This window comes from Aquarana catesbeiana, linkage group LG04 (genome assembly GCF_042186555.1).
Source record: "Aquarana catesbeiana isolate 2022-GZ linkage group LG04, ASM4218655v1, whole genome shotgun sequence".
NCBI lineage: Eukaryota > Metazoa > Chordata > Amphibia > Anura > Ranidae > Aquarana > Aquarana catesbeiana.
Genome location: NC_133327.1, coordinates 416,108,858 through 416,180,946, shown reverse-complemented (window position 1 = coordinate 416,180,946; position 72,089 = coordinate 416,108,858). Strand labels below are relative to the sequence as shown.

The 72,089-nt window shown below is 43.2% G+C and overlaps 1 long non-coding RNA gene across 2 annotated transcripts; it reads right to left on the bottom strand.

Annotated features, from left to right (window-relative positions):
- Positions 1–16,357: 16,357 nt before the first annotated feature.
- LOC141141535 (uncharacterized) lies at positions 16,358–71,024 on the bottom strand. Of its 2 annotated transcripts, XR_012244121.1 has the most exons (4): positions 70,726–71,024; positions 70,469–70,608; positions 68,627–68,749; positions 16,358–16,647 (listed from the first exon to the last, which is right to left on the bottom strand). It is a non-coding gene; the product is annotated as an uncharacterized lncRNA (long non-coding RNA). The 2 variants fall into 2 exon arrangements; XR_012244120.1 differs by having other exon boundaries at positions 70,469–71,024.
- Between the last annotated feature and the right edge of the window lie 1,065 nt (positions 71,025–72,089).

The following is a 72,089-nucleotide window of genomic DNA, read 5'->3' as shown; positions in this document are numbered from 1 at the left end:
ACTTGGATACACACTCATCTCAGCCAAGTGTTCCCCTGGCTCCAGGCCTTCCTGAACCAACAGTGGAGCCAGGCAAACGAAAATGGGCAATGTACCTTTACAAGAATATTAAATCAGACTTAAACCTAATAAACCCAAAAACAAAATTGTATTTTACATGTTGCAGCTTACTAATCTAAATTTCTTTTTTTCTTTGGTTTTGCTTAATTTTACGTCCTTTTTTCCCACAAATAGAGCTTTCTTTTGGTGGTGTTTGATCAACTCTGCGGTTTTTATTTTTTGCGCATCAATCAAACAAAGAGCAACATTTTTTTTTAATTTTTGCTATAATTTTTTTATTTTTTGCTATAATACATATCCCAAAAAAATATAAAAATACAAATTTATTCCTCAATTTAGGCCGATATATATTCTTCCACATATTTTTGGTAAAAAAAATCGCAATAGGTGTATATTGATTGGTTTGCTCAAAACTTATCACGTCTACAATCTATGGGATAGATTTAGGGACTTTTATTTTTTTTTATTGTTTCTACTGGTCATGGTGGCAATCTGCGATTTTTAGTGGGACTGCGACAAACAAAGCCAAAAAAGTTCAGTATAATCATCGGGCTCATCATGTAATTAATATAATTATTAATTAAAACAAAGGAGACACTGCATGCTTTAATTCTGTTTTCTAAGGATCTTCAAAGGAGATGTAGGATCAAAGCTCTTTAGCCATACTGCCCCTGCGAGTCACAGGAGTACACTTAGTTCTGTACTCCTGTGACCCAGATTCAGCTGACAGCAGGCTAAACTACGTGGCATGTACACCAATGCCAGGGGCCTGGCAGACAAGATGGGTGAACTAGAGATACTGTTGAATGAGGAGGATTTAGATTTTGTGGGAATTTCAGAGACCTGGTTCAACAGCTCTCAAGATTGGCTGGCAACCATTCAAGGGTATTCCCTTTTTCGCAGGGATAGAGAGGGTAAAAAAGGGGGAGCGGTTATGCCTATAGACCAAGAATAATGTACAAGTGAATGTGAGAGATGACATCAATAAGGGAGCTAGAGAGGAGGTGGAATCCTTATGGGTAGAGCTCCAAAGGGATGAAGCTAAGGGGAAAATAATACTGGGAGTAAGCTAGAGGCCCCCTAACCTGAGGGAGAAGGGGGAGACGGACCTCCTATCACAATCTGGATTAGCAGCAAGGATGGGAAGTGTTACCATAATGGGGGATTTTAATTATCCAGACATAGATTGGGTGAAGGGAACCACGCATTCATCTAAGGCTTGCCAGTTCCTAAATGTCTTGCAGGACAATTTCATGAATCAGATGGTAGACGCACCAACTAGAAACAAGGCGTTACTACTGATTACCAACAATACAGACCTGATCACGGATGTAGTAATACGGGGCAATTTAGGTAACAGCGATCACAGGTCAATATGCTTCAGTATAAATCATACAAATAGGAAACACAAGGGGTACACAAAGACACTGAATTTCAGAAAGGCCAACTTCTCTAAACTATGAACCTTGCTAGAAGATATAAATTGGGATAAAATCTTAGAAACAAAAAACATGGAGGAGAGATGGGTTTGCTTTAAGAGCATATTAAATAAGGGCATTAACCAGTGTATCCCATTGGGAAATAGATTTTAAAAAGCGAACAAAAGTCCTAGATGGCTTAACTCCAATGTAAAAATGCATATAAAAGCAAAGGAGAAGGTCTTCAAAATATACAAGGCTGAAGGATCATCATCAGCATTCAGACTTTACAAAGAATGCAACAAGATATGTAAGGGTGCAATTAGGGCGGCTAAGATAGAACACGAAAGACACAGTGGAGGAGAGCAAAAAAAAATCCAAGAAATTCTTTAAGTATATAAACAGTAAAAAAGAAACCAATCTATTAACCTTCTATTAGGATGTGAGCTGCCATCTAGATAAAGGAAGGCCCGTAGACGTGGTGTATCTGGATTTTGCAAAAGCATTTGACACAGTTCCCCATACACGTTTACTGTACAAAATAAGGTCCGTTGGCATGGACCATAGGGTGAGTACATGGATTGAAAACTGGCTACAGGGGCGAGTTCAGAAGGTGGTGATGAATGGGGAATACTCGAAATGGTCAGGGGTGGGAAGTGGGGTCCCCCAGGGTTCTGTGCTGGGACCAATCCTGTTTATTTGTTCATAAATGACCTGGAGGTTGGGGTAAACAGTTCAATCTCTGTATTTGTGGACGACACTAAGTTAAGCAGGACAATAACTTCTCTGCAGGATGTAGAAACCTTGCAAGAAGATCTGAACAAATTAATGGGGTGGGCAGATGAGGTTTAATGTAGAAAAATTTAAAATAATGCATATGAATGCAATCTACTCACTAGGGGGTGAACCTCTGGTGGAATCTAGGATGGAAAAGGATCTGGGGGTCGTAGTAGATGACAGGCTCAGCATTGGCATGCAATGCCAAGCTGCTGCTAACAAAGCAAACAGAATATTGGCATGCATTAAAAAGGGGATTACCTCCAGGGATAAAGTGATAATTCTCCCACTCTACAAGACTCTGGTCCAGCCGTACCTAGAGTATGCTGTCCAGTTCTGGGCACTAGTCCTCAAGAAGGATGTACTGTAAATGGAGCGAGTACAAAGAAGGGCAACAAAGCTAATAAAGGGTCTGGAGGATATTAGTTCTGAAGAAAGGTTGTGAGCACTGAACTTATTCTCACTGGAGAAGAGACACTTGAGAGGGGATATGATTTAATTTACAAATCTCATACTGGTGACCCCCAATAGGGATAAAACTTTTTCTCGGAAGGGAGTTTATTAAGACACGTGGCCACTCATTAAAATTAGAAGAAATAAGGTTTAACCTTAAACTGTGTAGAGGGTTCTTTATTGTAAGAGCGGCAAGTATGTGGAATTCCCTTCCACAGGCGGTGGTCTCAGCGGGGAGCATCGATATTATTAGATAAGCACCTGAACAACTGCAACATACAGGGATATACAATGTAATACTGACATATAATCACACACATAGGTTGGACTTGATGGACTTGTGTCTTTTTTCAACCTCACCTACTATGTGAAAGTCCGCTGTTGGCTGATGTTACAGAGCTGGTCCACACTCTGCAAGGACCTCGAAAATAATGTCGGGATCTGCCCAGATACCTGACTGGCAGCTAGCTCAGCCTCTCACCCCCTCCACAGTCCAGCGCTCCAGTGAGTGCTGGAGGGCAGAACACAGAGCTGTGACTGACAGTCATCTTTCTGTGCTTAGAGCAGACCCAAGAACTGAGTGATCAGTGGTCTTTGATTGCTCAGTTCTTAGTGTAGAGTGGGGGGCTGCTGCAGCCATCTAGGCGAAGATGTATGTTTATTTTTTTATTCTTTTCCCGCACTACTCTTTTAACAAAGATAAGCCAATAACTTAGGCCGGCCATACACATTTTAAATCTCGGCTGGTTCAGCAAGAACCGGCCGAGATTTGAATCATTAATGGGCAGGCTGAATGTACCAAGTTGATTGATCGATCAACTTGGGTACAATCAGCCTGCCAGATTTGCTTACGCTTATCGCAAGTGGATGCTATAGCCGCTAGCGAAAATCACTGTCTTATTCAAGCAGGGAATGCTTTTATTTTGAAACTGAATGTTGTATTCATTGATTTCATGAAGATCATTAGCAGATATTTCTATGGCTTTTCCAAAACATAAACGGGACAAGAGAACAACTACACATGGGTAGGTTTCCACCTAATATAGGTTCTCCAGTAATGGTTTCCTTTACGACTCAATAAACTGGAAAGTCCTTCAGAAGTAGTAACAATTGTAAAAAGTTCATGTAGACTCTGTAGTTTGCTGGGCAATATGTCTGCACTAGGTAAATGAATACAATACATGAATAACTTTTAGAGACTTAAGTGCTATTGATACTGTCATTGTCATTGTTATTTTCTCAGGAATGTCTGTAATAACAGTTCAAGTACCGCTTACATTTTATACGTAATTAAGAAACAATGTTTTCTGTGGGAAGCATGTGCCACGTGATTGCTTCCCTCCTACCTAAATTAAGAAACATCAAAGAATGTATTTGATCCACCTAGACAAATATTGTTTCTACACTTCTTAGAGATAACACATACAAGGAAAAAAGATGCTGAGAAATATACCCTATATCCTGCTAATATTGCTCCATCTGTTTCCAGCATGAACATATAAAATATGTTTTATGGTGTGTGTGTGTGTGTGTGTGTCTTTATTTATTTATTTATTTATTTTTAATATCGCCTATCACCTTGTGGTAAGTGAAAGAAAGCTTTTAGTCCAGTAAAACTAAAGGTAAAACATTTTTTTTGTTTCAGATAGAGTGGTGAGAGATTAGAGCCATTGTCAGGTTTCTATTGCTGTCTGTGTTCCCATTAGGGAGATTCACTTTAATTGTTGTGATCACCATTATTACTAGTGTAGGTACATCCTAAATTTTGTGCAGAACACGAATGGAGGGGAAACCTTTAAATAGAAGATAGTTGCTTTTGTGAAAACTGTCTAACATGGGGTTCCCTCATATTAGAAAGATGTGTTCTCACTTCCTGTTGAGTCTAAAGGAGAGGAAGTGAAACAAAATCTCCCTAATGAGTAAGAAATGGCAAGAAAAAAAAACATGACACCGGTTTTAAGCATCCCCTTCTCTAACCAAAATGGAAAGAAAATATGAATATAGAATATGGGGGGGGGGGTGTTGGGGGGTCATTTTAGAGAAGGGGTGCAGGAGAATAGTTATCATGCTGGAAGATGTAAGCAGAAAAGGCAGGATGTCTTGTGTGTTGTAATGTAGTGTACACAAGGCAGAAAGAATTTGCTAGGTAAATTGTATATTTAGAGTAGATTGCAAATGTAAGAAAGACGGGTAGGGTTGTGAGTCTTAGTGAAAGCATAATAGCAGGATCTGTGTTTATAGTACAGTGTATTTGTAGTATAGTGCAAGCAGAAAAGACAGGATATCCTGGGTCATACAATACCCTGTAAGCAGGACATGCATAATATGCTCAATCTTACAATATGCCGCATATAGGCCAGGAAAGATTTGCTGGTGGTCTTAAAGGTATGAAGAATACAATGTGGATGTTTGACTTCGAATGTTTGTACATGAATGTAAAGTGTAAATATCCACTGTTATTGGTGCATATTGACAGCCTGGGTAACAGAAGGGCCCTGTTGCACCATTCTTTTGGTGTAGCAAGGTCCCACTTGCCTTTAAGGCAGTCATATTATTTTCCGGTGCTTGGCCTCTGTTGGCATGACAGTCCCAGTCTGAAAGCCCAAAGGCTTTGATGAGTTTCCAAACCAGGGCTGCATTTCTCCAAAATACACCAAGCATCAATTGGTACTGCATGAGCTATGGAGCTCATTAAGGATGAGCTCTGGCGTGTTCGCATGCTGCACATGCAGAGCCCGCCAGGAAGTCAGCACGGCGCAGCGCTAATCACAGGTAGGGAGACATTTCCCGATCTCTGCAGCCGCACATCGAGACAATGTCTCACTGCTTGTGATTAGCACTGCTCCATGCCGACTCCCTGGTGGGCTCTGCACGTGCAGCATGCGAACACGCCAGAGGTCATCCTTAGAGCTCATTTATAAGCTCTAAAAAACAGCTGATCATCTTCCCACCCTGAGCCCATTAGAGGATAAGTGATGGGATCTTCCATCTGGAAAATGTGGAAAACCACTTTGATTGTTATCCCCTCTCTGTTTACTTAGTAATCTTTACTCACTGGAGTGGATGTTTGGTATACATAGCATCCATAGCCGTGTTTAACCAGTTACCAACCGGCCCATAGCCAAATGACGGCTGCAGGGCGGTTGGATAACTCTGGAAGCACGTACTATGACATGATCCCAGAAAACTGCCCCCGCGTGCCCCCTGGGGCGCGCACACGGGAACATCTGTGACTGGACCCGGCGCATCACGGATCACGGTAAACAGCCACTGATCGCGGCCGTGTACCATGTGATCGCTCCGTCAAATGACGGAGAGATCACATGTAAACAAACCGGCGTCATCTCATGACGCCGGTTCCTCTCTCCCCTTTCTGTACCGATCGGTACAAAGGGGGAGGGATCGGATGGCAGCAGCGCTGTGGGCTGGATGTGTAGTGCCCACAGCGCTGCAATCACATCCATGGATCCATCCATCCATGCTCAGCAATACCCTGCACTACTCTGCAATACCCTGCAATACTTTGCAATGCCCCGCAATACTCTGCAATACTCTGCAATACCCTGCAATACTCTGCAATACACTGCAATACTTCGCAATACCCCGCAATACTCCTCAATAATCTGCCATACCCAGCCATACTCTGCAATACCCAGCCATACTCTGTCATACCCAGCCATACTCTGTCATACCCAGCCATACCCAGCCATACTCTGCCATACCCAGCCATACTCTGCCATACCCAGCCATACTCTGCAAAACCCAGCCATACTCTGCCATACCCAGCCATTCTCTGCAATACCCAGTCATACTCTGCAATACTCGGTGATACCCAGCCATACTTTGCCATACCCAGCCATACTCTGCCATGCTTACCCATACTCGGCTGTACTCGGCCTCTGTATGTGGCCAGGCTGTGGAAGTCTCACACATGTGGTATTGCCGTACTCAGGAGGAGTAGGAGAATCTCTTTTGGGGTGTCATTTTTGGTATGTTTACATGCTATGTGTTAATATTGTATAAATGAACAACTTTGTGTTAAAAAAAAAAAAGCGTTTTAACCACTTCCCGCCCACCGGCCGTCATACGACGTCCTTGGCTTTGTGCGGGGATATCTGAATGATGGGTGCAGCTACAGGCATCATTCAGATATCAGCTTTTTCAGCCGGCGATTCCCTACACCATAAGAATGATCATAGCGGCTGTTCCACTGCTTGATCGTTCTTACGGGACAACCCCCTCCACCGCCCTCAGGTGTTTCTACCGACTCACCGCTACGATCGAAGCCAGTATTTATTTATTTATTTATGTCAGGCTTCCCTGCCTAGAGGTGAGATGTGGGGTCTTATTGACCCCATATCTCACTGTAAAGAGGACCTGTCATGCCATATTCCTATTACAAGGATGTTAACATTCCTTGTAATAGGAATAAAAGTGATCAAAAAATTTATTTTTTGGACAAAAGCGCCAAACTAAAATAAATGAAGTGAAATGAACAATAAAAAAAAAAAAAAATTTTCCCCGTGTCCCTGTATGCTCGCATGCAGAAGCAAACACATATGAAAAACCTTGAGGGATTACAATTTCTCTAATTGAACAAGCTGAAGTTAGAAGCTGATTGGCTACCATGCACAGCTGCACCAGATTTTGCACTCTCCAATCTTAAAAAATCGACTTTATAGTCTGCATCCAATCTTGTCCCCCAATTTTGAGTGATCACAAACACAAGTTCTATAGAGTGTGAGAAGCCCAACTCAACTTTCTGAACTAGCATTAGAAAAAACATTGAGAGCAGTGATCGCTGTCATGTGACTTGAAGTTCACCCCCCACAGTTCGAATCACTCCCTAGGACACACTTAACCCCTTCATCCCCCCAGTGGTTAACCCCTTCACTGCCAGTGTCATTTACACAGTAATCAATGCCATAAAATTATCCCCTATTTTGTAGACGCTATATTTTGCGCAAACCAATCAATATACGCTTATTGCAATTTTTTTTACCAAAAATATGTAGAAGAATACATATATAATAGCCTAAACTGAGGAAAAAATTTTTTTTTATATATTTTTGGGGGATATTTATTATAGTAAAAAGTAAAAAATAATGCGTCTTTTTCAAAATTGTTGCTCTTTTTTTTTTTATAGCGCAAAAAATAAAAAACGCAGAGGTAATACCACCAAAAGAAAGCTCTATTTGTGGGGAAAAAAAGGAGGTCAATTTTGTTTGGGTGCAACGTCACCAGACCGCGCAATTGTCAGTTAAAGCGACGCAGTGCCGAATCGCAAAAAGTGCTCTGGTCAGGAAGGGGGAAAAATCTTCCGGGGCTGAAACAGTTAAAGGCAAAAGGGCACTTCTCTAAATGGATCATGGCTATTGTGAACATGGCTAACCACAGCACTAACAAGTTTAAATAATACACATCAAAAGTCTTTTTCTTTGATGTTAATGGACATGGGGAATAAAACAATGAAAATATGTATAGATGTCACTATTTAAAAACATAAAAGTATGTTACACAAAAGTATTAAGTGCTATTTTTTTTTCCATGAGCTGTTATAAACCAATTATAATGGAAAAACCCCCACGTGGCTGTAATGTAGAGAGAGACATGTGTTGCTATGATTGTCTCTTTAAAAGATTAGCAAGCACATCTTCCCACTGACATCACAATGCCTTCTAAACGCAAGCATACAGCTTTACAACCTGCTCTATAAGCAGTTCTGAGTTCCTATTCAGTCAGAGTGAAGGTTAAAGAATATAAATAGGAATGAAGGGCTCACTAATCTTCTAAGACTTCCTCCAGACTGTGATGTTGAGGGCTAAGAAGTTAATCAGATATTCTCAGCTGTCTGCTTGTCTCATCAGTCATGCTATTTTTTGATGACGTCCAATGACATGTATAATTAAATGTACCTGTACGATATAACTAAAGATAAATATCTAAGCCCTCCATTGCGTGAAATGATTAAATTAGCTGCTAAGTGCTATGGAAGCCTGACAGTTATAGACCTTTTCTATTCATAGCTTCATGAGTAAGCATATATCTAATGCACAGTAACTTTGAGGAAGACGGTGTGTAGGAGTGGCATAGCGGCACGTGAATTAGACAGATGGCATCCCCGAATCAACACAAATAGCCCATGAAAATGATTTCCAGGTTGATAGCATAAAAAGAGTAGCATATTGTGAAGCCCCTTTCCTTAAATGCTGTTCGGTATTCAGTATCACATTAATTTATGCTCTTGACCTCATTTTCCATTTTTCCATTACATTGTGTATGCATTAATTCACAATATTCTTCACATATTCCAACAGGCCAAAGTCTAATTCATGTATTCACAATAATAAAAATATCTAAACCCACAAACAAAAAAATGCAGTATATTGCTTGGTATGCTGCCAGTCTTTGGATATGGTGGCTGCATTCTTTGTTTTCCAACTGGCGATCCTCCCAGTAACACAATCCTTGTCCCAGGGTGACAACGCTTATGCCTGTACTATATCTATAAAGGAGCAGCAATATCATTCTAGGGCAGGAGGGGAAGGCGTTTTGCAGTCAAAGAGATTGCCGGGATCAGTGCTAACTGATAAAAATGCAGCGAAAACATCACTGGGTCCAAAACAAAATATGTAATTAAAACAAGAAGATTTTATTTAAAATGTTTCTTAGCATGTTGATGGCGGGTGTGGGTGAGGGGAATATAAGCTGATATTAATGTTGAAGGCAAACTCACCAATCCATCCACGTCTTTATTTAGTTGAGAAATCACCCTAGTATGACACACCCCCCCCCAGCATTTCTAACTTTGGCTATCTTGAGTAAGTGCACATGTAGCATTTACTTCCTAGAATCCATCTGCCTTTAGCTCATGTAAACAGGCAGGAGGGTGTACTTAGCTGAGAAAGTCTCTCTCCCCCTCCTCCAGGTGAAAGAAAAAAAATGCCCATGAGGACTCAAGGGATGAATGATATTGTTTTGGCCTAGGCCAGAAAACAGAAAGCAACTGGAGAAATGTAAAAAAAAAAAAAACTTTTCAATAAATATAATATAGCTTCCTACTTATTGACTATTGCTAGCAGCACAAGGACTATAAATAGTTAATGTTGGTTGAGATAGTTTAGTTCCACTCTAAGTTTCAGTGTTAATAATAACCTAATACTTTATTGTCCATAGCGTGTTCATTTTAATATATTTTACTGTAGTGGTCACCCCTGCAGGAGCCGCTGGCATTTTGCCCAGGTCTTACCCACGGTTTGCTCCGCAGCCAGTCACACGGTGTTTCCCACAGCCGGGTGCACACATATGCCTCCGCTCCTTGTCTCCAATAACCAGTCTAGGGGTTATGTTTTGTTGTTTTATTGGAGAACATGGATAGGGAAGGGATACAGTAGGATACTCCAAATTGCACTATTCACACATGAGGACAGCTTTCTCGGTAGAACTGTGTAGCAGACTGTACAGAATGGAGCTAAGTCCCTGCTTAGTAGAACGAATTTAGTGGATCCTGCTTCTTCAAGACATTAGCTGGTGTCCCCTTTAGCCTACACTCAGCAGCTGACTTCTTGCACCCAGAGGGGGATTTAGCAGCACCAGTCTCTAGGATCCCTTTAGGGTGGTCTGTAATCACAAGGCTCCTGGTCGCAGATCACCTTCTTCAGTGATACCAGACAGGATCCATGGACATTCTCCCTCAGTCAGCTCTCAGGAGAACCCTGGGTTTCAGCATTCACAGCTCAGACCCTCGGGTCGCCCACCTGAGGCTACATGGCAGCCTGTTCTGTGGAGAGGCAACAGGCCCCCTCCTCTACCGGACTTCTCTTCTCTGGAGGAAGACCCAGAGCCCATGTGCTCCTCAAACATAAATACAGGCACCCAGCATGCCTAGGGGCACCCCTTCTATTTGGCCAGGGCTGTATGCATTTTCATGTTGCTCACCTGCCTAGTCTCCACTTATAGCCCAGAATCTTCCTAAGATGCTAGGTATTGGGGCACTCAGACAGCACAAAACAGCATCAGAGCACACTGAGCAGCCTACACTAAACAATCACAGCTCTCTGTTAAGCAGACAGCACATCCATTTACCTGCTGTTCCTCTGTTAACAAGGGCAACCAAAAACTATAATACACTCATCCTAGCACCTATCTTGGAGGGTGCTACATTACATTGTAGTGAGCGGTAAGTAGGAGGAACATCAGAGCCAAGAATATCTTTATGCGGAAGATACATAAGAATATTGGAATTCAGGTTTGGTTCAATATAGCAGAACTCGACTGATCCTTGAAGTATAGCTTTGGCTTTGTTGAGAAATACACAATGCTTTACAGTTGATTTCTATGCATTGGAAACATAATTAAAGATTTCAGCCTGCTGCTGTTCTGTGAAAATGGCTGGGAGAGTAGAGTCCCATTATCTGACGCAGTATTTTAATAGGGGTTAAATGCTAGGAAAAGCAGTGGAGCAATCATTTACACAACACAGCTGGTGCTGCCATGATTACCAGGAGGAAGCAACTTTAGATTTTTTACAGGAAACTATAGCTGCCTGTGAGCTATAAATAATTAAAAAATATATTTTCTAAAAGGTTTGTTCAGAAATCAAGTATATTGTCTTGTTAACCAAAGTGGTGTTTTCCTTTAAATATAAGAATTTATTAGAATCATATAATCTGTTTTCAATCAGAAAAATTTCCAGATTGGTATAAACCAATGCTACTGTTCTATGTGATTTGTATATTGCATCCCTGTCATTGCTTTATGATGTAAAGACATTGACTTGACCTGCTTGTCATTAACCTCAGATGGCAGCAGAATGAGATTATTTCTGATATAGTTTTGCATTCAGTGCATGCACCAAAGTCAAGAGTATATGAACTGCTTCCTTATGTCCATTAACTCTGCAACATAAGCTTGTCGTCTGATTTTGATTTCCACATTGCTAATGCTCTTATTAAGCTTCTATGACGGCGGCTGTCCTGAAAGAACTATTGTATGGGAGGTGGAGCAGGTTTAAAGCTGAATCTAGCCTTCAATCCATCAATCTGATAATCTCCTTTTACCAATCCATGCAGAAGGCACAGGTTGTAAAAAATTCCATTCATTCAAGATCAGGGAATACTGATGAACAAAATTTAGATAAGATGAAGATGAAATCATACAACAACCATCATAGGTTAGAGTAATATACAGTATCTCACAAAAGTGAGTACACCCCTCACATTTTTGTAAATATTTTATTCTATCTTTTCATGTGACAACACTGAAGAAATGACACTGTTATACAAGCTGTACACTCACTTCTTTACATTGTAACAAAGGGGGTTGTTTACGAAAGGCAAATCCACTTTGCATTGCAAGTGCACTTGAAAGTGCAATTGCTCTAAATCTAAGGGGTAGATCTGAAATGATCTGAAATGGAAGCTCTGCTGATTTTATCATCCAATCATGTGCAAGGTAAAATGCTGTTTTTTATTTTCCTTGGATGCCCCCCTCAGATCTCCTGCGGCTTTACTTCCAAGTGCACTTTTAGTGCACTTTCAAGTGCACTTACAGTGCAACGTGGATTTTCCTTTAGTAAATAACCCCCTTTGTTACAATGTAAAGTAGTGAGTGTACAGCTTGTATAACAGTGTAAATTTGTTGTCCCCTCAAAATAACCCAAAACACAGCCTTTAATGTCAAAACCCTGGCAACAAAAGTGAGTACATAGTGAATCCAAATTGGGCCCAATTAGTCATTTTCTCTCCCTGGTGTCATGTGACTCATTAGTGTTACAAGGTCTCAGATGTAAATGGGGAGCAGGTGTGTTAAATTTGGTATTATCGCTCTCACTCTCTCATACTGGTCACTGGAAGTTCAATATGACACCTCATGGCAAAGAACTCTCTGAGGATTTGAAAAAAAAGAATTATTGCTCTACATAAAGATTCCGAATGTGGAGCTAAATACGTGAAACAGTCCTTTAAATAGAGAGGGAAGGATGAAATCCCAGCACCAGCTTCAGTGTGTAATAGCAGCACTCAACACCACAGTCAAATCTCCTTACCAGAAGGGGAATGATAACAGGCATATAACCAGGATCTGATCAACAGCTCCCACTCCAATCACGTCATAAAAAGCTCGGCACTGAAGCAGCTTGTAGGAAAGGCTTGCATCAATCACCATCAATCACCTCTCTGGATAGGAATGTCAGCTAGGACTTCAGGTAACCAAGCTCACTCATTTGATTGCTCTCAATCATGAGGATGATGTCACCACCATCAAGAGCCAGGGTCAGGATCAGCCATCTGCAGACATAACTGGTTATGCCTGCAGATAGGTGATCCTGACCCTGGCTCTTGATGGTGGTGACATCATCCTCATGATTAAGAGCAGTGTTGCCAACCACCTGTAGATTTACGGGCAGCCCCCGTAAAAACAGCGCACTTTTTCATCTGCCCGTAAATGCCCGTAGGCCAGTAAAAATGGCTGCAACAGGCCCGGGTGTTAACTGCGCATGCGCAGTTCCGGAAATCCCAGAGACAATCCAATCCTGAGTCCACGCCGCCTGGCCGCCCTCCCCCGCTGATGGTGTGATGCCGCAAGTGACTGCCGAGTCAGCCTAAAATGCCAGGAGCCAAGGGGGCTGATGGAGGAGCCTCAGAGTGGATAGTGCAGTGGAGCTGGAGTGCAAGCCTTTTTCAACAAGCTGCTACAGCGCTGAGCTTTTCATGAAGTGAGTGGAGTGGGAGCTGTTGATCAGACCTTGGTTACATGCCTGTTATCATTCCCCTTCTGGTAAAGAGATTTTATTGCCACTGTGTTGTTGAGTGCTGCTATTACACACGGAAACTGGTGCTGGGATTTCATCCTTCCCTTTCTATTTAAAGGACTGTTTCACGTATTTAGCACCGTATTTGGACTTTTTATATGCTTTTCTTTGTAAATCAAACAGATTGTGCTGGATGCTTTCTATTCTTTATTAGGTAGTAGTAGATTTCCTAGCACAGATACCCCTCATGCTTTTTACTGTCTACATAAAGATGGCCTGGGCTATAAGAAGATTGCCAAGACCCTGAAACTGAGCTGCAGCATGGTGGCTAATACCATACAGCAGTTTAGCAGGACAGGTTCCACTCGGAACAGGCCACGCCATGGTCGACCAAAGAAATTGAGTGCATCAGCGTCATATCCAGAGGTTGTCTTTGGGAAATAGACGTATGAATGCTGTCAGCATTGCTGCAGAGGTTGAAGGGGTGGGGGGACAGCCTGTCAGTGCTCAGAACATACGCTGCATCAAATTGGTCTGCATGGCTGTCATTCCAGAAGTAAGCCCGCAAACAGTTTGCTGAAGACAAGCAGACTAAGGACATGGATTACTGGAACCATGTCCTATGCTCTGATGAGACCAAGATAAACTTATTTGGTTCAGATGGTGTCAAGCGTGTGTGGCAGCAACCAGGTGAGGAGTACAAAGACAAGTGTGTCTTGCCTATAGTCAAGCATGGTGGTGGGGAGTGTCATGGTCTGGGGCTGCATGAGTGTTGCCGGAACTGTGGAGCTACAGTTCATTGAGGGAACCATGAATGCCAACATATACAGTGACATACTGAAGCAGAGCATGATCCCTCCCCTTCGGAGACTGGGCCACAGGGCAGTATTCCAACATGATGACGACCCCAAACACAAGATGACCACTGCCTAGCTAAAGAAGCTGAGGGTAAAGGTGATGGACTGGCCAAGCATGTCTCCAGACCTAAGCCCTATTGAGCATCTGTGGGGCATCCTCAAACGGAGGGTGGAGGAACGCAAGGTCTCTAACATCCACCAGCTCCGTGATGTCTTCATGGAGGAGCGGAAGAGGACTCCTGTGGCATCCTGTAGGGCTCTGGTGAACTACATGCCCAAGAGGGTTAAGGCAGTGTTGGTAATTAATGGTAGCCACACAAAATATTGACACTTTGGGCCCAATTTGGACATTTTCACTTATGAGTGAACTCACGTTTGTTGCCAGCAGTTTAGACATTAATAGCTGTGTTGAGTTACTTTGAGGGGACTGCAAATTTACACTGTTATACAAGCTGTACACTCACTACTTTACATTGTAGCAAAGTGTAATTTCTTCAGTGTTGTCACATGAAAAGATATAATAGAATATTTACAAAAATGCGAGGGGTGTACTCACTTTTGTGAGATACTGTATATACAGTATATATATATACAGTCATCTGTGTCTCATTTTGGAGATATGCCTTTCAATTTCTGTCCCATAGCCAAAACACAAAATAAAAGAAAATACCTAAGTGAGGGAATCCCGGTTTGCCACCAGAGTCTCCAGAAATAATGTGCCCATTAAAATATTTATATTTAATATTTATATTCCTGTTCCAGTGACAAATTTGGGGATTTTCTTTCAGTTTCACTCTTTGTGATAACAGTAAACAGGACAAATAGAGAAAGTAAATCTCCCTAATGGGAGCAAAAGGCAGCAATAAAAACCTGACAGTCCCTCTCCACCAGGGCTGGCCCTATCATGGGTTCCTGTGGGTCCAATGGACCTAGGCGGCAAGTTGAGAGAGGCGGCAGAGCAGGGTCGGCGCTACCTACACAATCCGCACTGAGTGCAGGCTCAGTGGAAGTGTCACAGGCCGCATGAAACAGCGCTATCCCGGACAGCCACAGCACTACACTACACAGTCTACACCTGATACTTCAGTGACAGTCAGAGCCCGGAGATGAATGTGAGAGTGAATCTCCTCCCTTGCTCCGTCCATATGATAGAGCTGGGAGGAACTTTCTCACACGAGCTCCTGAGCAGGGGTGGCACCAGGTGAGCAAATCTGTATACCCTAGATTATCTATATATACTCTAGTCTATCTGTATACTACACTAGCTTGTCTGTATATACCCTAGCCTGTCTGTATAATACACTTGCCTGTCTGTATATACTCTAGCCTATCTGTATACTACACTGTCCTGTCTGTATTTACCCTTTCCTGTCTGCATACTAAACTAGCCTGTCTGTATATACCCTAGCCAGTCTATATATACCCTAGTCTGTCTGTATACTACACTAGCCCGTCTGTATATACACTAGCCTATCTGTATACTACCCTAGCCTGTCTGTATATACCCTAGCTTGTCTGTATATACCCTAGCCTGTCTGTGTATTACACTAGCCGGTCTGTATTTACATTAGCCTGTCTGTATATAACCTAGCTTACAAGTATACTACACTAGCCTATCTGTATACACTAGCCTGTCTGTATACTACATTAGCCTGTCTGCATATACCCTAGCCTGTCTGTATATACCCTTGCCTGTCTGTATAGTCTAGCCTGTCTGTATATACCCTAGCCTGCCTGTATATTACAATAGACTGTGTGTATATACCCTAGCCTGTGTGTATACTACCCTAGCATGTCTGTATATACCCTAGGCTGTCTGTATATACCCTAGCCTGTCTGTATACTACACTAGCCTGTCTGTATACTACACTAGCCTGTCTGTATACTACACTAGCCTGTCTGTATATACCCTAGCCTGTCTGTATACACCAGCCTGTCTGTATAAACCCTAGCCTGTCTGTATATACCCTAGCCTGTCTATATATACCCTAGCCTGTCTGTAAATACCTGTCAGAAACCATGAAATCAGACCGAGACAGAAGTACAGTTAAATCACACTTGTTTAATAATAAAAGTAAAAAGAACAAATGTAGTCAAAACATAGCCAAAGTTCAGTAACTGGAACGGAAAGTCAACCAAGCAGAAGTCAGGGATAAAAGTAGTGGAACAGCAAGCAGGATTTGAGCCAGAAGGGATGTCAGCAAAGCCAGTCTTTAAACAGGAACGCAGGAGATAGTTTCGTGTGATGTGAGCAAGGTGAAGGCAGAGCTCCTCTGGACTGGACGGCTTAAGTAGGCAGGACTGACGAGCAGGATCATCAACAGCTGGGTAACTGTGGAGAGAGATGGGAGCTGGCAATTAGCCGACAGCTGAGTGACCAGATCAGAGAAGGAAGGGCTGAACCCAGCCCTGACAATACCATAGCCTGTCTGTATATACACTAGCCTCTCTGTATATACCCTAGCCTGTCTGTATATACACTAGCCTGTCTGTATATACCCTAGCCTTTCTGTATACTACACTAGCCTGTCTGTATATACCCTAGCCTGTCTATTTAATACCCTAGCAAATCTGTATACTACACTAACCTGTCTGTATATACCCTAGCCTGTCTGTATACCCTAGCCTGTCTATATACTACACTAGCCTGTCTATATATACCCAGGTCTCTCAGCCCTCTCCTCCTGTTCCTTCCCACCACCCCCCATCTCTCCCTCTTTCCCCCTCTTCTTCTCTCCCTTCCATCCCTGGTCAGGTAAGTAGCCCAGTTTTTTTCACCTTCCTCTGGATCAACGGTAGGGCGTAGGTCAGCGGGGCCTCCCTCCATCACCTCCTCCTAAACTTCACACCACCATCTGCACCATCAGCACACCACCCGGTTATCAGTGGCATCATTCAAGACCATCATCTTCTCAGTAACTTCATCGTCACTACATCAGTATCATCATCGTAGTCATCCTATCACCATCAACTTTTTTTTTCTCGCCATGTGCAACTTCAAATACTCAGCGGACGCTCTCCACAAACTAAGAAATACCACCTCAACATTACCAACCTCCATTCAAAAAATACTACGGAAAGAACAACTACTAAGGACCAACCTACAAGCAACTATCAATCACTGGAAGACACCAATTCAACCAAAACAATTAGCGTGCACCCTGATCAACACGAGATCTGAAGTCAAGCATAGACTGGAAGTCCACGACTTCATCACCCAAAACAACATAGATTGCCTCTTCATCACAGAAAGTTGGCTAACACCTGACTGCAACAAACGCTATCCTGACTAAATTGGTGCCTGAGAACTACAGCATCCTAACTGAGCATAGAATAGGAAAAAAAGGAGGAGGCATTGCAGTAATCTTCAAATCTCACTTTGCGCTCATCAAACCAACCTTACAGAACCCAGTGCCTTTCACCCTACATCTTCAAACAACACCTCAAGACACCATCCACATACTACTATGCTACAGACCACCAGGACCGAAGACTAACCTCCTGACACCGTTCACTGAATTCATTTCAATACACACCCTGAAAACCAAAAACCTTCTAGTACTTTGGGATTTTAACCTCTGGGCAAACTTTACCAAAGACCCCATCGCCACTGCCTGCTTTAACCAACTGGAAGAACTAGGTCTTCAGCAACTGATAAAAGCCCCCACGCATGGTTCAGGACACTTTCTGGACCTCATCTTCAAACAAAATATGGACATCAACATATTCGACAACGTACCACTACCATGGACGGACTACCACGCTATCAAATTCACAATCACCACTAACACCACCGTCGAAAAACGGAAACACGCAATAACAACACACTGGACCAGACCTCAGAGGAAACTACATTCAGAACTCTTCAAAACTACATTATCAAGCAAAATAGCAATGCTAAATCAAAACCATTCAACGGAACAAACCCTCAACTCCTTAACCCCCCTGGCGGTATGATTATTTCATATTTTTGATGCTGAAAGAGGTACAATTATTTTGCATGGAAATTTGGCGTTTTATATTGTAGGCCTGTAATTCTGAGGAATAACTCACTTAAATCTGTCCAAACCAGAGTCTAGTAGACATCTCGGGTATGATAAAGTTTGAAACACACAAAATCATAAATTATAATATAATAAATTACTATAAATAATTATACCAAATAATAATATAATAATAATACAAATTATTCAATAATGTAATCAAATCAAAAACACTAAAATTTGCTCAGTTGCAGAATTGTCACTGTCATTACTTATCAGTGTTTGATGACGAATCTCCCCACAAATCACTATCGCTCAATTCTGCGAGTGATTCTAATTTATTATCGCTGTTTTCTAGCTGGTCTAAAACCCCTTTTGATGTAAAGGGACGGTTTTGGTTGTTATGGACAATCTCCAGTTTCCAGGCAGAAAGAACAGTTTTTATAATATAAAACTGCATACAGGGCACTGGACAAACCACTAGGGACAAAAGGGGGACAAAAGGGATGTGAAATTATTTCATACAATAATGTCATCTGTAAGATTACAGTATACTGTATGCATTGTGTGTGTTTCACTTTTTGAATTTGGCGTCGCTCTCCGCCCCCGTGCGTCGCAACGCTCGCAAGGAACGGAGATCGGCTCCGTGATGAATAGAGCGGAGGGCGAGCCGCTCACAGTGCAGGGAGACATCACAGGATCCAGGGGACAAGGTAAGTAAGCTCTTCCTGGATCCTGCGATGCGATCCCGAGTCTGGCTCAGGGTTACCGCTTTTGGTTCTGAAATTACAAGCCAGACTCAGGAATACCGCCAGGGAGGTTAAACAAGGCATTACTACAAACAGCAGACTCAGTGGCTCCTAAACGTAGAACACTCATCCAAAATTTAGAAACTCGGGATGGTTTAATGGCACTCTTACTCTACTGAAACAAGAACGCAGAAGAGCTGAAAGAGCATGGAGAAGAAATCCTACTAAGGAAAACCACACAAACTACAAAGCACTCACTGAGAAATACCACAAAGCAATCTTCAAAGCAAGAAAAGATAATTTCTCAAATACCATCTCAACAACCTTAAATAGCCCTCGGGAACTTTTCAAAATAGTCGCCCAGACTATGAACCCTACCTGCCTAGAACCCCCAGCAAACAAATTCTGTAATGAGTTGTCAAGATTTTTTTATTGACAAAATCGACAACATTTGGAAAACAATTTAACAGGAAAAAACAACCAGCCTCATTTCACAAAATCAAAAAGAGGAAATCGCTTCGAACATCACAAAATCACTGAATTTTTCACTGAGCCCTATCACCACTGACACCACCAAAAACATCATCAGAAGCCTTCAAGACAGCACATCACCAAGCGACATCATTCCCACAAAACTCCTGAAAGAATGTTCCGATACCTTGGCTCCTACTATAACACATCTCATAAATCAGTTATTCAAAGAAGGGATTGTTCTTATCGCCCTCAAGCAAGGCATCGTTAAACCCCTCCTAAAGGGACCCAACCTCGACCCTAAGGACCCTAACTGCCGCAGACCGATAACAAGCCTTAACACCATCTCCAAGATTATGGAATAAGCAGTACAGCAGTACAACAGCTACAATGCCACCTGGACACACACAAACTCTTGGACCCTCTGCAATCAGGATTCCGCCCAGGCCATGGCACAGAAACGGCACTTCTCAAAATATGGAACGACGCCCTAGAAGCAGCAGATGATGGAGAATCCTGTCTCCTGGTACTGTTGGACCTCAGTGCAGTGTTCGATACAGTGGACCACAATTCCCTACTCATCCGCCTCACAGAAGTAGCAGGAGTCACAGATTCAGCTCTAAAATGCTTCGCCTCATTCTTGGGAAATCGTTCTCAGACAGTGAAACTTGGAGCCTTCACCTCTGAAACCCACACTATTTCTTATGGAGTCCCTCAAGGTTCACCCTTATCACCAGTGCTCTTCAACATCTACATCCGTCCTCTCCTCAAAATCATCAGAAAATCGGACCTCTGCTTCCACTCATATGCCGATGACACTCAACTCTACTTTCGCATTACTGGACAAAAAGACCAATATCACCAGCTTCTTCTCCTACACGCAAACCGAAATACTGAAACCAAGACTCCATGGACACCTCCCACCATCTTTGGACAGACTATCCCCCAAAGCACCAAAGCCAAAATTCTCGGAGTCATCTTTGACTCAGAAATGTCAATGGATGCACAAATAGGATCAGTAGCCAGCGGATCTCACCATCTTCTTCACCTGCTACGTAGACTCATCCCCTTAATTCCAGAAGAAGACAAAGCAGCAGTAGTTGGAACAATCATTAATTCCCGTCTCGACTACGCAAACTCCCTCTACACAGGACTACCTAAATATCAGATTGCACGCCTACAACTCATCCAAAACACGGCAGCAAGACTGATAACAGGAAAAAAACCCTGGGAATCCATCTCTCCGTCCCTGAGGAGCCTATATTGGCTAACCGTAAAGAATCGGATAACATTCAAGACCCTCTGCCTCACCCACAAATGCATACAATGAAACGCTCCTCAATACCTATGCGAGAAAATAAAACACTACACACCTAATTGCAATCTTCGATCAGCGAACCAAAACCTCCTCCTCGTTCCCAAGTCCCGCTACAAATCAAAGGGAGACCGAAGATTTGCAGTCCAAGGACCACGTCTATGGAACGCTCTACCAACTAACATCCGCTTGGAAGAAAACCATCAGGCCTTCAGAAAAAAACTTAAGACCTACCTCTTCTAAGGAGCTGGACGACACAAGGCGAATAAGCGCCTTGAGGCGATTCAGTTTGCATTTGCAGCACTATACAAGTCTTTCATTCATTCATTCATATACCCTAGCCTGTCTATATACTACACTAGCCTGTCTATATACCCTAGCCTTTCTATATACTACACTAGCCTGTCTATATACCCTAGCCTGTCTATATACCACCCTAGCCTGTCTATATACTACACTACCACCCTAGCATGTCTATATACTACACTAGCCCTTAACCTAGGTTCACACTTATTTAGTGTTTGGTGCAAAATCTGACTTCCTGATAAATGTAATTTTAAATGTATTTATCATGATATAAAATAATGGATGTGGGGGCCTTTTGGTGGGCGTGATTTTTTTTTTTTGGGGGGGGGGGGCAGCATTTTATTCCTAGACCTAGGCAGCACAATGTCTTGGGCCAGCCCTGCTCTCCACTCTATCCAAAACTAGCAGAGCAAGCTCTGGACTTTTCATACGACATTACTTTAGAATCTATGCTTCTCAGGGTGCTTGAGAAGACATCTAAGGGCCCATTCACACTAAGAACTGCATGTGGAACACTGTGCAGTTCCTGTGCGATTCACATGCAGTTCTGTGCAGTGTGATTTCAGCCCCGCTGATTTGAATGGGCTGAAATCGTACTGCATCACACTAAAAGTAGTGCATGCGCTACGTTTTTAACCACTTGCAGACCAGAAGATTTGGCTGCTTAATGACCAGGCCATTTTTTGCGACACGGCGCTGTGCCGCTTTAACTAACAATTGCGCGGTCGTGTGACGCTGTACACAAACAAAATTCATGTTCTTTTTTTTCCACAAATAGAGCTTTCTTTTGGTGGTGTTTGATCAACTCTGCGGTTTTTATTTTTTGCGCATTAATCAAACAAAGAGCGACAGTTTTGAAAAAAAAAACAATATTTTTTTACTTTTTGCTATAATAAATACCCCCAAAATGTTTTTAAAAACACATTTCTTCTTCAGTTTAGGCCAATACATATTTTTCTACATATTTTTGGTACAAAAAAATCGCAATAAGCGAATATTGGTTGGTTTGCGCAAAAGATAGCGTCTACAAACTATGGGAAATATTTATGGCATTTTTATGGCATTTTTATTATTATCATTTTTTTTACTAGTAATGGTGGTGATGTGCAATTTTTAGCGGTACTGCGACATTGTGGCAGACATATCGGACCCTTTTGACACATTTTTGGGGCAATCAGTGCTATAAAAATGCACTGATTACTGTGTAAATGTCACTGGCAGTACTGGCAGAGAAGGGGTTAACACTAGGGGGCGATCAAGGGGTTAAATGTGTTCCCTAGTTAGTGTTTCTAACTGTATGGGGATAGGACTGACTGGGGGAGGAAACAGATCATGTGTTCCTACTAAGTAGACCAAGTGACAAAACAGGGATTTGTGTGTTTACACACACAAATCCCTGTTCCTGCTCTCGTGCACGCAAACCTGGGTGGCCAATGCGCATCAGGTTCCCCAGCGTGCAGGAGGCGCGTGCGTGCCTGCTATCGCCCTTAAAGGTACAGATGTACCCATACGGCGGTTCGCGGGAACTGACCATTTTGCTACCGTATATCGGCGTGAGCCAGTCGGCAAGTGGTTAAACATATAGCAAATGCATCACATGGTACTTTTGTACCATGTGATCTGGTGCAGGCCAGTGCCGGCAAACGCACTGTGTTTGTGACCTGCGTTTGGGGTATCGTTAACTTTGCACTGACCCCATTAGAAGATTGCAAGGGCAATGAGATTGGAATGTCATGCAGGAAGCCGCACAGAAACGCAGCTTTATCACACTGCATTCTAGTGTGAACGGGCCCCCTAAGGGTATGTGCAGTCACATCTTGACTATGTATATATCCAATTAACTTATTTGGACCCATTTGGGTTATTAAATAAAACATTGAAAGAGTTTTGTTATATCTTTTGGATGAATGCAAAAAAATACCTGCCAATCCTGCCAGGAATCCAGTGAGCTGGTAAATTTCTGTGTGCTTTGCCATGTTATCTGAAGCATTGTTGTCAGCCCTGCCTAGTTCAAAAGTACACTCATGTTATGAAGATAATCAGAGGGGGACTCATTCTGCAATCCTAACACATTTCTTATCTTAGGGTGACAATGCTGCTCCTGTATAGACAAAGTACAATGAATGAGCATGCCACTCTAGAACAGAAAGTGTGTTTCTGGCGGGACTACCAAGTGGGAATAAAGGTAAAAAAAGCTAAGATAAAAAAAAATTACTAATGCAGCCACCACATCTAAAGTCTGGTAAGTTGCATTATATATTAATTTCGTATTCTTGGGTGTAGATACTGTATTTACCCTGCCAAGCTGAAAGGCTAAATATTATTTTAAGGATTTCAAGACAGCCATTGATTCCTTTTTTTTTTTAAGATTTGTAACTGTTTTGTAAATGATTAATGGACATAATGCTCTTTAGACAAGTTAAACAAGCTAAGAAGAAAAAATTCCCATGCAATATTTGCCTAACTTGTCCATATCATACAGGACATAATGCTTAAGTACCGGTTTATTCCTAGCGATCCTCAGCTGCAGGATTATTAGCAGCATACAAGCTTATTATACTTTTCTTCTGGTAATAGGACTGCATAGGAAGTGTATTCTGAAGAGTATGCCCCTTATTAGTGAATGTGCATTAATAACAACTATGAGCATAATCCCCCCCCTGACACCAATAAATAGTCACAATTCCCCCCAATGACACCAGCAATGGGGCACGGTTCCTCCCAATGACATCAACGATGGGGCACAGTTTCTCACAAGGACACCAACGATGAGACAAAATTTCTTCCAACGACACCAACAATAGGGCCCAATGACACCAATGAGGCAAAATTCCTCACATTGACACCAAAGATGGGGCATTGTTTTTTCCCACTGATGTCAAGACTTTTTCTACTCCCAATGGCCACAGTCTGGCCCCTTAAAATCTGAAGGACATTAAACTGGCCCTTTGTTTAGAAAGTTTTGAGACCCCTGCCTTAGGCTAGCCACACACGGTTTGAATCTCAGCCAGTTCAGCGGGGACTGGCCGAGATTCAAACAGTTTATGGGCAGGGTGAATGTATCAAGTTGATCAATTGATCAACTTGGGTACAACCCTGTAGTGTATTTAGGTTTTGTGCTGCCCTAGGCCTGACTAAACTCGTGTACCTCCTAATTTAAATATGACCCACCCCTTCCTGTCAAGGCCACACCCCTTGCTATTTACGACCTGCCCTGAAATTTTCTAGTGGAGACACTAGTTCTGAGGGCCTGGGGGGGGGGGGTGATGGATTCCCTTAATATGCATAGATTTCCTCTCACTTCCTGTTTGGCTATGGGGCAGGAAGTGAAGGGAAATCTCTGCAATGGGACAGGGATGGTAAAAATAAACTGACAGGGGCTATAACCCTCCCTTACTCCATCCAAAATGAAAAAAAAGTGTTGCCTATAGTTCTACTTTAAACACAAATTTCTAATAATCTTATGGAGAGGACTAAGAAGATATAACCATGCCAATGGTGTAGCTGAAAACATATAGCACAGTGAGGAAGGTCTGTGGTCCAGGATGATAGAACAGTCAAAATTAGAAGCGGCGCCGCCCCCCCCCCCCCCAGTTGCAGAATGCCGGCTGCCCGCATACCAGAAGCAGTGCGGACGCATTATGGGAGCACTAGACTAATTTGCCTCTCAGCCCAATCTGCCCCATAAGACTGTCGCTACACTAATAGTGTAGCGCAAGCCGACAGGGACTCTTTCCGTGCTGCCCCCTGCAAAGTGCTGCCCTAGGCCTGGGCCTTGTTGGCCTAGGCCAGGATACAGTGTTGGTACAACCAGCCTGCTGTATTCTCTTGCGATTATCACTAGCGGCTGCTATAGCTGCTTGCAATAATCACAGTCTTCCCCTGTTCTCCCCTGCCGGGAGAAGACAATGGGCCGGCAGGAAAGGATTTCGGCATCAACATTGCCTGTGTTGAATGGGGAATCAAGCAAATTTCTTTCCTGCAACCCGTGATTGCAGGAAAGAAATTTGCTCTGTGTATGGCCGGCCTTAGAGTATTGATTTTGAATAAACCAGACCACTTAGTTATTTAGAAAGCCGTGAGCATATCCAGATAAGGGTTGCAAAAATAATGCCAGATTATCAATATTACTAAAGATGCTGCGTGTGATGCTGCAAAGACAAACAGTTTAGGACTGTTATTGGTCAAACTATATCAGAATGGATGAAAACAATGAAATATGGTTTGCAATGGGAGGTCTTTATGTACGATTCCAATTAACTTTTTTTGATCAATAGAATAGTGAGATTGTTTAGTATGAACATTCTTATCATGCCTATGGAGGTACAAACATCAGTTAAAAGCATGATAATCAGATGAACTGCTGATGGAACTAGCGGGCCATGTATAACTATTAATCACTGTGCATTTTCTGGAAATGTTTCCTTATAACAATCAAAAAGTGGATGTGAATGGAGAGGTAGATCATTAACATCTAGGATTTAAAGTGTTACTAAACCCACAACAGTAAAATCAGTCTGTATATGCAGCATAGCATGTTTGTTATACTCACTGTGGAACTTAAGGAGTTAATCCTCTGCATTATGTAAAAAGGCTGTTTTATCCAGTATGCATAGATCCTCCCCCTCCTGCACTGTCTATCTGGGGAAGGCCAGCTAATACAGGCAGAGTAGCCGACCTGCACATGCTCAGTTGTGTCTTTTATGCTGGAGAGAACAGTTACTTGTTGATCAGAGCTAGCCAGATCCCATGATATTGACATCACACATGTGGGAGCGTATACAGGCTGCAGTCGAAATCACCTCTCTCCTGAACTCTCAGCACTAGAGAAACTGTGCAGTTTATCATGTAACCGTGGTATACAGATCAGTCAAAAAGGTATATAGTGGCAGTATTTTTATGTGAAATGAAGATTTATAAAGTTGCACTTTGAGAGGAAATTTTCCCCAGAGCTTAGTGAATGAGGTGAAGTTTCACTTTGCAAAGAGTGCCTAATTATGTGCAAGGAAAGTAAAAAAAACAACATTTTTGCTTGTATATTATTGGTAAATGGAAGTCAGCAGAGCTTCACCTCATTCACTAAGTTCTAGGGCAAACTCCCTTACAGAAAGAAACTGCACTTGCAAAGTAAACAGTGTATTTGCCTTTAGTCAATCAACTCCCCCAAGGCTAATTCTAGTTTTTTTAAAAAAGTGGTAATAACAGATAATCACAGATCACCGACATTAGGAGAATTGTCAGTGCATCCTTGGAAAATACTTGGCAGACACCATACATGCTCATGGTCAATAGGTAACATGCACCAGTATGCATTGTAAGGTGTTATCACTCAGTGGTCTCCCAATAAATGACTGGATCCCTTGTGTGTGAATATTTTAAACATAATGAGCACACAAGGGAAACATGGCTGAATTTTGGGACATGACAGCTCCCAGGGGCGGCCTGTCCATCAAGGGCGCGTGGGCGCCGCCCCCTCTGTCACGCCACCTCCATATATGAGTAATGGATAGATTCTATTCATGGCCGCCGCTGCCACCCCCTTTTTGGATGCTGGGCGCCTGAATTCCGGTGGCAGGAGTGTTTTTTTAAAGCACCTGATTGGAGCCATAGGCATTAATAGGCTTCAAAAAAGGTGGACTTGGAGCGCAGAGCATTGTGCTCGCAGTCCACCCAGGCATGTTAGAAAAGCAAATGAATATTTGATTTTTTACTTTCAATATGTTTATTAAGTTTTAGAAAAAAGAAGAAAAGCATATGTTGACATTCGTATCATCGGCCCACAAGGCCTACAATCATAAAAAGTAACAGTTACAAACAGTAAAGTGTATAACATTTGACAATAAATCTGGCACCTTTGGATCAGTAAGGGTAAATTCCCCATCTCTAAGGGAGAGTCCTATTATCTCCTGACACAAGATACCGAGACCCAAAGCTGAGGTATTTCCTTGGGATCCTTAGGGGAGTTGCCTAACACACCACCCCTATGGGAGCTCACTCTGGTTGTGCCTATCCCCTCCCAGGCCCCGTGCCCGCCCCCATCCCTAACCCTATGGCAGGCTGACTATATTGCAAGCCCGAGCTGCCACAGTAACAAGCAATTTAGGGGTACAACTTGGTAAGATGGTTTGGAAACAGAATTTCTGGCGTATTCTTACTAAACTAGCCTCCTTAGAGCTTTTTCCGCTGCACGTGTGAGGGGTGTGATTACATAACATAAAGGACATAAAGGAGAGTGGGAGCAGAGTGTCCCCGAGAGAGAGAGTAAAGAGAGGGTAAGAAAAAGAGGAGAGTAGGAAACCCGGGAGAGTCGGATCATCTGTTAGGGATGCTTCGGCAGAGGGAAATATTGCAATAAGATGCCTAGGGTTCCCAGATAGCTTTGAATTTTCCAATTTTATCCTGTAGTTTTGCAACTAAGTGTACTTGCAACATAATCCAGGATATTTTCCTCTTAGCCACCCTGAATGATAAGGTGGGTGTTTTCCAAGCCCTTGCAAGCATAATCTTAGCTCCCAGGAGGATGTAAAAAGTTAGAGCTTGTGTTTAGGAATCATCAGGATTTTGCGGTTTAAGAAGGCTATGGTGGGATCTGAAGAGATCGTAAGGCCTGTTATCTTCCTCAAAGTATGAAATACATTTTTCCTGTAGGACCTAATGCGGGGACAGGTCCACCAGATGTGGAACATTGTGCCCTCCAGTTCGCATCCCCTGAAACACAGGGGGGGACACCTCTGGGTAGATTATTGCCAACGTGGACATAGTACAACCTCATTAGGATCTTGATATTAGCTTCAATAAGTAAGACATAGGATACATTTATAGGAACGTTGGAAAGCTTGGAACCAAACAGCTGGATCCCATGAGTACCCCGTGTCTGTCTCCCAGGACCGGGAGTACAGTGGGATGCCTTCCTTACATGCCAAGGAAGAGTAGATCAACGAGATACCTCTCCTCTGATCCATAATGTTAGAACACCATTGTTAGTACAGGGTGGCTTTGGGTGGCTCGTTCCTATCAGTCCAGATAGAGTTAAGGAAGTGAACAATTTGGGCGAGTCAGAATATCTCTGAGTTGGGCAATTCTAGATTCGTCCTACAGTGTTTCAGACTGATGCGGCCCGTCGGGGTGAAACAGTGACCAATGCGAAGCAGGCCTTTGTTTGTCCACCAGCGGAACACTTGGATGTTCATGTGTGAAAAATGTGCGACAGAGGACACATGGGAGAGACAAGTGTATGTTGTTTGTGGAGTGTGTTGCACAGTCCTACTGAGTGAGAAAGAGTAGACAGTCTGGATGTTGTTTCACTCTACAGGAGGTAATCTAGTGTGTTCAAGAGAACTGATTGCCTTTCCATGGAAATCCAGTCAGGTTTATGTCCCCTAGAGTAAGCTATTAAGATTTGGGTAAGTTGAGCCTCTTGGTAGTACCATCACAGGTTAGGAAGGCCTAAACCCCCCTGTGAATTTACCCTATATAGGACCTCCTTCGTATACCTGTAACCTTTATTGCCCCAGATAAAGCTTACCATTTGTGATTGTAGTCCTAGAAGGAATTGTTTCTTGATAGGGATCGGAGAAATCGGAACAGATACAGCATTCGTGGAAGGAGGGTCATTTTTACCGCATTACTTCTGCCCAGCCAGGATAGACCACACTTTGACCACCTCGCTAGGTCTTCACCACATTTATGCACTATAGGGCGGTAGTTGGCCTGGAAGAGCTTGTTTATGTTAAGAGTAAGTCTAATGCCCAAGTATGTAATTGCATCAGTTGCCCAAGTAAAGGTAAAGTTGTGTTTTTTTTGCTGAGCGACCACAACCGGGAATGAGACATTTAGGGCTACAGATTTAGATATGTTAACTTTCAGACCCGACACTAAACCAAGCTCCCGGAGAACTTTGTACACATTAGGAGTGGACGTTAGGGGGGAGATAAGAAATAGGAGGAGATCATCCGCAAATAGTGCGAATTTGTGCTCCTGTCCTCTGCAAAGAACCCCCCTAATGTCATCGTTGGACCTTATTGCGATAGTCAGAGTTTCTATGGCCATCGCGAAAAGCAGGGGGGAGAGCGGACATCCCTGTCTGGTTCCTTTGCCAATGGCGATGGGCTCAGAGTATCTGCCCATTAGCGCACTTGTGTATTAGGTGATGAATAAAGAGAATTGATGATACCTAGAACGTTAGGCCCGAAGCCCCATCTCTCCAGGTTTTCATAGATGTATGGCCAGGATACTGAATCAAAGGCCTTATGCAGGTCTATCGAGAGGAGGAAACCCCGCTGGGGAGGACCACCATCCTATTGGGAGTTGAGCAATGAAATAACATCCACTGCTCTCTTGATCTGGTCCAGACCCTGTCTCCCAGGTATGAAGCCCACCTGGTTTTTGTGTATGTATGTAGCTCTGAAACTTGCTAGTCTATTTGCCAGTACTTTAGTCATTATCTTTAGATCGTTATTGATAAGCGAGATCGGGCGATAGTTGCTGACCTCACTCGCGTCTTTCCCTGGTTTGGGGATGACAGAGATATATGGAGAATTGAGGTCTCTACCTAAGGGGGCTCCATCCCTGAGAGAGTTGAAAAACTGCATCAGGTAAGGTACTTGACAGGTACCAACCTTTTCAGTTGGAGGATCGGTTTCGTATGGGTTAGTGTAAAACTTCAGGAAAGCATCCATTATTTTAGTTGGGTTCTGGGTCAGTTCGCCTGCTGGGGATCGAATTTTTGGGAAAGTGCATTGTTTGGGACTCAATTTCGTGGCAAGTCTGGAGCCAGTTCCATCTCTTTGGGAATAGAATCTAGCACCAGTCCATCTGAGATGTTTCTCAGCCGTTGTGAGAGAGAGATTGAGATGAGTTTGGGCTATATCAAGCTGGGCTAATGTTTCAGGTGTAGGGTTTCGCTTGTGGGCCTTAGCTAGAGATCGGTATTCCTCTGTGCACTTCTGTAGGTCTGCTCTATGTTCCCTCTTAAGTTTAGAGGAGAATTGGATGAGCTTACGTCTTAGCACTGTTTTGTGAGCCGCCCACAGAGGCGCGGGGGACACCGCGTTATTATCATTTTCAAGGAAGTATTCTTTCATTGTTTGTTCTAGTAGTGTACACTGTATTGGGTCGCTTAGTAGTGCCTCATTAAGACGCCATTTGAAAGGACCGAAAGGGGGGTATCCTTAATTCTAGATGTTAAGGTCAATGGGACAGATGCAGACTGTGTGAAAATGTGGTCTATCCTGGCATACGAATTGTGGGACACTGAGAAGTGGGTATAATCCTTTGCATGGGGGTTGAGTTCTCTCCAGATATCTATTAGTCCTGCCGAATGTAGCAGGTGTGCAATTTTCACGCTCTGTTTTGAGGAGCGTTTGGGTCTGGACTTTCCTCCAGTCGTTTTGTCCAAGGAGAAATCAAAGGCAACATTAGAGTCACCTCCAATAATAAGCATTCCTTTGAAATGTCATTGCAGTGCGTGCAGTAGTGAGCCAAAAAACTTTGCTTGGCCCTTGTTGGGGGAGTAATATGAGATAAAGGTGTAGGTCTCACCATCTATGGTGCCCGACACTAAGATGTAGCGGCCTAGGGGGTCTGTAACTACCCAAAGTTTATGTGTTTGGAGAAGCAGATGGCTACCCCTTTTGTTTTGTTATCTGCAGATGCTAGGAAGAATTGTGGGTAGCGCTTGTGTAGAAAGGAGGGCCTATATGTAGCAGGAAAGTGTGTTTCTTGTAGGAATAAGATGTCAGAGTTCATGACATGATACAGTTGGAACAACTTCCGGCGTTTGATCGGGGAGTTGCATCCCTGTGTATTGTGTGAGATTATTTTTAACATAGGGGTTGTCAGCCATGGATCAGAGGGGAAGATATCTCGAGAGTAGTGCGTAGCTTACCCCCTCGCAGAGAACAGTCCGGGAGGAGCGGCCATTCCATGAGCGAACCAACCCCGAGCCCTGGGTTGGAGAGTCTGGAAACTCCTGGGGAACCTGGAGAGAAAAAGAGTGGTAGCAGAAGAGGAGGAAGGGAAGTGGAAGAGAAAGAGAAGATTAAGTGGATAAACGCAAACATCAGTTGGGGACGGCCAAAAAAAGGAACCCCCTGCCCCCCCGGGGTAGGAACGGACCTGCCAGGTCTCACCCTATAACCTGAGAGATCTGGAGCACCCTGAGTCAGAGTCTCCGTATCGTCTCTGAGAGGCAAACTTGTTGACCTCCAAAACTAGTGGAGGTGCACTGTGTCCACTATGGTCCTCCCACTGGAAAAAAAACATTAACATTGTAAAATGAACAGAACACCCATCGAATGGGTAATTTAGGGATAATAATCCCAAACTGGGACACCTCGTCTGAAACAGCCCCCCTCCCAAGCGGCCTTCGCTGCTCACGAAGAACCCCGGGAGAAACCGGTCCCAACGAGGGGGCCCCTCCCAAGGCCCACAGCAAGTGGGAATTAAGTCACATCAGATTTGGCCTCTGGCCATACCCCGCCCAGTTGTGTGGCAGTGTTCGAGGTCCCCTGAAGTGTACGAGGTACTGCAATAAACTATGACCTAAAAAATGCTCCATATCTGAAAGAATGTACTATAATGTAGTGAGATCATAATGGGAGAAAAACAGACAAGTAAATGTTTGATAACTAGTGCAAAACAGTGAAACACAATTGGGCTATGTGCCATGTCCCTACTCCCCTGCCCATGCCCCAGAAGAAGGCCCAACTGATCTACCTTCCCATAACGGTAAGGGAAGAGGAACTGGATATTGCTAGGGCTAGGATTCTGGAGGGAAAAATACAGGGGGAAAAACAATAATAAAAGGGACATGGGGAAAAACCCAGATCAAATGGGAAAGAAATGTGACAAACCAGGGCCCTGGTTTAATAGCAGTCAAATCATGGTGGTAGTGTCTCCTTGGACCTTTTTGGGTGTTGTGTCAGCCAGGTGGGTTGCAGGGGGCTTGCTGGAGGTGGTCGTTTCGATGACGAGGAGGGTCCCTTGTTGAGTGGAGGTGTTTGGAACTCTTGTAAGTGTAGGCCCAGGTGGAGCAGAAGACGCTCACCCTCCACAAAAGACGAAAATCCATATCCTTTATTGCGATATGCAAAGTTCAGGTGGAGAGGGAACGCCCATCTGTAGGTTATCTCTTTCTGTTGTAGGATTTGGAGTAGTGGTTTAAGTGATCTTCGTTTCTGTACCATGTAGGGTGAGAGGTCGGCAAAGACCTGAACTGTATGACTCTGTGTAGTGAGGGTGTCAGCCATTCTCGATCTTCTCATCACTTCCTCCTTAACAGAGTAAAAATGAGCCTGGGAAGGCCATCTGAGGGGGGGGGGGCTGTAAAACTCTGTTACCTCTGTCAAGTTCCAGGCAGTGTTCAGAAATATCTGGGATGAGCCCTTTGATGAGGGCCTTAACTGCTGGCTCGACATCTTTCACAGATTCAGGGAGACCCCTTATGCTCAAGCTGTAACATCTGGGTTCTAGTTGGTCCTGCATGTCTTGAATTCTGGCCGAATTTTGATTGATTCTGGCTACAGATTGATCTGCCTTTTTTTCAATGACTTCAATCCTCATCCACAATTGCTGCAGGTCTACGTGGATGGATGAAGCGATTTGGGCAGCATTTAGTGCAAGACTTCTGGATAGCATCTGTGAGAAAGCTGTCATCACAGATGGAAAGTCAGTGGGTATTGGAGCTTTGCTACAGGTATCTCCCTCACAAGTGATTAGGCTTGTTAAAGGGTCATGCATAGGAGTCATCGGAGGCAATCCATTGATCTCCCTATCAGCGATTCAGTGGATGTGGGGGAGGGTGCCGCCATATGCGGGAGATTAACTGTACCTGCCGTGGATGGAGGAGCTGCATCCTGATCAGCTATGGATTCATTTGCCTCAGCGTCAGTGTTTCTCCCTCGTGGAGCGGCGGCCGCCATTTTGGCGCAGCTAAACGGACCTGTGGCGGAGTTCAGCTGGCAAGAGAGGTTTCTCCTGGCTGATGCCGTGGTCATCGGACCATTCCCGGAATGCTCCCCTGCCATTACGTCCCAGAGTGGAGTTCGAGCAGGCGTTCAGGCTGCAGCGGGCTTTAGTGGACCGGAGTAGCACAGAGCTCTAGAAAGTTGTGGCCATCTCAGGAGCTGCTGCGAATACGCCTCTTGAATATTTGATTTTTTAACACTGAATCGCCTCTTCTCCAATCAGGAGGCATGGGTCTAATACCGTCACCTGATGGCCGTCACCGGCTGAAGGCTCAGGTGCCCCTATTGGACGCCTAGCAGAACGGAAGAACAGAGGAGGGGAAGCATGGAGGACACGGGAGCCGTCCCACAGCTCGCTGCCGACACCCGCTGCCTGGCCCACCACTAAGATAGGGTAAGTGTCGGGCAGACAGCGGGTGGGCGGGGGTCACAGTGGCAGCATATGATGGGCACAAGTGGCGGCATTTGATGGGCACAAGTGGCAGCATTTGATGGGCACAGGTGATGGCATTTGATCAGCACAAGTGGCTGCATATGATGGGGCACAAGTGGTGACATTTGATGGACACAAGTGGCGGCATATGATGGGCACAGGTGGTTGCATATGATGGGCACAAGTGGCTGCATTTGATGGGCACAAATGGCTGCATTTGGTGGGCACAAGTGGCTGAATTTGATATGCACAAGTGGTGGCATTTGATGGGCACAAGTGGCGGCATATGATGGGCACAAGTGGCTGCATTTGACTGGCACAAGTGGCTGCATTTAATATGCACAAGTGGTGGCATTTGATGGCCACAAGTGGTGTCATATGATTAGCACAAGTGGCTGCATTTGATGGGCAAAAGTGGCTGCATATGAGGGGCACAAGTGGCTGCATTTGATGGGTACAAATGGCGGCATTTGATGGGGCACAAGTGGCGGCATATGATGGGCACAAGTGGCTGCATATGATGGCACAAGTGGCTGCATTTGATGGGCAAAATGGCTGCAATTGATGGGCACGAGTGGCTGCATTTGATAGAGGTTTTTTTTTAAAGTATTTTTCAGTTTGTTTGCCCCCCCCCCCCCAAAAAAAAATGTTGTGCACCAGCCGCCACTGACAGCTCCTTTTGACTGGAGTATGGGCAAGTAACTAAAAATGGTTCCTATAAGTGTCATACTGGGGTTAATTTATTGAGGGCAGATAGATGGCTCACTTTGCAAGGGAAGTTGCACTTTGCATGGGAATTTTCTTTGGGGTTTAGTGAATGAGGTGAAACTCTACCGACTTACATCATCCAATCGAATGCAAGCAAAAATGCTGTTTTTTCTGCACATTTCTGCACATGATTTGGTATTCTTTGCCAAGTGAAACTTTACCACATTCACCTAGCTCTAAAGAAAATTCCCTTGCAAGCTGCAACTTCCCCTACAATTGAACAGCCTATTCACCTTTGGTAAATCAACCCCAATATGTTCTCCAAAGATGACACTTATAGGAACAAAGTGCAATAAAACACATTGATTTACTAAAGGCTAGACATGTGCATGCTGAAAAAAATTGTTTGGTTTTGTTTAGTTTAGATTCGTTAATCTAGTTATTTAGTTTTGTTAAATCTGGTTGATTTGTTCAATTTGTATTCAGGATTCGTATTCGGGATTTGTTTTGTCTTTTTTCAAATTTTCTTTGAATTTACCCTTTTTTTTATTTGCAATGTTCAAATCGATACATTTTGAAACAGTCGAAGCGAAAAATTCGCAACGTTCAAATCGATAAATTTTGAATCAGTTGAAGCGAAAATGTTATATTTTTTTTTCAATTTGAATGCGGCAAAATGAACAAACAAAAGAAAAATCTTCATCAAATGATTACAATGATTTTTTAAATCACCTTTAACCGATTCCCGGTCGGAATAGCAGGCACGTGCGTGCCGCCGGAGGAGCGTGCGCACGGTCGCTGCACAGGGGGATGCCGGTGCTCATGGCCAACGGACGCGATGACCGTCGGCCACGAGCGATCGTGAGCAGGAGAGACAGGACAGGGACGAGTGTGTGTAAACACACACTTCCCTGTTCTGTTCTGACAGGCGTGACAGATTGTGTGTTCCTATTAGCTAGGAACCACGATCCGTCACTTCTTTCAGTCAGTCCCCTCCCTCTTCAGTTAGAATCACCTCCCAGGGAACACAGTTAACCCCTCGATCGCCCCCTAGCGTCAACCCCTTCACTACCAGTGAAATTTTTACAGTAATCAATGCAATTTTATAGCATTGCTCGCTTTATTAATGCCAATGGCCCCAAAAATGTGTCAAAAGTGTCCTCCATAATGTCGCAGTCATGATAAAAATCGCAGATCACTGCCATTACTAGTAAAAAAATAAAAATTAAAAATGCTATAAATCTATCCCTATTTTGTAGACACTATAACATTTGTGCAAACCAATCAATATACGCTTATTGCGATTTCTTTTACCAAAAATATGTAGTATAATACATATCGGCCTAAACTAAGGAAAAAAATAGTCTTTTCATGTATTTTTGGGGGATATTTAAAAGTAAAAAATAATGCATTTTTCTCAAAATTATCGCTCTTTTTTTGTTTATAGCGCAAAAAATAAAAACAGCAGAGGCGATGAAATACCACCAAAAGAAAGCTCTATTTGTGGGAAAAAAAGGACGTCAATTTTGTTTGGGTACAACCTCGCACGACTGCGCAATTGTCAGTTAAAATGAGGCAGTGCCGAATCGCAAAAAGTGCTCTGGTCAGGAAGGGGGTAAATTCTTCCAAGGCTGAAGTGGTTAAATCACATTTGGCTTAACAAAAACAGCATTATTTTTTTTTAAATGGTACTCTAATAACACACACAGTCTTTGATTTCAGAAATATGTTTACAGTTCAAATTCGAATGGAATTTGATTCTAATTTCAATCTGAATTTCGGAAATTCAGACGAATTTCGGTTTGTTATTTGGAGCATTCGGTAAACTTCGAGTATTCGGATGTATCTGAATCTCTGAATAACGAAAAAAATTTTGACTATTAATTCGAAGCGAAACAAACTGCACATGTCTACTAAAGGCAGATAGGTTTTTCACTTTGAAAAAGAAGCTGCAAGGGAATTGAGTGATTTGGGGTGAATAGGGTAATATTTCACTTTGCAAAGAATGTTCAATCATGTGCAAAGAAATTTAAAATATATATATATCATTTTTGCTTGCACATGATTGAATGATGGGAGTTAGCAGAACTATACCTCATTCATTAAGCTCTTGGGATAATTCTCTTGCAAAGTGAAAATTCCTATTCAAAGTTAACAGCCTATTTGCCTTTAGTAAATCAACCCCATTTTCTCAAAATGTACTTCATATTTCTAAATGTGTGAATTTTTTTTAAATGTGTGATGGTTAAAATAGATGTATGTTAGCTGTGGATAGTTATGAATAGTGTCAAGAAAGAAGACTTTGTGATACCCGTGATTTACAGTGTACAATTCATTACATTCTAAAAGCAACATCTGTTTTAAATTGTCCATGGAAGAGCTTTACTGTCAGTTTAAACACAGCTGTATCTGCCTTTCATCCCCTTCACTTAACCATTATAACGCCTCTGTGTTTAGCAGTTAGTTAATCCCAGTTTGTGAAAGGAGCCTGATTTAATGCATCATAAAGTCATATTTTGTGCTGATCTTTTAAGCCTCCAGTCTGTGTTGGCATCAGGCGAATACGTTATCAATATATATAACTAGCACATTTTAGCAACCAACACAACACAGCCATAATCCAATATGTCTTATGGATCTGCAGAGGATAAATTTCAGCATGTTCCATGTTGTCAAACGCGTCTTCGAGAATTTGATTGTAGAATGGTAAATCTGGCCAAGGTAGATCTTATGGGAATTAGAATCATACAAGTTTAATGTAATTCAAAATGCTAACCACAACATACAAGGCCATCCACAACATCGCCCCCAGCTACATCACCAACCTTATCTGCAGATATCGCCCAAATCGTCCCCTCTACTCCTCGCAGGACCTCCTGCTCTCTAGCTCGCTTGTTACCTCCTCTCATGCTCGTCTTCAGGACTTCTCCAGAGCCTCTCCCATCCTCTGGAACTCCCTTCCCCGATATATCCAATCAGCCCCTAACCTGTCCACCTTTAGGAGATCCCTAAAAACTCACTTATTCAGGGAAGCCTATCCCACACCCACCTAACAACTGTCCCCAAGCCACCACCCCTCAAATCATTCCCCGCATCTATTACCTTTTGTACAACCACCCCCTCCCTTTAAAATGTAAGCTCTACCAGCAGGGCCCTCTTGTCCCTTCCCCTGTATTGAACTGTACTGTAATTGTGCTGTCCCCCCTCTACATTGTAAAGCACTGCGTAAACTGTTGGCGCTATATAAATCCTGTATAATAATAATAATAGTAATCCCTTCTAGGATAATATAATATAATTTAGGTGCTTTACACAGCAGATGATGAAATATGCTGCATCTGGTAATGTCCTATGTACTAAATTCTTGTGGTTTTACAGCTGTTGTAAACCAAAGAAAACTAAAAAAGAAAATGCTTTGATAAAGTTGATGCAAATTTTGACCTAAAAATCATGTTTAGTGCTTTAAAAGTATGCCAGTAAAAAAAGAGATGTATTCAGTTCATCAATGTTTTAGAAGGCATATTTTCCTTACAAAATACACAGGAGGAGCAGGATTGCATGTCACTACAACCGTTTAATGAGTAATAAGATTTTTTTTCTCCTAACTAGTCGAATATTAATGATATTTGCTCATCCAAAAAATTAAATTCAAAATACTAACAACAACTTGCAAAGCCATCCACAACTCTGCCCCCAGCTACATCACTAACCTAGTTTCGAAATACCAGCCTAATCATTCTCTTCATTCCCCCCAAGACCTCCTGCTCTCTACCTCCCTTGTCACCTCCTCCCATGCTCACCTCCAGGCCTTTTCCGAGCTTCTCCCATCCTATGGAACTCCCTATCCCAATCTGTCTGACTATCTCCTACTCTGTTCGCTTTTAGACAATCCCTGAAAACCCCTTTCTCCAGAGAAGCCTATCCTGCCCCTACCTAACAACTCCACTTTTCTTTTCTCCATCAGTTCATCCCCCATAGTTATTACCTTTTGTATCACTTGACCCTTCCTCTTAGGTTGTAAGCTCTAACGAGCAGGGCCCTCTGATTCCTCTTGTATCGAATTGTATTGTAATTGTACTGTCTGCCCTCATGTTGTAAAGAGCTGCACAAATTGTTGACACTATATAAATTCTGTATAATAATATTAATTATATTTGATACATTAAGGCCTTGATTCAGCTTGTACAAGAGGAACCTGTATAGCAAGGCTTTGAAAAGCATTTGTCAAGCTATCGGCAAGCATCAGGTAGCTTTTTTGAAGCATTAAAAAAAAAAAAACTGATTACAGGTCCAGTATGGGGATGTTAAGCACATCTTATGAGAGTGTTGACCGTCACTTTAAACAAGCCGCTAGCAGACATTAGCAGGCTTTTACTAATTTAAAAGTAATGCTGAAGAATACTTAACTCTTCTAGAAGCTTGTTATTATAACTGTCACTGCTCCCATTAAGATTTGTGTTTACCTCCCCATTAGGGAGTTGAGTGGTGCTTTATTATTATTATACAATATGTAAATATTAACAATGCCCATAAAAAGTAATCTGTCTGGCTTTACAATGACAAAGTCAAAACAGCATAACAAAATGTGAGCATGACTAGGAATATGGAAGACCTTGGAAACCTTGGAATGGAGCCAGAAAAGAAGTCCTGTTGCACATGTAGTGCGTCATGGCAAGTTATGGCCATAGTCAGGTTGTGCCTAACAATGGGAAGGGCTTAAAGAGAGATGGATAAACAGAACCTGAGGTTAGTTGCTGTATACCAGTGGTCTCCAAACTGCAGCCCGGGGGCCGGATGCGCCCCCTTGCTTGCTTTTATCCAGCTCTTGGGACATTATTCCCCCCACTGTCAGCAACAGTGGGGCATAGTTCCTCCCACTCTATTCCTCCCACTGACAGCAACAATGGGGCACTATTCCTCCCACTGACACCCAGGGCAGGACTTAGGGTGGTGGGGGTCCCTGGGCTTGAGTGACTTTCGGGCCCTACCTTCTATACATATGCACAGCTCTATAAAACAGAAATAGAAAAGGACAAGGTGCGCCAGACTCAGTGCAGTATTAAAGAACTTCTGTTTAATTGGACAAGACAAAACAGCCAAATGGCTACTCACAAAAGTAGATAATATATAAACGTATAAGTGGGGGATACTGTACTGGTATTCGTCCTGGGTCCACGATTAATAAAAGCAATAAAATGATAATTACTGTATTTATCGGTGTATAGCATGCGCCGGCGTATAACACGCACCCCAAGTTTAGGAGAGAATTTTAAGGAAAAAAACTTTTAGGAGGAAAGTTTAAGGAAAAAAACTTACATTTAAATGCCCATCAATGCAGCCTTATCAGTGTCCATCTGCAGCCTTGTCAGTGTCAGTGTAGCCTTGTCAGTGTCAGTGTAGCCTTGTCAGTGTCAGTGTAGCCTTGTCAGTGTAGCCTTGCCCCAGTGTCATTGCTGCCTTGTCATTGCAGCCTTTCAGTTTAAAAATGGCGCCGCCGAGATACAGAGCCGGATGTCCTGTGTATCTCAGCGGCTTTTTGGCCGCTCTTGGCGGCTTTTGGCGGCTTTCGAAATGGGCGGGGGCCTCGGGGCCCCCTATTGGCCGGTGCCCATGGGCTTGAGCCCAGTCAAGCCCAATGGTAAGTCCGGCCCTGCTGACACCTACGACGGGGCACTATTACTCCCACTGAAACCCATGATGAGGCACTATTCCTCCCACTGACACCAACAATAGGACACTGTTTACTCCCACTGACACCAGGACATTTTCTACTCCCCCTGGCCACAGTTCAGCCCACCTAAATTTTGAAGGACTTTGGACTTCAAAGGGAAACTGGCCATTTTACAAAACAACACCTTTATCTGTGTGTAGCACCCTCTAGTGTAGAGTGCTAGTGTAAATAGTGTTTTGTTTTGTTTTTTGATAGAGTAGGTAAATTTGGTCTGGCTGAGATCCAGGCTGGGTTAAATCTGGGTCAAGGTGAGTGACTCAGAGAGGCTAGATGACTCATCAGCCAGTACCTCTGGTACCTCCCCCTATTTGCTGGAATCTTGCAGAAGCTTCCAGAAGAATGGGAGGGAGGTTAGTAGGAGCTGCCTGGAGTATTGAGGAGGACCCCAGTCAATCCCAGCAAATGGGCTGGCAGGGGGTGGGCCCTCTTAAATACGCAGGGTCAGGCTAGCAGGGGCAGTGAAGTTTGGATGGAAGCTGGAGATGGTGTGCTGAGGAGGCTTTCGGTGGCCCTTGAGCCCCCTAGTTTGGGGGGGGGGTGACCTCAGGCCTGGGGCTCAGCTGTGCAGGGTGGAGGATCCATATTCACCAGCGGCTATATTATGGGGGGATGCGCTACATGTGCATAGGAAAAGATTTCGATCTGACCTCTTTAGGCCTTGGCGCAGCGTATAAGCAGCTGCCACAAGATCAGCAATCCTGTACAACACCTAGACTTCTGGCTATGTAGTATTAATAAATCCAATTTTATGGCCCTGTTCACACCTGTGCCTGGGGGGGGGGGTTGGGGTGCAGTAAAAATGTGCAGCTGAGATGCGTTTTTACTGCCCCTTATGCTGCACAGACAGTGAAGTGGGGAGTACATATGCTGCAGCTGCGGTGCGAAGCAACAAAAATGATCTGTGCTGTTGCATTCAGCAGGCAGTAACGCCTGCTGAACGTGATGCATTCCACTGAATGGGGAACCCTGCATGTGCAATACACATGGTTGTGGTGCGGTAGTGTGGGGTTTTAGGGGTTAAAACTGGTGATGAGGATGTCACACAACACCTCCTCGTTGCCTGTCAAATGGCTCTAAAAATTGATCCAAAAGCTCTTAGAAGGCAGTACTAGTGCAAACTAGCCCAATGGTTGACTGGTGTGTATAGTCTGCTTCCTAACCTCTTGGCCACCTGTGTAACACATATATGTGGCGACAAAGAGGGGGGCTTTAACACCCACACACTGCTGAGAGCTTGCTCAGTCCACCAAAATCTTTGATAGCTTTGAGCCCGGTCCACACTATTGGTGGGGAGCTGTTGGGCCTGGCTCCCAATCATGTGAGCACTGTAACAGCCAATCACAGTGGTCACACAATTAGCCGATCCTTCCTGCCCCCTGGGAGTATGGAGTTAATCTTTAAAGTACAAGTTTAAGTACAAGCCTACAAATGTTGTGGCACCATTCATTTTCTATTCCATTGAAAAGCTGGAAATTGGCTCAGTCATTGGAATGGTTGGGGCCATGGTGCACATGCCAACTTTGAGGAAGTGCAGGCCAGCTGGAGGGGGGGGGGGGTTGTTAAAGCAACTATATACATAAAATAAAGCACAAACAATATTTTATGTTTGTATATTGCCCCACCTATACTTACCTTGTATACAATAATAATATATGGCCAGAGATTTTTATCAAGGATCCTAGTCCTACGCACGTTATCATATGGTGTTCAGAGTCCTTTAGAATACGCCAACATTTTTCCTTGAGTTTAGACTTTTACAGAAAATATAAAGACATTTCATTTGTTTTAACAGATGTCTATCAAGTATGAAGAAAAGAAAGCAAAGAGCTGTGTTTTATGTTATTATCATTAAGGCGCAAGGGTCTCATAGGAGTGACAAGGTTATTTCACATTAATTATCCTAACAGCTGTGGGGCTGCATGCCTAGTATAGAGGAGGATTGCAGAACGCTATACAGCTAACTCATCTGTTGGCTATTACTATGAGCACAGGGAGGGGGCATGGGGGCTCATAATGACTTCAATCCTATGCATCCCATCAGCAGATTGGATTCTGGTGCTAGAGCTGACAGTGATCTATAATGGAGTCAAGCTGCCCCATTTCATAAGAAGAAAACAACTGTAAGCCATAGCACTGAGAAATGATCAGATTACTGAAAAATCATGATCATTGGTACACCTGTGCTAACAAAAAGCTAGCCCAGCCAATCCACTATTTCCTGGAGAATGACTCATTGCATCCTTAAAAAAAAGTGCTGCCTGGCCAGTCCAATCCCCCTCCACTCAGGGCACATGTCTGTGTCTTCTACAGTAGGTATCAGGCCTGCAACAAGCATTCATTTACAATCCAGGGACTTGCCACACCATTAAGGAGAGTTCAACTTTGGCAGCATGAACAACGCAAGACCATAGGGAAGAAGCCTTACAGGGCGCCCACGATGTCCTCACCCGAAGCTGATCTGTCCCTCTGCTCACAGATGGAGGCACCGCCATCTTCAGTAAGGGAATCAGGAAGTGAAGCCTTGCGGCTTCACAGCCTGGTTCCCTACTGCGCATGCACGAGTCGTGCTGCACGTCCTGACTGGTCCCTGCTGTCTTCTGGGACCTGTGTGTCTCCCAGAAGACAGCAGGGGGGGGGACAGAGGAGGGGTCGGACACGGCGTAGATCGCTGCAAAATCTGCGGCGATCTGTCGCCGGAAGTGGGAGCAAATACCTGGATTAGACAGGTATCTGCTCCCCCCTTCCCCCTGAAAGGTGACAAATGTGACACCGGAGGGGGGAGGAACCGGATAAGCGTCAGTTCCATTTTTGGGGTGGAATTCCGCTTTAATATGACTTTGGTCTAAAGACATGAAGTACTTTGGAGCATATATAGTGCAGACTGGGGGGGGGGGGTGTTATAATGCTGCATGATATATTGATGTAAGCTGGTTGCAGTGGCGGAACTACCAGGGTCACAAAGGTTACCCTTGCAACTGGGCCCTGGTGTTCCGCCACTGTGTGGGGAAAGGGGGGGGGGGCGGCAGAGATGGCAGGAAGTGGGCCTGCTGCAGAAAATGGGCTCAGTTCACACTGCTGCGACTCCAGAGTCCTGTGACTTGCTTGAGATTTCCTTCGCGACATTTGTGATTTAACACTCAAATCGCACCAAAGATGCAGAACAATAGTGCAGGAACCTTTTTTTTTGTTGCTTCAACTTGGGCTGCATTGATTAAGATTTTATGTGTCGCAAGTCTTATGATAAGATGCAGCAGTGTGAATCAGGGCCCCGTGACATGAATAAAGGTCCCCGGAATCAGTAGGAAGGGCCCAGGACTGATGGAAAAGGCTCTGGCAGTCAGGGGGCCCTTCATTGTTCCTTGCATAGGGTCACTGAAGGTTTTAGTTATGTCTCTTTTTTTTTTTTTTTTTTTTACCATGGACATCATTTGCTGTTAATAGCACTCTTTTCCTTATGTGCCATATACTGTGTATGTGTATGAGTGATCCTCATGAATGCATTTCTAAATACAATTATTTAATTATTGTCAAATTGACTTCCTTGTTACTTTGTATATTTGCACCTTTCTGTGTCTTCCACCAGTGTTATGTTACTTTATTCTTTTGTAATAAAGTCTTTTTTGACCTTCCAGTGAAAACAAGTGCTGTTTAGTATACAACAATAATACCTTAAAGCTGTATTAAACCCAAAACCAAAAATGATATATTTTGCAGCTTACCAATCATTAGATGTGGTGACTGCATTTGTTTTCTTTTTATAGGCTTTTCTTCCTCTGTTTTTACCTGCTGATCTGGCCAGTATCCAGTATTAGAGTGCCCCCGCTCTGAATGAATGCAGAGAGTAGCAATTATACAATGGAAAGAAGGCTGCTCCATCCCTGATACACTAGACAAAAGATATCTCCCATGGGACTTTGTTGCAGCAATAGAAATCACACAAATACTGATTGGTGTATAAAAAGTAAAAAAAACTTTTATTGAACAACAGGTTTAAAATTGGCTGGTCTAGACACTTCACGTCCTGATCTTATACCATTCCTACAATATGCATATACTGCAGGGATACATGAAATTATTGAAATAAATTGCATATCCACCAAGTCCATCCAACGCATTTCAACTTATACACTCAACTTATACACTCTGGATGAATGAGCACAGGGGGCACCTTTGGATGACAGTATTGTTAATCTGGGGGGAAGGGTGTGTTAGATGTTCTTGCAGATTTAGAAACAGCCCACGTCGCGTGACATGTGAAATCCCATTTTAGTCAATGAGCGCTGTCTTAATTAGCACTACTGAAGTCACTCCGACTTTAGAAAAGGTTCCTGTACTACTTCTATCCAACTTCTATTCTATACTTCTATCAAAGTAGTACTCAGAAGTCTCCTGGCAAAATCGCACCTTAAGTCGCTCGACTTTCAGACCGTGGCAGTGTGAACCGAGCCTAACACTTAACAAGCAGTTACAGCAAGCAGCAGCTTTTTCCTTTTTGGATAAAGGTTTTACATGTTTTCATAAATCATTTATCATCATTTATCATCATTGTAAGCACCCCTGTCAATGTTAAATGGTTTGTCACATCCCTGTAACTGATACATTTTGCTAGAGAGTGTGTTCTGTTGAAAAGCAACAGACTTACTAGCTGGATCACCAGGTAAAAATGAAGAAAGAAAGCCTAAAAAATAAAACTAATGCAACCATTGCATCTAAGAACTAGTAAGCTACAATTTGATAAATATTTGCTTTTGTGTTTAATACTGCTTTAAACTGGATCATAGTTTTTTTCTATATAAGATCAATATGCCCATATTAACCACTTCCTATCCTGTGTATTGTCATATGACGTCCGCAGGGTGGCTCTCTCATCCTAGGCAGGCGTCATATGATGTCCTTGGTTTCCCACCGGCATAGGGGGCATGTGCACCGCATCACCAAGGAGCTGATACACGATGTCCACTGGGCACACGCGATCACTCATGACAGAGCAGGAACGTGGATCTGTGTGTGTAAACACACAGATCCACATCGTGTCAGGGGAGAGGAGACAGATTGTGTGTTCCTAGTATATAGGAACACTGATCGTTCTCCTCCCCTAGTCAGTCCCATCACCCTGCAATTAGAACACACAGTCAGGGAACACATTTAACCCCTTGACCCCTTGATAGTGTTAACCCCTTCCCTGCCAGTGACATTTACACAGTAATCAATGGCTATTTATAGCACTGATCACTGTATAGATGTCAATGGTTTCAAAAAAGTGTCAAAAGTGTCCAATCTGTCCGCCGCAATGTCGCAGTCACGATAAAAATCGCAGATCACTGCCATTACTAGTAAAAAAAAAATTAATAATAACAATAATGCCATAAATCAATAACCTATTTTGTAGACGCCTTTAACTTTTGTGCAAACCAATCAATATAGGCTTTTTGCGATTTGTTTTACCAAAAATATGTAGAAGAATACATATCTGCCTAAACTGAGGAAAACATTTTTTTTTAATAAATTTGGGATACTTATTATAGCAAAAAGTAAAAAATATTGTGTTTTTTTCAAAGCTGTCGCTCTTTTTTTGTTTATAGCGCAAGAAATAAAAACCGCAGAGGTGATCAAATACCACCAAAAGAAAGCTCTATTTCATTTGGGTACAGTGTTGCATGACTGCGCAATTGTCATTCAAAATGTTACAGCGCTGAGAAAGCTGAAAGCTGAAAATTGGCCTGGGCAGGAAGGGGGTGAATGTGCCCTGTACTGAAGTGGTTAATTTGCATTTTTCTGACAAAGCACAAAAATATAATTCGGCTTATGCTGACCAATTATGCCTTTGGAAGTTATGAGTTAGCAAACGTATTCTTAATGTACTTGTATAAACTGAATCGGCTTCTGAAAGTAGAATGTATTATGCGAATCTCAGATTTTGTACAAGGAAATTGTTTTTCCAATAAATACCATAGTAATACATTCAAGAAATGAGTTATTGCTGCAGTTCTAAGAAAATAAGAGAAGTTTGAAGATTAACTGATTCATTGGCAGCTCTTCCTTAAATGAATTCCCACCAATGTGACTTTACAACTATGTTGGGTAAATGATGAATGGTAGTTAAGGGATGGAGTGACACTTGAATTTTAAATATTATTCTACATTGAAGAAATGCTGTAATTAAAACTAACTGGCTCCATCAGTACGACAAATGTTTCTCTGGGGCCATTCCACATATCATGTGAGATATGTCTTACCAGTCTCTTGATGTGTGCTCTGGTACTTATAACACTAAAGTGTTTTGGAACTAGCAATCCGTTATTCTTGGAGGCTGAAGTTAATAACAATTCAAAGCACATTTACAGGAACACACAACTTACTGTAAATGACCAGATAGAGATAGATAGAGGAACCTCTGCCCTCCTAATAGTATAGTTTTTGCAAATTCCTCTTTTTTATAATTAGGTTGTGTTATTTCCCCCGTCCATTACATTTTTAACAGTTTTTAAAATAATCTATTGGTCATTTATTATTGTTCTCCATGTACAGGGCAGTGAGCACTATGGAGTACTATGTAAAATCCAGTGGCTCACTCTCTCCACATTTCATATAAAGAAAGGCAACTGTACATGATCATGGGTGTCTGCATGGGGGGGCAAGTGCCCCCCCCCCCCAGCAAGGTGTCCGCACATGGACACTGAGGGCCAATCCTGGGTGGGTGCCCAGGGTGCACCACACCCAGGCGCCGCAAGCTGCCGCAAAGTGGGGGGGGGGGGCGTAGCTGTAGCAGTCAATTACTGTTACATTCAGCAGCAGCGGCGCTGCCCTGACTCCCTAGACTCTCCTATTGCACCATCCGCTGGCCTCTCTGCTGCTCGCTGCACTGGTTGCTAGACTTGCCTGGCATCTAGCAACCAGTGACATCACATCATGAGGCCGAGGTGAGGCCCCAGCATTCAGAACGGAGGAGGAATGTCTTCCTCCTTCACACCTGGTCAATTTTGGCTTCACCCACCTCCTCCATCTTCTCCAGGCAGCGCGGCTCAGAGCCTGAGGGAAGGAAGGGAGCACGCCTGAAGAGCTGAGTGTGAGCTGTCCACCTGCACCAGCACCTGCCTGAGGTGAGGCAGCCTGTGTCCATGTTCTGGAGCTCATCTAAAAAGCACTACTTGTATAATTGCGGTCAAGGTGTTAAATTAATTATTTCATGATAGATATGTGGGAGATATCATTGCTAACCTTCTAGAAATTTACCTTTACCTGGCTGTAATGCTGACCCGTGGGTCTGAATGTTTTCTAAGTCAGAGCCTGTATGCACTTTAGAAAAGTTTAAGCAAAGTAAAAAATTCTTATCTTCATACCTCCTCCGGGTTAATGAGTATAAATATTGGAACAACAGAGCCATGGTGCTGGCATTTTCAGTAAGAAAAGTCAGTAGTGAAACCTCTGTAAACATAAAAACAGATTAGAAATTGCTAATCAGACAATGGCAGCTTGATCCTATTAAGCTTTTGCATCAGGTTTCTAAAACCTTTGCATGCCTGCACTTTATGTGATAATGACTAAGCCCCTCCCCTTCATGACATTGTCGAAAAGAGGCGGAGCATGGGTGACCTCAAAATGATCCCCCAGTGAAAAAAGTTCTGCGGACGCTCATTTACATGATCATGCTTGGGTGGATTGCATAATCTGATGTCACTGTAGGCTTCCACCTTCAGCCCACATAACACAAAAAATCAGACATTAAAGCTTCTCAAAAGTAAAAAAATAAATAAAAAATTTTTTTTTATTATTATTTTATTTCAGGTACTTATATAGCGCCGTCAATTTATGCAGCGCTTTACATATACATTGTACATTCACATCAGTCCCTACCCTCAAGGAGCTTACAATCTAAGGTCCCTAACTCACATTCATACATACTGGGGACAATTTAGACAGCATCCAATGAACCTACCAGCATGTCTTTGGAGTGTGGGAGGAAACCGGAGTACCCGGAGGAAACTCACGTAGGCACAGGGAGAACATGCAAACTCCAGGCAGGTAGTGTCGTGGTTGGGATTTGAACCAGCGACCCTTTTTGCTGCTAGGTGAGAGTGCTACCACTACACCACTGTGCCGCCCAAAATTAAAATAATAAACATGTTATACTTACCTGCTCTGTGCAATGGCACAGAGCCCTGATCCTCCTCTTCTGGGGCCTTCCGCTGGTACTCTTGGCTCCTCCTATTCTCTGCCTGCCCCCATAGCAAGTCAGATTAGAACCTCTGTCAGGTATTTATTGCTATCTATGCCCCCATTAGGGAAAATCATCCTCTCTCTATTTGTCCTAGTTACCATTATCACTGAAAGTGAAAGCAAAAGAAAATCACTAATTTTAGGTTGTCACCAGAAAAGTAATAGAGAGGAAATCTTCCAATGGGACACAGATGGAAAAAAAACTGACAGGGGTTATAACCCTCCCTTACAAAAGGCATCCCTAGGCAAAAGGTGTGCCTATAATTCTACTTTAGGGCAAATAGACTGTGAAATTGCTCTAGAGCTTAGTAATATGGATAAAAGAGCACCACTTTACAAACACCCAATCACATGCAAAGAAAAATTTAAAAAATGCATTTTTGCTTGTGCATGATTGGATGATGGAAGTCAGCAGAGCTCCCCCTCAGTTACTAAGCTCTGGAGCATCTGCAATTGCAAAGTGCTCAGTCCATGTGCCTTTAGTAAATTCACCCCATTATGTTTAGTAAATCCACCCCATGTATATCTATTTCTCTAGTCATTTTGCCAGATTTTTGGAGACTTTTTTTCTGTATATGCAAGCATGAGTTGCAAAAAACCTCCCAAACACTTCGAACATAAAACGAAGAGGGTTGTCATCAATTTGAAGGTTTGACAGGCAGGCCCGGATTTACTCCCTTTGCCGCCCTAAGGCCAGGTCCTTCATTGCCAACCCCCCCCCCCCCCCCCCGCGCGAGGGGTAAGGATTTTTCAGGGCAATGGCTGGTGTTAGTGCTTTAATCATCCCCGGCACCATGGTTGGTATGGTGTTGGGATGATTGAAACGCATTATTTCTATCGTTACATTGTAATATAAAATGAAATAGTTCAACTCACCATAATGCAGAATCAATGGGAGCCTTGAGCGTGTCACTTGCCACCATCGCTTGTCACTTGCCACGCTGCCTGCCACCAGATGGGGATGTCACTTGCCTCTATGTCTGCCACCAGATGGGGATGTCACTTGCCACGCTGCCACCAGATGGGGATGTCACTTGCCACTATGTCTGCCACCAGATGGGGATGTCACTTGCCACGCTGCCACCAGATGGGGATGTCACTTGCCACTATGCTTGCCACCAGATGGAGATGTCACTTGCCACGCTGCCTGCCACCAGATGGGGATGTCACTTGCCACACTGCCACCAGATGGGGATGTCACTTGCCACTATGCCTGCCACCAGATGGAGATGTCACTTGCCACACTGCCACCAGATGGGGATGTCACTTGCCACACTGCCACCAGATGGGGATGTCACTTGCCACTATGCCTGCCACCAGATGGAGATGTCACTTGCCACGCTGCCTGCCACCAGATGAGGATGTCACTTGCCACTATGCCTGCCACCAGATGGAGATGTCACTTGCCACGCTGCCTGCCACCGGATGGGGATGTCACTTGCCACTATGCCTGCCACCAGATGGAGATGTCACTTGCCACGCTGCCTGCCACCGGATGGGGATGTCACTTGCCACTATGCCTGCCACCAGATGGAGATGTCACTTGCCACGCTGCCTGCCACCAGATGGGGATGTCACTTGCCACTATGCCTGCCACCAGATGGAGATGTCACTTGCCACTATGCCTGCCACCAGATGGAGATGTCACTTGCCACGCTGCCTGCCACCAGATGGGGATGTCACTTGCCACTATGCCTGCCACCAGATGGAGATGTCACTTGCCACGCTGCCTGGCACCAGATGGGGATGTCACTTGCCACGCTGTCACCAGATGGAGATGTCACTTGCCACGCTGTCACCAGATGGAGATGTCACTTGCCACGCTGTCACCAGATGGAGATGTCACTTGCCACGCTGTCACCAGATGGAGATGTCACTTGCCACACTGCCACCAGATGCAGATATCACTTGCCACACTGCCTGGCTGCCACCAGATGGAGGAGGGCGGAACAGTGGTGCGGGCAATGAGGGATGTCATCTCTCTCTCCCCTGCCGCTGCCGCCGCCACGCTGACATTACTGGTCTCCTCCGCGGCCTGGCAGCAAAGGAGCTGCGGCACACAGATTGGAGACCTATCTTTTCAAAAATGGCGCCGGGCGGCGCAATCACGCTACTGCGTATGCGCCGCCCGGCCGAGCGCGTACGAGCTTTCCCGAGCCCGTCCGGCTTTGGAACGGCGCATGCGCAGTAGTGGGCGGCTCGCGGCCATCTTTTCTACGGGCACCGGTGCCCCTAATGCACATTAATGGGCTGCCTGAAAGGGGGGCGGCCGCGAAGTCGCCGCAGGAGTGGAGCCGCCCCTGCACCACTGCCGCCCCAAGGCCTGGCCTCGGTGGCCTTGTGGCAAATCCGGCCCTGTTGACAGGTGGATACCAGAGTCACACTTTCAAGAACATGAGAGAATGACAAAGGCTATTCTCTAACAAGAAAAGACAGACATGTCCAAAGATACTGTAAATGACTTTGCCAAATATCACAGCAAAAATTATTTTAAAGCAGGGTTACTCAACCAGGGTTCCAACATTGTCTTTTTTTTCTGGTGGAAGAAGGGTATTTATATATGTGTAATTTTTTATACTATTTTCATTCAATATTTGCCATTTTTAAACATATTTTGTATTTACTTTATTGAACCTAGTTGTTTTTGATATCCCATGTGTGTCCTGTGAAAGCAGCTTCCCTTTGACTGGTATTCTAGTTTCCAAACTTCAAGATCACTCAGATTATTAGGAGCATGCTATATACTTTGAAATACAATGTGGAAATGATCATATCATTTTAGATACACTTTAAGCAGTGTTGTTAGGATAGAATAATAAATGGGAATTGATAGGTTAAAATAGTAATTTAATTTTCCTTTGCAGAAGAAAATACTAATCCAAACTCTTTCCAATGATGGAGCAGAAACCTAAGTTTTTGGTTATGTAATCTTTCTGATGAACTGGAGAATTAAAGTGTTTGTAAACCCTTACATATACCCAGTGAAGTTACTGGCCTCAGGAGATACACAGAAATTAAGCAAATCCTCCTACATAAGTGGTACCTGTTTATCTACACCCCTTTAAAGTCCAAAATTTATAAAGCTTTTAGAAAACAGGGAGCGGAGGGTTGTAATTACACACTCAGTGAGGAGCGCTCTGACAGCTGATTGGAGGGAAGGGCCCCCCCTTCACAGAACACACAGGATGAGAGTTGGGGCTGTCAATCAGCTGGAGCTCCCTCCCCTGTCACCTTTTAACCTCTTGGCATCAGGAAAACTTGTCAGAAGGGATTTATGCTGATAGCAGAGGAACAAAGTAGCAGACAGAAATGACACTTAGCGCTCTGGATTGAGAGAAGTACACACTATAGAAGGATATGCATTGTCATATTTCATGTCTGAGGTTTACAAACACTTTAACGATTCTGGGTTATGCAACCAGCACTGGAGGGAACTTAACCACTTCAATACAGGCACTTATACACCTTCCTGCCCAGACCAATTTTCAGCTTTCAGCACTGTCATAATCTGAATGACAATTGCGCGGTCATACAACACTGTACCCAAACAAAATTTTTTATCATTTTATTCCCATAAATAGAGCTTTCTTTTGGTGGTATTTGATCACCTCTGCTGTTTTTATATTTTGCTAAACAAATAAAAAAAGACCGAAAATTAAAAAAAAAATAAAAGCTTTGCTTTTGTTTCTGTTATAAAATTTTGTAAATAAGTAAGTTTTCTCTTTCACTGATGGGCACTGATAAGGCAGCACTGAGAGGCACTGATAAAGTGGCACCGATGTGGTGGCACCAATGAGCAGGCACTGATGGGTGGCACTGATATGCAGCACAGATGGGCATTGATAGGCGGCACTGATGGGCACTCATTGGTGGCACTGGTGGGCACTGATAGGCGACACTGATGGGCAGTGAAAGGCTGCAAAGATGGGTTCTTATGGGTGGCACTGAAAGGCGGCACTGCTGGCCACTGATGGGCACTGATAGGCCGCACTGCTGGGCACTGATGGGCACCGATAGGCGGCACTGATGGGCACTGATAGGCGGCACTGCTGGGCACTGATGGGCATTGATACGTGGCACTGATGGGCACTAATACGCGGCACTGATATGAGGCACTGATAGGCATCCCTGGTGGCACTGGCAGTGGTAGGAATTGTGAGTGGGCACTGATTAGCAGTTGCCTAGCCATTGATTGGCAGCTGCCTGGGCACAGATTAGTATTTCCCTGGGGGTCTAGGGGGCATACCTGGTGGTCCAGTGTGGATGGCCATTCTGGTGGTCCTGGGCGGCATGATGGTGGTCCTGGGCGGGATCCGAGGGGGGGCTGTGCTGGACACAGCTGATCACGTGGTAAAGAGTCTCTGAGACTCTTTACCTAGATCGGAGTTGCGGTGTGTCAGACTGACACACCGCAACAACTAACGCCGCAATGCGCTCTCCCGGGGGTGCGCAACGGCTTAATATCCTGAGGATGTCATATGACGCCCAGTCAGGGTATTGAAACCACTTTGCCGCCGTCATTCTGCTATATGGCGGGCGGCAAGTGGTTAAAGTATTTTTTCATCTAGCAAACTATTCCAGCCTTTCTATTGCACTTTTTATCCATCCTAGCAAATCTATTCATTTAGTTTTACGGAAACTATTATCCCGCGTACACGCGAGCGGAATTTCCGACAGAAAGAGTCCGATGGGAGCTTTTCATCGTTTCTACCGACCGTGTGTATGCCCCATCAGACTTTTTCTGTCGAAAATTCAGACAGACTTAGATAGAGAACATGCTCTATATTTTTCCGACGGAACAAATTACTATCGGAAAAAACGCTCGTCTGTATGCTGTTCCGACGCACCAAAAACAATGCTCTGAAGCAAGTACGAGACGGAAGCTATTGGCTACTGGCTATTGAACTTCCATTTTCTAGTCCCGTCGTACTTGTACGTCTCCGCGTTCTGGATGGTCGGAATCGTGTTTATGCAAGACAGCTTGAGTGGAATTCCGTCAGAAATCCGTCGTAAAAACCTTCAGAGTTTATTCCGACGGCAAAACCGGTCGTGTGTACGCGGCATTAGGGCAGTTATTAGAGAAAGTCACTCCCTTCTTGTTATAAGTTTCTGGACACCATTGTGAATATAATTAGATGATGTTGATATTACAAGAAAGAAAGGCATATCAAAAAAAAGTTGCATCATATGTTGTTTTATATTTGTTTATATTTTAGAATCCTTCACAAAATCACAATGTGTGAGGTATTTTATTACAATGCATTATTTGCTATTTTGACAATATAATTCACTAATAGAGATGAGCAAATCTGTCTGGGTTCGGTTTGCGGAGTGTTTTTTGAATCCATTGTAAAGCCTGAAAATTACGAATGTAAAATCCATTTAAAGTCTATAGGGGCAAATCTTGAAAACCAATTCTGGCTATTTTCAAGGCTAACATGCAGGGGATTGCCTTTGAAAAGCAAAGCACTGAAACATAATATACAACAGGGGCTTCCCTTTAAACGATAAGCTAATCTTTTAACCACTTGCTGCCCACCATACAGCAGAATGAGGGCGACAAAGTAGTTGTGTTATCCTGATCAGACGTCATATGATTTGATCAGGATAACAAAGCCGGCATGCACCCATGGTGGCACGCAGCATGGCGATCAGAGGTGCTGTGTGTCAGTCTGACACACCGCACCTCTAATCGTGGTATGAAGCCTCTAACAGAGGCTTCTTACTACGTGATCAGCTGTGACCAATAACTGACAGGAAGAGCCGATCGGCAGTTCTCCTTGTCAGAGGCCCAAAACCTGCCAGCCTGTCCCCATAATAAACGGATGTCGGTGCCTATCAGTGCCCAAAAAAGTGCCAATCAGTGCCCCATCAGTAATACCTGTCAGTGCCCCATCAATTTCCAATCGGTGCCACTCAGTAATGCCTGTCAGTAACTCCTCATCAGTGCTGCTTATCCAGTACCACCTATCAGTGCCCATCAATGCCACCTATTAGTGCCCATCAGTGCCACCTATCAGTGCCATCAGTGCCGCCAGTGCTGCCTATCAGTGCTGCCTATAAGCGCCCATCAGTTTTGGTTTTTTTTTAATTGTCAGGCTTTTTTCTTTATAGCGCAAAAATTAAAACCTGCAGAGGTGATCAAATACCACCAAAAGAAAGCTTCATTTGTGGGAAGAAAATGATAATTTATTTGACAATTTATTTTTGTTACATTGTTGCATGACTGTGCAATTGTCATTTAAAGTGCGACAGCACTGAAAGCTAAATATTGTCCTGGGCAGGAAGGGAGGAAATTGCCCTGTACTGAAGTGGTCAAAAAAAAAAAATGCACATTTTTTTGCAGGTAAAAAATATTGTGCATTTTACTATATTTTTTTTGGAGCCTGGAAAGCATTGCACCATACGGGCAGGCAGTATCACACTGACAGGAAGAATCAATGATCTACCAGAGGGCTCATTACCGCTGTCATAGTTCATTGAGAACTTCAAGCCAACAGCTGCAAAGGTTGTCGTTACTTGTAGTTTATTCATTCACAGAACACTGTGAATAAATGACTCAACCGTGTGGGCGGAGCTTTTTTAAAAAACTGACAGCCGATAGGGGGAACTTCTCCCTGTACTGCTGTAACACAGATGCAGGAGCAGGAACATGTTACATATTCCACCCTAAAAATGGGTGGAACATGTAACATGTTCCCAAAGGTGAACTTCTCTTTTAACGCAACTTTAAGGGCAACAAGTAAAAAACACCAATCCCTTTAAATACATGTTTGGGAGATGCCTTTAAACTGAATGTCATGTTATGGAACAGCACGATTCTCATGTACAGCATCACTGTACTCTGGCATCATGTACTTTACACGTGTAATTGATATTTTACTGTTACGTTATAGATTGGTTTAAATATCACAGCAGCACCCCAATCTGATTACACCTTGAAAAAAAAAAATTTGTCCAGCAGTAATTTACTTGAATTATATGGTGGAAACAGGAGCCATTTAATGCATGCTATGTTGTTGATTATTATGTGTACAATATGTAAAAGTGAAGTAACAAAAATGGTCACTTGAACTTTTGCTGCACATTTATATTTCGATTGCTGTTATAGGATGACTAAATATAACTTGGTGACATTATACAGTACAGCAGATTTTATATGGGACCTTAAATCACAGGATACAGGTGTTAAGTGTTTTATCATTAGTAAATATGATCATTACAGTCACTTGCTAATCTGGTTTTGCGTTATCCTTGTACTTTGTAACAGTAAAACACAATTGAGTGATATATGGCCACAATCTAATGTTGATATATTGCATAAGATTATTATAGCCCAAGAAATACTTTTTAGGTATTTTGATACAGAGTTAAAGAGGTTGTAAACCCTTACAATCCACATTTTACTACAGGTAAGCCTATAATGAGGGTTACCTGTAGCTACCTGGTTTAGGAGATATCCTCTGTATCAGCATGTGCCGACGTCATTGACATATGCGCACTGAAGCAGCGGCTCATTCGTGCCGTTGCTTCCGCTGATGTGCCATTACCGGCGGCTCCCGTGCCCATGCGTAGGAGTGATGACATCGCGGCTCTGGCCAATCACAGTGCCAGAGCCTGCGATACCTGGAAATAACTTCGGGAGCGATGTGCAGTGCAAGGCAGTGTGCCAGGACCTCTATGGGGGCTTTGATCTAAGGTGAACATTTCATAATGAGCTAGTATGCTTGCCATATGCCTACATATGCATTCTCATTATGCCTTTGTCTTGCAGGGCACTCACTGTCTAGACCTGCCCTGTTTAAGGTAGGGCTGTAAGATTCTATGTGAGACAAAAAAAGCTGCCGTGAAAGGGAAAGAGAGGAGCGGAACGATGAGTATACTGCTCCAAAGGGGGGTGAGGACACTGCTATGAAGGGGGGGGGGGAAGGGTGTGAGGACAGGACTCTGGAGGGGGGCCACAGGCACTGCTAAGGAAGGGTGGGGGGGAATAAAGGGCAGGTGAAACTGATGGGAAAGGAGAGCTGTAACATAAACGGGGGGGCGCTATGACATAAAGGGGGGGAACTGTATCATAAAGAGTGGAAACCCACTTTAATTTTAATTCTATGCCTGGTGTGTGTGTGTGTGTATATACTGTATACAAAAGGCCACTCTAAAATGTGCAGTTTTATCACACAGCACAATGCCACAGATGTCCCAAGTTTTGAGGGAGCGTGCAATTGGTATGCTGACTGTTGGAATGTCCACCAGAGCTGTTGCCCTTGAACTGAATGTTCATTTTTCATTTCTCTACCATAAGCTGTCTCCAAATGTGTTTCAGAGAATTTGGCAGTACATCCAACCGGCCTCACAACCGCAGATCACGTCACCAGCCCAGGACCTCCACATCCAGCATCTTCACCTCCAAGATCATCTGAGACCAGCCACAAGATTATCTGAGACAACTGCTGCCACAATCGGTTTGCATACCCAAAGAATTTCTGCACAAACTGTCAGAAATCGTCTCAGGGAAGCTCATCTGCATGTTCGTCTCCTAGTCGGGGTCTTGACGTGACAGCAGTTCATCATCGTAACCGAACTTGAGTGGGCAAATGCTCACATTCAAAAACGTGCAACATCTGTAGCATTGTGCTGTGTGATAAAAGTGCACATTTTAGAGTGGCCTTTTATTGTGGCCAGCCTAATGCTGGCCATACACTATACGAAAAATCGGCCGAAAAATCGTTCGTATGGACACTTCGTTCGTTTTTCGGCAAGTTAGTGGGTACAAATCGATAATCGTTTGTGACGTTTTTGTGGAAAAAAAACGAACGGCATGTTTGGAAAATTTCTGCCGAACGTACGATAAATTGCAAGGTTAATGTGTTTCCCGTCCGAACTGCCTGCACTAGGTATATGTAAAAAAACTAACACAAAATTATTTATTCATGTCCACTGAACAGATTATCGGACATTATATGATGGCATGATCGTTTGCGGTCACGGTCGAACGTTCGTTTTTCGAAAATGGGTTCGGCCGATTTTCTGTATAGTGTATGGCCAGCATAAGGCACACCTGTGCAATAATCATGCTGTCTAATCAGCATCTTGATATACCACATCTGTGAGGTGGATGGATTATCTCGACAAAGGAGAAGTGCTCACTAACACAGATTTAGACAGATTTGTGAACAATATTTTAGAGAAATAGGCCTTTTGTGTACATAGAAAAAGTCATTGTGTTTATAATTTTGCTCAGTGTATATATATATATATATATATATATATATATATATATATATATATATATATATATATATATACAGGGCTCAAAATATCAAGTACTGAGCCACTAGCCAGGCTTCAAGGGTTGCTTGGCACCAGTTGCCCCACCTAACCCCTACCCTGCCTCGTCCCTTATTCTGCCCCTAAACACACCCTCATAAATTATCTCATGAAATGACACTTAAATATTTTATGCAGAATTAGGTCACAAAAATAAATATTAACAATAACTTTATCAGTGCCCATCAGTGCAGCCTCACCTGTGCCTATCAATGCAGCCTCACCTGTGCCTATCAATGCAGGCTCACCTGTGCCTGTCAATGCAGCCTCGTCAGTGCCCATCAATGCAGCGTGACCTGTGCCCATCATTGCAGTGTGACCTGTGCCCACCAATGCAGCCTCACTGTGCCCACCATTGCAGCCTCATTGTGCCCATGATTGCAGACTCACTGTGCCCATCATTGCAGCCTCACTGTGCCCACCATTGCAGCCTCACTGTGCCCACGATTGCAGTCTCACTGTGCCCATCATTGCAGCCTCACTGTGCCCAACATTGCACCCTGGCTGTGCCCACAATTGCAGTCTTGCCTGGGCAGGGGAAGAGAGAGGGCAGCTGGATCATGACTGGAGAAAGAGGAAAGCCGCAGGATCACAGAGCGCGAATAGCACGCTGTAACAGCTAACAATACAATTGCCTCCGATCTGCTCGCTGTCATTCAAAGCCCCGCCTCCTCCTGGCTCTGCGCCTGTGATAGACACAACGCATCTCAGCATTGGACCAGTGTTCTATCAGGAGGAGGCGGGGCTGTGTATGACAGCGAGCAGAGCGGAGGCAATTGTAATGTGAATGTGCTATGCACGCTCTGTGATCCCACGGCATTCCTCTTCCTCCATGCTCTCTTCCCCCGGGGCGATCGCTGGGAGAACAGTTCCCAATCAACCCTTCTCCCAGGCAGCCCAGCTCCTCGCCAGCCCTCATTTTCTACTCGCATATATATATATATATATATATATATATATATATATATATATATATTCAGTATTAACCATTTGACTTGATAGTTGAATAAAAACAAATAAAACATAAATTATGTAATAGTTAACCACTTGCAGTCTGTGAATTTATGGTTTAGCCAATTTCCTTTTGAAGGCTGTTTTTAGCTACACATTACTAAAGTTTCCAGGCTTTGGTTTCTGACTTGTTTGACCACTGTGTACAATTTTCCATGTTGTTTAAAACAGCAGTTGTCCTGTTTTTCCATTTTATTTTGGAATATAACTAGAGCTATGTCGTCTCCTGGTGATAAACTGTGCTGGTCAGAGCTGGACATATGCCTGATTACTCAGCTATTCTGAGGCTTTTAAAGTGGAATGAATGTTAAATCAAACACTCAAAATGCATTATAAAATGCATCATTAAAGCTACAATCATGTTTATATTAAGTGCTGTGTAGTATTTGAGTAATTTGAACTTAAAGGCTTATAGGAATCTGCACTATATTTGCTGTCAGTACTGTAAATAACCAGTTACATTTTGTATTATGCATTGTAGGGCAAAAAGCTCTATAGCTCGTAAAATATAGAAGTTAGACAATTAAAAGTATGAGTGCTTTGTTATAGCTATTTTCTTGATTCCAAGGTTGGGACTAGCATTGTCATACATTAAGCTTACAAGTATACATGTTAAAGTACAGACATGTGTAGGCCCAAGGCCTCTCATGGATTCATTTGGAACAAAAAGGCCAACAAGGTAAGTTATGATGTGTGAATCCCCAAGACTACTGGCAACTCTTCCAACAAAGGAACTAGTTACTGCAATCATATTGCATACATCACATGAATCAAGGTAAGCTAAACTTCTCTAACATTTTGGTTAGAAAATCATATAATTGCATTTAGCGTATTAATGGAATTATGCACATCATTATGATGTTATAATTTTACTTTCTGGAGTTCTCTTTACAGAAAACCTTTCCAGTATGGAACACAGATGACACACAAGGGTCATTGTGGGCTTTAGAGACACAAGGCCCAATCCGCTTTGGTACTGTAATCCATTGTTCTATGATAAACAACAGCAACGTATTTTATAGCTAGTTGCAAGTTGGCAGGAAGTACGATCTTTTACCATGTAGTCCACAATAAATGTATGTAAGTATGCAGGTACATGTCTGTAGATTGGTCATTGCCACCAAACATTTGTTTTTATTTATTTTAAACCATGCAGTTTATCTCAGCTCATCTTGTTTCTATCATGCCCAGGGGTCTACAGGAAACTTCTAATTACATTTCTCTTAGGCCCGTTTCATGCGGCAAGCCCACTCGGATCCGCCTGTCCGTTTTTCAGGCAGATCCGAGTAGGCCATCTATTGACTGCTATGGGGAGACGGATGTCAGTGGAGATGTGTCTGCTGACACCCGTCTACCATCCAATCCGCTAAAATCAGACGTATGGCGATACCTTTGCCATCCATCTTGGTGGATCGGATGAGATCTAATGAAAATGAACATGCTGTCCGTTTGCGTCTGATCTCCCCATAGAAATCAGCAGGGCTCTGACAGGCCCCTCCCCGCTCAGTTAGCAGAGACAGATCTGTCATCCACCAGCTCAGCAGAGATCAACAGAGAGACTTCCTGCTGAGCTGGTGGACTCCGCTGAGCGGATCCGCCTCGTGTGAATGAGGCCTTAAAGACATGGTCTAGCATTGTAGTGGGCTCTGAGATTCTATAGTAACTGAAAACATCTTTTAGGAAATCTAAACCTATGTGTTAAAGCACATGGCTTTATACAAAGCCATAATCACTTAACGTTTTTAACAAATGTGATAATGTCACTTGTGGTTTCACAAAAAAATGTTTGGGTGGAGTTAGGTTTTAATGAAGTTTGTAATTTTAATGGAACTGTAATATGGACACACTTGTCAGTGGACAAACATAATAACGTGATTCCTTGAACCAGTACACAGTGGCAGGTGCACTGCATTTAACCATTTTTGATGATATCTACCAGTGCAGAATTCATTAGAGACTTTGGAATAAGGGGGGTACCAACACAGCTCAAAAGGTAAAAACTGTGACCCTTGGGCATTTGTGGCTAAAAAGAACTGTGAAAAATGGAGGCATGGAATATGTTGAGTCAGAACTCTTTCTATAGTTAAAGTGTTACTAAACCCACAACAGTAAAATCAGTCTGTATATGCAGTAAAGCATGCTTGTTATACGCACTGTGGAACCTAAGGGGTTAATCGTCCACATTGTGTAAAAAGGCTCTTTGATTCTGTCTTCTCTGACCCCCCCCCCTCCATAGTCCTTAATCTATCTCCTGATAGAACAGAGCCTTGGGCACACTCCGCGCATGCTCAGTTTGGTGTGTATTGCTAGAGAGGTTTTTTTTTTGGAAGGGTGCATGTGATCAGCACAGGGCCAATCAGACCTGTCCAGACAGAGGGTCAGGGGTCATGCAGCCTCATAGGACAGTCAGAGGAGAAAGAAAACTCCTCCTACAAGCTTTAACCAGTCATCATTCTGTCTAAGATGTGGGTCAGAATATGAGGCTATCAATGAAATCTAGTTTATGCCATGTCACGTCAGAGTTGGTTAATAGTTGACCCTTTGGCTTTGGCATGTGACACTGAAAGATATTTTTTTTCTAAGAAGTTCGGAACATGTTTAATCAGCAAGTACAGGCATGAGATTTATCTTGTTCCATCAGTAGTTCTGGAGAAATTCCATCTTATTTCATCCAGACTTAATTGTACTCTTATCAAGTAATTTTGTAATGTAGGCATCCAAGATTATGAAATGAGTTGTTATAAAACTGAGGCAACTAAGCAGTGAACAGCATGTCAAAAGTTGTACCTTCATGCGCATGTCATGCCTGCAGAAAGCTATTATCTCCTGCAGAGAACAATATATTTATGTTAAACTATTTACACCTAGGAATTTTAGTAGAATGACTGGCTCAACTTTCTTCTTTTCCATATAATAGATCACATTATTACAGAAACCAAATATTGTCTACATGTTTCGTTTATGTAATACTTCAGTTTGAAAACTAAAGCAAACAACATAGATGTCACAGCTGTGCACTATACATCTGCCACATTTTTTTGTGGAATAGACATTTGTCGAGAAGTTGGCAATATACACTGAAGCTGTTGCTAATTTAAAATAAATGGAAAAATTAAACTGTTCAAATGTCAAACTATTTCTCTGTTTTAATCACACTAGCAGCATCATGGGTTTTTATTATTTGGGATTTAAATCTACAATAAAAAGAATGAAGCAATTATGCTATGTAGGTTGCAACGGCATATGGATGGAGCAAACAGAGCGCTAGTAGTCTGATATGGCCCCAGGCTAAACTCACTGGATTGCTGAATGGAAAAATGTCCATGCAGTTAGCAATCCAGAAACCCTGTAGCATTTTTCAACTATTTTTCTGCTAGTTTTTTTTCTGCTTTTCAAGGATAAGTCAGAGCCTGCATCTGTAATGAGCAAATATGGCTGTCCCCATATACATAGATTGTTTCAAAACATATGTAGAAACATAGTTTTTTTTATATATACAATTAACTCATATTACATTATACATTATTATTATTTATTATACATTATACATAATAATTATATTATTAAATATAATTATTTACATTATTACTCATTTACATAAAAAAAAATCATTTGACATTCTCCTTAAGTCTTTATCTTCTCTTGGATGAGTACAACTTTGTGCTGAAGTTTCATTTCAGCACATGTGATGATGTCATTATAGCATGGACAATGGCCGCATTGTGAAACTTAGACCTGCGGTGTTAACTGTCCTTACATTGCTTGACATTGACAATTAGAACCCATTCTCACCAGCACAGTCCACATTGAGGTGCATTAATGTGCCTTGCATTAGGGAAGCCCATTCATTTGACTGGGCTGCCTAACACACCACAATGGACCAACAATTGTGTATTTTCAGCAATGCAGCACACCTCAACATACTACACCAGGGGTAGGCAACCCCTGTCACTGATGTTGCAAGCGGCACCCAAAGCCTCTTTTGTCAGCACTCAAATCCCTCCCCATCAGCAGAGCAGCGCAGGGAAGTGTCAGTGAGACACTAAAGCATTCCACTATCAGAATTCCCCACTCCACACCTGCACTGAGGGGGAGGCACTGTGCCCCCACACATTGTAAAAGATGGGAAACATTGTTTGGTTCTCTAACTTTGCTGTGTCTGCGATCGTCAGCTTTTGTGATGGGGAAGAGATTGGGTGCAGTTCTGCTAGGGAGGGGGCGGTCCCTGTTTCCAGGAGGAGGACTGTTATTGGCCACTGCTAAAGCCAATCACAGTCCTGCTAGCCCCGCCCACCATCCGTAGGAAGATGACTTGCTTGGTTGCCAGTACCAATCTCAGAAAGAAGGGATTTCACTGTGATTGGGAAAAACCACAATCAGGTGACAGTTTGTGGAATTACTGTTGAGCTTCTGGGAACTTTGTTGAAATTATTCCTGAAGCTTTGCGTCACTTACTGCTGAAACCCTCTGCACTCTGTGTCCCTTCAAGCCACAGCCAGTATTCAGCGCAATGAAAATCACACCAAACTTTTGCTGTGGAGCAGAGCGCCACACTTTTTCTTGGCTACAGGGGCCCAACTTATGATTCTGCACACAGGCCCACTGCTTTCACAAAATACCCCTGACCTGAGCTTATCATTGCGCATTCATTCCAGATGCTGGTATGTGACATCACATACAAGCACGTGGGCTGGATGCAAGAGGTGGATCAGCAGGATGAGTGTGCCAAGACAGATAGATGTGTCTCATCTCTGCTTCCTTTCACCACTCTGCATATCATGCATATCATAGATGAGAAGAGGGTACAGCGGTGAGGAAAATGAGCAGGAGGGTTTCCGAGGTGGGTTAGAAGAGCAGAAGGGTATAGTGGTGGGGCAGATGTGCAGGGAGGTACAGCGGTGGAAGACATGAGAAGGGGCTTCAGCAGTGGGACAGAAGAGCAGGGAGGTACAGTGATGGGGTAGATGAGCAGGGGGTTCAGTGTTGGGCCAGATGAGAAGGGGGTTCAGTGGTGGGACAGAAAAGCAGGGGGGTAGAGCAGTGGGGCAGATGTGAGAGGAGGTGTATTGGTGGGACACGTGAGCAAAGGGAACAGAGGTGGGGAAGAGGAGCAGGGGGTACAGAGGTGAGACAGATGTGCAGGAGGTACATTGGTGGGGCAGATGAGAAAGCGGGTTACAGTGGTGGGGCAGATGAACAGATGGGTTCAGTGTTAGGACAGATGAGAAGGTGATTCAGTAGTGAGACAGAAGAGCATGGGCATATGTCAGTGGAGTAGATGTGCAGGGAGGTACAGTGGTGGGGCAGATGAGAAAAGGGGTACAGTGGTTGGGCAGATGTGCAGGAGGTACAGTAGTGGGAGGGATGAGAAGGGGGTTCAGAGGTGGGACAGAAAAGCAGGGGGGTACTGTGATGGGGCAGATATGCAGGGGGTTACAGTGGTGGGGCAGATGTGAAGGGGGAACAGTGATCTGAGGTGTTAAGGTGCATGAATTGGGGCTGATCTTAAGGCGTGAGAGTGCAGGATGTTAATCATGATTGGTCCTGAGGAGAATCATGAAGCATTTACTTTATAAAAAATCCTTTTCGTGATTGGGAGTGTGAAGTTGACATTTTTTGTTATAAAATCGGCACTCTCAATTTCTTTGAAAATATTTTTCGGCACACTGTGCTCAAAAGATTGCCTACCTGTACTACAGAATGAATGGCATTACAATGTATCAATGTGCTTCAAACAGAACTCCAGTGAAAAAAAAAAAATTATATTTAATACACCATTACAGATACATTTTAAAAATGCAACTTTTTTGCACTATTAATTTTCAATGTGGAGCTCTCCCCAGCAGTACTTCTTATCTGTCACAAGAACCTGTCAATCTGACATTCAAAATCAGTGGTGGCTGGTGCTCAATATTTTGGGGGGTCAGCAAACTAACACCACCCCCCTCCATGCTGGAGATGGACGGCAACGGTCACCCCCAGCCACTCTTTTTTTTTTTTTTTTTTTATTTTTCATGGGTTTCACAATGCAATTCATTGCACTCATATAGTGCCAGCTTAATACGTCTTAAGTAAATATTCATCTGCACATCATATGTTACCTTTAATTGACACTTTAATTCCTTGTGAATTCCCTTTGTCTACTATTAACCCATTGCTCAAAAAAAAAAAAATTACCCTTTTACCCCCTCCCTATCCCGGAGTAATGAAAAAAAAGAAAAAAAAAACTCCTCTCGACCCCTCCCTCTCTCCCCTCCCCTCCATCTCTCCCCACCCCCAGCCACTCTGACCACTTCTCCCGGCAGAACTTCAGAGACATCGTCTGCAGCACACAGAGAGACATTCTCCTCCCAGCTGAACAGGAAGCGTGTCCTGAGACACTATTGGCCAGGGAATCCTAATGCCGTGTACACACGGGCAGACTTTTTGGCATCAATGGACCGACGGTCTTTCCGACGGACTTTCGACTGACAATTGACGGACTTCCCATGGACTTTCGAACTAACTGACTTGGCTACACACGATCACACCAAAGTCCAACGGATTCGTACGTGATGACGTACGACCGGACTGAAATAAGGAAGTTCATAACCAGTAGCCAATAGCTGCCCTAGCGTCGGTTTTCGTCCGTCGGACTAGCATACAGACGAGCGGATTTCTCGATAGGAACTGGGTCTGGTGAAAAAATTTGAAACATGTTCCAAATCTAAAGTCCGTCTGATTTTCGACCGAAAAAGTCTGCTTCGGGTCCGATGAAGCCCACACACGGTCAGATTGTCCGACGGATTCATTCCATCGGACCAGTCTGATCGAAAACTACGCCCGTGTGTACACGGTATCAGACTCCCTGGCCAATCGGGGCTTCCTGATTGGCCGGGAGGAGAATCATGAAGACAACAACGAATATTTATTTGCTATTGTCACACAAGTGGGTAGGCTCTGCTCCTCGAGCCCACTATTTTTTAAGCCAATTAGAGCCAATTAGAGCCTCACTTAGATTAGGGGGCCAAACGCATGGATGGGGGGGTGGCGCCCCTGCACCTTGCATTACGGGCCGCCACTGCTTGACCGTTGTCCAGATGACAGTCACAAAAGGTCATTGCTAAAGAAGCTGGCTGTTCACAGAGTGCTGTATCCAAGCATATTAATGGAAAGTTGAAGGAAGTGGAAGGAAAAAGTGTTGTCAAAAAAGATGCACAAGCAACAGGGATAACCATAGCCTTGAGAGGCTTGTGAAGCAAAGGCCATTCAGGAATTTGGGGGAGATTCACAAGGAGTGGACAACGGCTGGTGCCAGTGCCTCAAGAGCCACCACACACAGACGTATCCAGGACATGAGCTACAACTGTAGAATTTCTTGTGTCAAGTCACTCCTGAACCAAATATTAATTCATTATTGTCATACAAGTGGGTGGGCTCGGGGCACAGTGCTCAGTGCCTCAGGCTCTAATCATGTACTTAAAAAAAAACCTATTGGAATCCATGCGTCCAGCTCCCCGCATGTAGATTAGGGGGCGAGACGCATGGATGGGGGGCGGCGCCCCTGTGCCCTGCATTATGGGCCGCCACTGTTCAGAATCATTCAAACCACTTCCTTTGAACCCAGACTGTTCTGGACCCACCCTAGTCTGTAAATATATAGTGAAAGGAGAAGCATCACAGTGATGATCTCATCTCTCTGTCACTTTGCTTTCCCCTCCTATTAGCACGCTCCTTTTCAGTACATTGGCTTCTTGTGCTTCTTCTTCCTCTCACACTCCAGCTCTGCCATACTAAACTAAAAGTGGATGATACCAGATCAAGGCATTAACACTACTTGCATTAAAAAATACATTTAAGTATGTATTCATTTCTACAGATCTGCATGCACGTGTCTTTTACGTCTGTCTAGAGTTCAGCTTTAACGCTTGTTACTATGCATTGCGTGTGCATTTATGCAGCACCCTGGTATAATTGGGTCTTTTTCTGGACAGTTCTTTTTTTTTTTTATCTGTGTGGTTCCAGTACATTACTTTCACAAAAATAACTAGAGCTGACTGTAGAAGATAAAAGATCAGTGAGAAAATGATTATGTCTATTCATTCTATTACAAATTATATCTGCTCTCTTTTAGAGTAGAATACTAATATTAGTGCAGCAAAAAATAAATCAGTTTTTAATTTTTAGTCTCTAAATAATTAAAAAAAAAAATGTTTGCATTATTCGAAAGAGAAGATTTCAAGCCACTTTAAATTGTCTTAAATGTTAACATAAGTTTGTCCTTGCTATCATTCTAGTCTACAGTCTATACAAAAAAATGTATTTCCTACACTGCTCAATTGCTGCTCAAGGTGATCCATTTCTGTGACCACACAATCCATACTTGACTGTCATAATGTTTCCATGGGCATTAAAGGGAATTAAAAGCTAATAAGAAAAACATTGAAGACTGAAATTGAGATATGTAAAGCAGGTTTTTTGTTTTTTTTTCGTTTGGTCACAGACATCCAGACGTCTGGGGAACATAAGGAGCCAGTGGTTGTATCAACTTTCTGAAGCTCTCCCAGTGTTGGACCTAATTAAGACTGACCTTTTTCTCTAGACTCATGTTGCTCCCACGGTCCACCTAAAGAAACCTGTCACAAGTAATATGCATGGTCCACTATTGTCAATCTACTTTTAAGAATGCTACTTGCTTGACTATTATGCTGATCCTCTGGCTTCAATACTTTCTGATTCTGACAGATTACTGATTTTAAATAATACTGCAGCAGATGAAACATATATAGTGTATACAATATATATATATATATATATATATATATATATATATATATGTCCTGATTCAGGGACTTGGAAACTATTGAAGTCATAACATCACCAAGATACCCTAGCACCTAATATGTAGAGCCATAGACTCTGGAATTTCTGTATGTAGTCCACAAGGAGTGCAGTGCAATTTTGGCTATTGGGTTGTGGACTTCACTACCCAGAAATCCCTGCTGATGAATGGAGAAGAGACAGAACCTTTCCGAGGCAATTCTGGGAATTGGCTGGGACTATACAGAAAACAGGGTGCCATCTCAGAGCAGTGTGGGGACCAGAGAACACAGGCCTGTTGCCTACGCTGAACCTGTGCAGACATCAAGTGTCCTGTGTCCATAAGAGCCTAAGGACCGAGCCACAGAGAGATTGCTGCTTGCTGGGCTGGGACCGGAGATGGAACAACCTATTGTTGTGACTGCCTACAGCAGTAGGAGAACCATCGAAAACTAGAGATAAAAGACTGAGCCTTGTGAGAACTTGTTTGTGAGGACTGAGAGTCACTAGGTTCTGAGTACCTGAGGAAAGCAGACCACAAAGTGATGTGGACCAGATTTCTGTGTACCAGGAGTGGAGAGATGAATCATGCTTATCTGAACACTGACATAGCTGATGCAATAGAGACAGCTCCTTGTTTAACAGCCCATCAGCCACCCATTGCACACACCTAAATGTACAGCTACACATGCACCAACTTACAGAAGGGCCCCAATGACAGCCAGCTAACATTGACAATTAGGCAAAAGCTACTTGTAGACACCTCCAGGGGTACCCCTTTGTCAAGAACAAATACATCCACCTGTTATTAGGGCTCTATGCAGTGGAGGTTGGTGCTCAAAATTTTTTTGGGGGGGCAAACAAAGTGAAAAATTCTGAAAAATACATAAAAAAACATCAATTACAGCCTCACTGTGCCTATCAAATTCAGCTACTTTGCCCATCAAATGCAGCCACTGTGCCCAGCAAATGCAGCCACTGTGCCATTAAATGCAGCCACTGTGCTCATCATATGCAGCCACTGTGCCCATCAAATACAGCCACTGTGCCCATCATGTGCAGCCACCAAATACAGCCACTGTGCCAATCATGTGCAGCCACTGTGCCCACCAGATACAGTCACTGTGCCCATCATATGCAGCCACTGTGCCCAGCATATGCAGCCACTGTGCCCACCAAATACAGTCAAATACAGTCGCTCTGACAGCACACTTGCCCCCAGTCTCTGGGCTCTGACAGCGGCACACCCCCTTGGAGCTCACAGCTCTAACAGCAGTAAGTGGTCAGGCACTTACCGCCAGGCAGCAGCTCCACTCCAGCGTGTGTCTTCTCCGCTCCTCTTCCGAAGCGCCAGGCATCCAATAGGATGGCCTGGTGCTTTGGACAATCAGGAAACAGATCTGCAGATACTCTTAACCCTGTTTGCATAAAAAATAACTTGGTTTAGCACCACTACAGTTCAGTTAATGGCCCTCTTATGGGTCAGTGGTCATGTTAACTAGTACAGCATCTTTAAACCTGTTAGACTGCCTGTTTATTGATTCTTGCATTGTTTAACTGCATTGCCAGAACTCATCCTTTCAGTCTACCATCCAGTTGCTTGTGGCCTATTTTCTGTGCATTAATATAGAGTGGTAGCATACTAGCATTTAAGTTACACAGGTGTGTCAGTTAGGACTGAGCAGTTTAAAGAGTCATGGCAAAAAAGTGAATCGATCATATCCAGGCAGGGCCAAAATTAGGGGGGGATAGGGAGGACATCTCCTTCTAAACACCGCATTGAGAAGCGTGGCTCTCCCTGCAGCAGCTTATAGCTGGTATCTCCTCTCTGCTGGGAGAGCTACAGAGAAGATCGGTTCCATTAATTTCCCCCACCCGCTGCATTGATCACCCGCTCTGTCTACATGCGATTTCCCCTGCTGCCCAGGCCCCCGCTGTGTGCCTGCTATGTGTTGTGGAGCTTCAGTCTTCCATCTGCTCCCACCTGCTCCTTAGGGGCACAGGAGGGCTTCAGATGGAGAATAAAGAGCGGGGGAAAGATTTGGAGGGTGGTAAATATATCATACTTGCTGTCCCCTACCTTTCCTTAACGAGCACAGAAAGTGATCAGTACTGATCACTCACTATGTTCATTCATTACTGAAGCATAGTGAACTGAGTTTGCAATGCTTCAGTTTGTGAATAAACGATAAGCTCCAGAGCGCTTCCTATTCATTCATCTCCAGTGTAGCTGAGGCTGAACAGAAGGGGGTTGGGGAATCTATGTCCCCAGTCCCTTTCTCTGTCCCAAAAGCGAGACATCAGGGCTCTATTTAGACTCCTGATATCCCACCAAAGATCCCCCCCCAACAAGTTGTGAAAAAATGCAAAAAAAAAATGTAAAAAATCATTTAAAAATTGTAAAAATAATAAAAAATGTAAAAAAATAAAAATATAATAATTTTTAATAACTATCATTATAAGGGAAAAGAGGGTCAGTGTACACAGAGGGGCAGTGTCTACAGTGTATACGGGGAGTGAATTTAATGTGGCATAATTCCCTGGTTGTATTTATTTGTTGTTTCTAATCAGGCTAAAAAGCCATATCCAACATGTAGCATAATTTAACCACAACCACTTTTTGCAGCGGCATGCCTAGTGCGCCGCAGGTCACCATCTATCTGGTAGGGGCAAATTGGTGAAAACCTTGTGAGCTGCTAAGCTTAATAAATGCAATGAAAACTAGTGAAAAAAAAAATAAATAAATAAAATAGACAGTTGCCAGCACTCCCCACACTTCCCTAAATGTGACAATACAAAATTACATAGCAAATGTGCGTGGCTAAGACCAAACAGTGAATAACTAAATGAAAAAACTGTAAACAAATATATATATATTGCACAAATCTACTTAAAAATATATTAAATAAATTAATATATTCAATTAATAATAAATATATCCTAAAAACGTGCAAATAACATTCAATTATTTATAATGTCCAAATTAAAGTGCAAGTGCTCCGTGTGCTGCACAATATCCTTAATATATATGGTGAATCAAATTCTTTAACAGTCCATCATAAAAGCATAGATAAAAGTGATGATGGTGCCTTCACAAACACAATCCTCGAGTACCCCTCCACCAGATATACACTCACCTTAAGGGCTTTGTATATAAGCCTGTTGTAAGTGTTAACAGCTTTAAAAGATCCTCCTGTTATTCCTCCTTCCTGTGTTAACTATTTGGTTTAAAGTGCAGATCAGGAACAACTCCTTCCTTCTGGTTACCAGCAACCTCCTCTCATATATGCCACAAGAAATTAGAAATATAATTAGAAATTATAGAGGCTTGCAATAGTGTGATATTGTTTTAAAAAATGTATTACAACTTGAACTCCACAAGAATTACACTCACATTTCATGATAAAAAAAGCATGCCCTAGTAAACTCATGTGTGGTGGGGTGATAGTGTCACCTGAAGCCAGATCAGCAGCCCCGGTCAGCGGCGTTCACCCCGCCCTAAGCCTGTGCTCCAGAACACTTCCTGATTCCTTTCACATCAGCCGATCAAGCTCCTCCTAATAATTGAATGTTATTTCCATGTTTTTGGATTTGTTTTATAGGATATATGTATTATTAATTTAATATATTAATTTATTTAATATATTTTTTAGTAGATTTGTGCAATATATATATATATATCTATATATATATATAGATATATATAGATATCTATATAGATATATATAGATATCTATATATATCTATATATCTATCTATATATATATCTATATATATATAGATAGATAGATATATATATATATATATATGTGTGTGTGTACAGGTATTTTTTTTTTTTCGGTTATTTCATTTAGTTATTCACTGTTTGGTTTTAGCGCCGCACATTTGCTATGTAATTTAGTATCTGGTAGGGGCCCTCGATGTTAGTAAGATGGCACTAACCAGAGGTGAGGCTCAATCCTCACTTTCATGGCAGATTAGAATTTTTGCCACTGCAACAACAAAAAAAAAACCAGCCCAGCAGGGCACCCCTTTAATAAAGCCAACCATAACTGTAGAATAGGGATGAGCTTCGAGTCAAACTCGAACATGGGCTGTTCGCAAGTCCGCCGAATTTGGGGTGTTCGCGGCAAATTCGAATGCTGCGGAACACCCTTTAAAAGTCTATGGGAGAAATCAAAAGTGCTAATTTTAAAGGCTTATATGCATGGTATTGTCATAAAAAGTGTTTGGGGACCTGGGTCCTGCCCCAGGGAACATGGATCAATGCAAAAAAAAGTTTTTCGGGAGCAGTGATTTTAACAATGCTTAAATTGAGACAATAAAAGTGTAATATCCCTTTAAATTTCGTGCCTGGGGGGTGTCTATAGTATGCCTGTAAAGGGGCGCATGTTTCCCGTGTTTAGAACAGTCTGACAGCAAAATGACATTTCAAAGGAAAAAAAGTCATTTAAAACTACTCGCGGCTATTAATGCATTGCTGGTCTGACAATACACATAGAAGTTCATTGATAAAAACGAAAGAACAAGGAGAGGGGCGCCTCTCTCCTTGTTTTTTCTTAGCTCTTTGTGGATCCTGCTTTTGGTCCTCTCGGTGGCTGCCCTGATCGATCGCTCTACTTATATATATATATGTATATGTGTATACATATATATATATACATATATCTATTCATTCTCCCCTCTGTTCTCCCCCCCCCCCCGGACAACCCAAGAACACTTTACAAAAGGTACCATTGCATTGCGCCTGTTTTACTT